Source organism: Capra hircus (assembly GCF_001704415.2).
Source record: "Capra hircus breed San Clemente chromosome X unlocalized genomic scaffold, ASM170441v1, whole genome shotgun sequence".
NCBI lineage: Eukaryota > Metazoa > Chordata > Mammalia > Artiodactyla > Bovidae > Capra > Capra hircus.
Window position 1 is genome coordinate 24665240 of NW_017189516.1, and position 72089 is coordinate 24737328.

A 72089-nucleotide genomic window follows, 5' to 3' on the forward strand; every position below is an offset into this window, starting at 1 on the left:
CAGAGGGTCCCATAAAGAATAAACCCAAGGGAAAACACTCCAAGACACATATTAATAAAATTAACAAAGATCAAACACAAAGAGCAAACATTAAAAGCCCAGAGATAAATCCATGCATCCATGGACACCTTATCTTCAACAAAGGAGGCAAGAATATAAATGAAGAAACAACAATCTCTTTAACAAGTGGTGCTGGGAAAACTGGTCAACCACTTGTCAGTGTTCTAGAGGTTTATCAATTTTATTAGTATTTTGAATAACCATCTTTTTGTTTCATTGTTTTGTGTTCTATTATCAGTTTCACTGCTCTCTTATCTTCATTATTTCTCTCTGGCTTTGTTTGGATTTAGTTTGCTCTTCTAATGTTTTGAAACAGGAGCTTAGATTACTGACTAACTTTTCCTATTCTAATGTAATCATTTAGTCCAATAACTTTGAGACATCCCTATTGACCCATTGAAATGTTTGTTTAATTTCCAAGTGTTTGGAGATTTTCCTGTTGTCTTTGTGTTACTGAATTATACTTTGATTTCTGTATAGTCATATAATAGTCTGTGTGTGATTTCCAGTATTTTAAATTAGTTCAGATTTGCTTTATGACCTAAGATATGGCCTATCTTTTTTAAATTCTTCATGAGTTTTTGAATACATATATATATAGAGAGAATATATATGTCAATTGTGTTAATTGATAATTCTTCTATATCTTTGATCCTTTTCTGCCTAGTAGTTTTATTATTTACTGCAAGTAGGATACTGCAACCCAAGTTACAGTTATAGATTTGTCTATTTTTTTTTTTTAACCAGCTTTCTCAGTTTTTGCTTCATGTATTTTGAGGCTCTTTATTTTGTACCTACACATTTAGGGTTACTATGTCTACCTGATGAGTTGGTCCTTTTATTATGATGCAGCATCCCTCTTTGAAACTAGTAATTTTCCGTACTGTAATGTAGACTTTATCTAATACTAATATAACTGTTTTTGATTTTATTAAAAATAATGTTTTCATGGATATACTTTTCCATCCTCTTACTATCAACCTATTTATACCATTTTAGTCAAAGTAAATTTCTTATACATAGCATACAGATGAATTGTGTTTTTAAATCCACTCTGTCCATCTGTATCTATAAGGGCTTCCCTGGTGGCTCAGTGGTGAAGAATCCGCCTCCAATGCAGGAGACACCAGAGATGCAGCTTCAATCCCTGGGTCAAGCAGATCTCCTGGAGAAGGAAATGGCAACCCACTCCAGTATTCTTGCCTGGACAATCTCATGGACAGAGGAACCTAGTGAGCTACAGTCCTAGTTGATGTATTTAGGGTCTTTTTCACTTAAGGTAATTATTTATGTTAGGTTTTAAGCCTGCAATTTTTTTAATTTTATTAGAGTACAGTTGATATGCAATGTGGTGTTGCTTTCTGCTGTACAGCAGAATCAATAATACACACACACACACACACACACACACACACACACACACACACATATTCATTCTTTTTTATATCCTTTTCCCATACAGGTCATTACAGGGTATCGAGTAGAGTTCCCTGTGCTATACAGTAGGTCTTTATTAGTTATTGATTTTATATACAGTAGTATATATATGTCATCCCCAATCTCCCAATATATCCCCATCTTATACCCTGGTAACCTTACGTTTGTCTTTTGTAACTCTATCTCTGTTTTGTAAATAAGCTAATTTGTACCCGTTTTGTTAGGTTCCATATATAAATGATATTGTATGATATTTGTCTTTCCCTATCTGACTTACTTCACTCAGTATGACAATCTCTATATCTGTCCATGTTGCTGAAAATGGCTTTATTTTGTTCTTAAGTCTGCCATTTTAATTTTTTTCTTCTGATTCTTTTTCCTTTGTTTCACTTTTATTGCCTTCCCTTGAGTACATTTAATACTTCATTTTGATTTATGTTTAATCAGGTTTTTATTATATTATTTTGTACAGCTTTCTTAGTGACTTTTCTTATTATTACAATACACATACATAATTTATTGTCTATTTTTAACAGCATCTCAACAATTCAAGTGAAGTGTGGAAACACTTTCATTTCAGTTCTTTTATCTTCACAACTTTTGAAATATAATGATCTTAAAGATTTCTTCTACATATATTTAGCACCACAATAGGTAGTGTCCTAAGTTTTGTTTGAAAATCAAATTTGATTATTAAAGAAACTCAACCCACTATTTTTATCAATGTTGTTTTTCATCTTTCCTCTCTGAAGGTGCCAATCTTCTTCTGTTATCATTTACTTTCTAAATATGTGTGCTAGTGGCAAATGTTATTATTTTCCTTCCTCTGAGAATACTTTATCACTTCTTTATTCCTTAAAGATACTTTTGTCAGATATAGAAATAATGATTGACAGCACTTTTCTTTCAGCCCTTGAATGTATATCATTGCAATCTGACCTCCATTGTTTCAAGATAAATTCACTGTCACTCAAATTTATGTTCTTTTATAGATTTTTCTGGCAGTTTCAAACATTTTTTCTTTAGATTTCAGAATTTGATGAAGATTGTCTTGGATTGAATTTATTTGAATTTATCTTCTTTTGGATTTACTTAGCTTCTTAAATCTTCAGGTTTTATATCTTGCTGAATATTTGAAGTTAGCATCCATTATTCCTAGAATATTTTTTCCATTCTACTGTCTTTCTCCTTTCCTTCTGTGATTCAGAGTTTATGAATGTTAACTCTTTTCTTGTTGTCTTGCCCAACTTTAAGTCTCTGTTCTCATTTTTCAGTCAATATCCTCCCTGTCACTTTGATGGAGTAAATTCTATTGATGTGCTCCTCCACTGTATTTTGTTGTTGTTCAGTCATTCAGTCGTGTCTGACTCTTAGTGGTCCCATGGACAGCAGCACGCCAGGCTTCCCTGTCCTTCACTATCTCCTGGAGTTTGCTCAAATTCATGTCCACTGATGCCATTCAACCATCTTATCGTCTGTTGTTCTCTTCTCCCCCTGCCTTCAATCTTTCCCAGCGTCAGGATCTTTTCCAATGAGTCAATTCTTTGTATCAGCTGGCCAAAGTATTGGAGCTTCAGCTTCAGTATCAGTCCTTCCAATGAATACACAGGGTTGATTTCTTTTAGGATTGACTGGCTTGATCACCTTGCAGTCCAAAGGACTCTCAAGTGTTCTTTCCAGTGCCACTGTACTACTGGACCCCTCTAGTGAGCTTTCTGTTTCAGCTGCCTTATTTTTCTGTTTTATTATTTTCATTTGTTCTTTCTTATACATCTTTGCTGAGTTTTTCTATTCTTAGTTTGTTTCCAGGAAATTCATAACTGATTTTGAGACATTTTTGTCATGACTTATATTCTTTCCAGGTAATTTCTATATCTGGTTAATCTCGTTGTTGGCACTTGTTGATTGTCTTTTCCCATGCAAGTTGTAATTTTTTCTGATTCTTGGTATGATAAAGTATTTCCTATTATATCTTGGATACTTTCAATATTATGAGATCCTTTTTGGTTGAAAAAAGAGCAACATCTCATTATTCTTTTTTCTTCTTCCTTATCTCCATATCCTCTTCCTTCTCTTCTTCATGCAGGCAGTCCCCTTGTTAGGCATAGTATGAGGGTGAGGTGAACGTTTATATTCATCTCTCCTCTGGGTACCACTGATTCCAGTCCTTAAAAGTAGAGCACTGCTCCCTCAATACTGCTTCATTGCTAAAAATGGAGTGGAAATTTAGATCTGTACTTAGCTCTTCTTATACTTTCTTAATAAAAATGGATCACCAACTCCTGTCACTTTTTTAACCTCCACTTGGTTGTGTGAACAGCTCTCTATTGGACCCTGTTGACATCAGATATAACTAAATAACAGGGATAACTTAACTACCTTCTTGTTACACAGTGAGAGTGGGAGTTCATGTCCACTCTGGCTCACCTGAAACTGAGGATGGTGAGGATAAAGAAAAGTGGAAAGCAAACTAACCTCATCTCCCACCACCTCATTATGTCTGGTTCTATCTCTTTGAAGCAGGTAGGGGTTATTCTCAGTTCTCCACTTAGCATGGTAACATAGGCAAGGAAGAAGTGAAATACAAATCTTACCATTTCATACAACCTCCTTCATTGAAGCCATATGAGAGTGAGGCTCAAGTTTCCACCTGATCCCACTGTATTTGGTATTTGGGATGGGAGAGCAATTTCTGACTAGTCCTGCATCACACTACCTGGTTCAGTCTTATAGCTGCCAAATGGATATGGAAGTTCATCTCCTTATTGATCCTTGCTAACACCAGGGGTGAAGGGAAAGTGGAAAGCTGACTAGACCTGACTCAGACCACAGGCTCAGTCTCACTGAAGACCAATGGAGGCTGGAGAATCAGTTCACCCCTGAACCATGCTAATGCTACCCTGGAGAAAGAATCAAAGCACCACCTGGTTCCATCAGGGGAGGATCTAAAATCAGATCTCTGCTCATATCTGCTGACTTTAAACTTGAAAGGGATTTGAAGCCCCATCTGCTTCTGTTTGAGTGGGAATGGAAGGTCAGCTCTCTGCTTGGCCTGCAGATACCACCCAGCTGAGGAATCAGAGTGCCGACTGCATCTGTAAGGTTAGGGATAGAATATCAACTTCTTGTCTGTTTCTGAGTGGAGAATCATAGTAATACCATTTGGTTCCATGAGGAAGGGATGGAAATCAACCCCTCACTCAAAGCTCCTGAATTCACTAAGAGGGTGTGATAATGAGGGAGTGAGGAGATTTTGCCACTAGTATTTGGATGGAATAGGGTAGGTATTGTGAAAAGCATTTTCTATTCTGTTAAGCCATCCTTTTCTCAGGGAACTAGGATCTCCATCCCCTCCCCCGCCTTTTATTTATTTATTTATTTTTTTGCTGTTGTTTGTTTTCATCTGTGTCTGTTGGTGGTTTGGGATCAGAGACTTCTGAAGGGCCCTGTTTTGCATGTATGATAGACAACTGGAAACCCCATGGAAATTGTCACCATGTTATTCCTTGAGTTCTAAAGTCTCTGGACTGTCCAGAGACTGGACTGCTTCTACTTTTCACAACGTCTGTTTATTGCATTATTTCCAGATATTTTAAAAGATATGTTATAAAAGGGAAGATCTGTGAAGGATGTGGCCAAAATGAAGACAATCAGAAGGGTGCAATCTATCTATAACCAACCAACCCGGGAATTTCCAATGCACAATGACATTTGAGAACCATTAGACTAGCCTAGAAAATGGTGTTTTTAGAAAGATGGAACTCCTGAACAAAAGAAAAAGTATAAGCTAGTTAATATGCTGGGGAAAGGGCAACTTGATAAGAATTCAGTGTGTAAAGTGAGAAGTATGGGAAAATACATTTCACTGGAAATAATATGAAAACACACAGATAGAAAGGCTTTGTTAGTCAAAAGTTTTAGGCAAAAGCCTGGCATGTTGGCTAAGAAATGTTAGGGTTAAGAGTACAAGCTCAAGCTCTAGTGCAAACTTCCTTTGTTTCAGGAAATCCCAACTCATTTAATTTTCACCTATAAGAACTTTGAACAAGTTGCTTAACTCATCTGAGCTTTTGTTTTCTGAACTATAAAATAAGAATAACAAAGGCACCTACTTCAAAGTGTTGTGAGGATTACATGAGGTAATATATACAAAATAGTTATTCAAGTAATTTGTACATACTGTGTGCCCAATACATGATACTTATTGTTAATATTTCAGTAATATTAGACTGATACTATCATTCAGGATAATTTCATAAAGATGGTTCTTTTAGGTAGAATGTCTATTGCATGAGAAACGTTGCCTGCTCTATTAGTAAACAAAGGATTTTTAGTCATCAAATGATTACAGCCACCACTGATGGTAGGTAGTCCTGATGGAACTCAGGATGGAGACAAATGGGCTGCCCACTGCCAAGCTCTTACCTTCTGCAACAACCCCAACAGTGCACTCTGAGGGGACTCAGGATGGGGAAGAAGAGGATACTGGTCCTAGATAGCTAAAGTGCCTATCAAAAGAATAATTTTAATGAGCCCAGACTCTCGCATTTCCCATACATGGAAAAACACTAACCTTATTAACTTGCAATATATGGTTGTCTTTAATAACAGCAACCTTTTGATGTTCCTACTATCTGGTCTTTGTTGCAATACTCCTGTATATCCTGGCACCTCCCTTAACTCTTTAGAACAGCCTCTCAGAGCTATCTGAGAAACTATCTTCCAGTCTTGAAGTCCTCAGAAACTCTGCCAAATAGAACATAACAACTTTTGCATTTTTTTCAATCAACACTGTAGTTTAAGTATCACTTCTGTGAATTTCTTTTCCAGAAGAAGACTGTAAAAATTGTGAAAAAAGTGCAGCGTTTGCTAAGTGGATCTTTGTAAGTAATGATTAAGAAGCAGGTTCTAGGAGAATTTTCTCAATTCTTTCCAGACTGAACAGTCTAGATTATATGTGTGGTTTCTATTTGTTCAGAGTTTAGTTTTTACTAGAAAGGAGGTATGAGATGGGAGTGGTGGACAATGTTGGATCAGCAAAGTATCATGTATTTCATCTGTGGAAACATATTGGTTTTCTTTATGGAAAGCAACTAAGAAAAGAAAATTAGGAGATAAGATACACATAAGCAGGGAGAGAATTGACTTTATTATATGTATTAAGTCATTTAATCCTTAAAACAGCCATATGAGGTATAACAAGGAATAATAAATATGATTCCATATTAGATCATTTAACCTTTGTTTTCTGTTGCTTTTACTACAATTATAAAAGGATCTGCCTATAGCTTAAAATAAACATAATTGCCCATCTCCAAGAACTCTGTCCCCCATGCCTGAATGTAAAACTAGAATACCTTTGTTCAATTCATAGGAAACATCTTGACCCTGTTCTCCTGTGAATGGCTATAAGAAAGAACAGATGAACATATCTCCTGGAGTGTGGCCAAAAATGAGATATTTGCAACAATGTATGGTGGCTCTGTGGTAAAGAATCTGCCTGCCAAGCAGGAGATGTGGGTGCAATCTCTGTGTTGGGAAGATCCCCTGGAGAAGGAAATGGCAATCCATTCCAGTACTCTTGCCTGGGAAATCCCATGGACAGAGGCACCTGGCAAGCTGCAGTCCATGGGGTCACAAAAGAGTTGGAAGACTTAGCGACTACAAAAAAAAAAAAAAATTACCTTTTGACTTTCCTTCCACACAACTCTCATCTTTGTCCTATAAAATAAATTAGCATCCAGACCTCGGGAAGATGATTCTCTGACATTTGTCTGCCATCTTCTTGCATTCCTGATTTTCTTAATAATGTCATTATTCCCTGCCCCAACACCACATCTCCTGATGTTATTGGCCTGTTGTGTGGTGAGTAGACAAGCTTGGACGTGGTAACAGAGGCAGATGCTTTTATTGACCTCAAACTGTAGATAAGGCACAGAGGATTTACAAAACTAGCCAACAACCACAAAGCTACTAAGTAATCTGATTAAGCTAGAATTTGAACTTGGGATTCCGACTCTTAAATCCATGCTCCTTTTTGTACATTATCTTGTTTCCCCACAGGGAAAATGCTTTTTCTCTATCAGTTCTTCTACCTAATATTGGGCTGGTCAAAAAGTTCATTTGGATTTTTCCATGTTACAAAATTTTAACCAACTTAAGACTTTCTTTTTCTCTACCCTTTCTTCCTCAAAGTTAGCTAAGAGAAATGATTTTAAAACATAAGATATAGGAAAACACTGAAGAGCATAATAACCTACAAGACTTAAGAAAATGCTAGCAGGGAATACAAAGTTGACATCAAGGTCAATGAATATGGGGTTGGACAAAGGTGAGGGGAACACATTTTCAGTACCTATTATCAGTGACCTGGGAATAAGATTCATCTGCAGTCTAATTTATTCCTGCACTCAACAGATATTTATTGTATACTTGCTATGTCTTAAACTCTCTTCTAGACACTGGTCATCTAGTGGAGAACGCAATAGAAAATTCCATCAAAGTGGGACGTTTATTCCAGTGGATAAACAATACAAGCAAAAATAAATAAGTGAATAAAATCAACAGTCATGATGCATACAGCTAACAAGAAATTATAAAGTTGCATGAGAGAACAGAGTGGTGGAATGGGTTCTGGTTTAGCTAGAATTGTTAATCTGAGCCATAACATCTAAAGAGAAATTTTGACTTGTCAACCAAGGCCAGTGGATTCCTAGAGCTTTGCAGGAGAGATTCTGAAAGCTGAAGTTAATTAAGGGAGCCCAGTCAGGGCACTGAAACTGAGGAGTGGGGAGAGTTGTTGAATCTAGGCATAGGAGTTATTACAAAAGACGTTTTGAAACAAGGATAGAATTGCTACCTCCACTCCACCTGCAGGAAAGTAACAGAAATGGAAGAGTGATCTCAGAAAGGGGTGCAGCTTTTTTCTTCCAGAGGAATTTAGTCTGGGGAAAATGTGGTGAACATGACTATGAAAGTATAGATCAGAAAGAGAGATGTTAGACAGATGTATGGATATTTCCAGAGGTTCCTCTAAATAAGTTAAAGGCAGACAGGGCCCAAACTTAGTTCGGCTCTATAACAAATAGGGCTGCTGCTGCTGCTAAGTCACTTCAGTCGTGTCCAACTCTGTGCGACCTTATAGACAGCAGCCCACCACGCTTCCCCGTCCCTGGGATTCTCCAGGCAAGAATACTGGAGTGGGTTGCCATTTCCTTCTCCAACACATGAAAGCGAAAAGTGAAAGTCAAGTCCTTCAGTCGTGTCCGACCCTCAGAGACCCCATGGACTGCAGCCTTCCAGGCTCCTCCCTCCATGGGATTTCCAGGAGTGGGGTGTCATTGCTTTCTCTGAACAAATAGGGCAAGTGACTGCAAAATGATTGTAGGCCATATTCTCTTTTACTACAGTTTTGAGCATGTTTCTCTCTTGCATGTCAGTGCTTTGAAGGGAAACAAAGAAATATCAGGTACCTAAAAGCCTGGGAGAAGTGGACAGGTACACATCTTTTTCATCATTGGTGATATTGTAAGGATGGGAGGGTATTGCCACTGATAAGGTTGCTGAAGTATTTGAATCTTTAGCATCAGGAAAAATGAAATCTAAACCCTACTTTCTTAAATCTCACTGTCATAGAGGCAAAGGGCTATTATTTATCCAGTCCAGAAACTAAGTCATCTTGTCAGGTAAACCAAAAAACAAAAGATGGCTGAGTTCACTTGAGCTACCATCAAATTTAAAGTGCTAGTGAAATAATCATACATAGTCAAACAAAGGACAGTATAGAAACTAGTTTTCTGAGACCTATAATCACACTAGAATATTCTTCAAAAGATTAGGGAGTAGGAGTCATTGAGGGATGTAGAGAGAAATGGATAGGCATGAATGAAAGAGCCAGCTGTACAAGTTGATGAAGAAAAACAACTTGAGTTTTATACCTCTTTTGATACAACATGCCAGCATGTCACCAGTGTTCTTTAATGGCAGAAAAAAATGCCTTTCAGGATGTTTGGGGGGCATAAGTGTGGCATAACATCCCCCAGTATACTGCTACCTGTGATGTACACAGGGCTTCGGGTGAGGTGTTATTGTCCTTAACTGCCGAATGTTTATGCCATTTTAAGGAAATTCATTGTATCATTGTAACAAAAATGATTACCTCATTCCATGTCTCCTAGTGTTACTATAATTAAAAATTAATTACTCTCTTTTTCTCAGATCTGGTATGTGACCCTGTTTTTCTCCAATTACAGGTACATACATACACATACACATTTTGAATGAATATGTTAGAGTCAATTCCTGAAACAGTTCATCCATTAAAAAAAAAAAAATAAATCAGAAGTCTGTATTCTACAGAGCTCTATTCATAGATCTATAATGCCTATAATATAGTGTAAGTCTCTCTGGTTAGATATGCATTAGTTTTAAAAAAAATATTATGACTGATCCAGGTGGAATGACTTTACTGAAAGCCTGTATGAGCTCCTTTATTAATTAGATTTGCATAAACTGGTCCTGCTGCTGAGTCAACAAATGACTCTTAAAATGGCAATTCCTCTTTCATTTAGAGACCTCAGCTTTTTGCAGAGTCCCATCTTCAAGATTAGAGATGGAATTGTTTAAATAATCATGTCATCTCTCAGAAGATTAGATTGAATTCAATAATGAATTTATCTCTGTCCCTCCTGGCAACCAGAATGCTAAAAGCTTTTACGCTATATTTTGATCTTTAAATTATAACTGAATTCATCAAATATAAACATGGAAATATAAATAGTCACACCACAGAGAAGACAAACACTAACTATCTGTATACCTTTCAGCAAGCCTCATAATTTCCCTAGTCAAACCAAGAAAGGACATACATACTTAACTTCTAATTCCTAAACAGAAAGGCTAAGTGGCATCAGAAAGTGAATTCACTGGAATAGTAATTTATTCATTCATTTACTTATTTAACTAGTATTCCTAGAGCACCTTGTACATACTGGATACTTTGGTATCCAAACTATAAATTAGCTTGGAAACAAAATTATAAATTAGATGATACTGGACTTTAAGAAAGTTACAGTATAGGAGAAGGTGGAGGATAAGTAGAGAAACAAGTTCAATAAAGAGTCATGAGTGCGATTACAAAAATTTGTACATAGCAGTAATAAAAATTATGGCTACTATTTACTGTGTATTTACAACATAACAAACAGTACTACGTGCTATGCAAAGGGTAATGATGACAATAACTAAAACTTAAGTGCTATAAAGTATTCACTTCTGGAATATTTATTGTGCAGATTTCCATTTATAATTGGACAAACCAAATCACAGAAGAGTTAAATAATTTGTGCTAGGATACCAGGCAAGACATGATTTTTACCCAAATAGTTGGATTCCAGGATTTGTGCACTTTAGGGGCTTCCCTGGTGGCTCAGACAGTAAAGAATCTGCCTGCAGTGCAGGAGACACAGGTTTGATCCCTGGGTTGGGAAGATCTGCTGGAGAAGGAAATGGCAACATACTCCAGTATTCTTTCCTGGAGAATCCCATGGACAGAAGAGTCTGGTAGGCTACAGTCCATAGGCTCACAAAGAGTTGGACTATATACTGTGTATTTGAGACATAACAAATATTATGCTATGTGCTATGCTAAGGGCAATAATGACAGTAGTTAAAACTTAGAGTGCTATTAAGTGTGCAATTCTGGAATATTTACTGTGAAGATTTCCAATTATAGCTGCACAAACTGAATCACAGAAAAGTTAAATAATTTGTGCTAGGATACCAAACAAGACAAGATTTTTATCCAAATAGTTGGGTTCCAGATCTGCGTACTTAACCACTACAATATTTAGCCAAAGACAGAGTCCTGGCAGCTAAATACTTAAATCTTTCTGAAAGACATAACCAGTCAAATAAGGTAAATGTAAATGACATAGTGGTAAACATAATTCTAAAGATGACTTCTTAAGGTGTCCATTCCCATAGATGGGTTCAAGATGGTGGAATAGAACAATGTGTGCCTATCTCCTACAAGAGCACCAAAATCAAAACTAGCTGTTGAACAATCATCAACAGGGGGGCACTGGAACCCACACAAAATATAACTCTCATCCAAAGATGAAGAAGAAGTTGCAATGAGATGGTAGGAAGGGAACAATCATGATAAAAATTAAATCCCACAGCTGCCAAGTGGGCAATCCATAAACTGGAGAACAGTAATACCAAAGAAATTCTCCCACTGTTGTGAAGGTTCTGAGCCTCACCTCAGGCTTCCCAGCCTGGGGATCTGGCAAAGGGAGTGAGAATTCCCAGGGAATCTGAATTTGAATTCCTGCAGGATTTGATTACAAGATTTCCGCAAGACTGGGGAAAACAGAAACTCCACACTTGGAGGGCACAAACAAAATCTTGTATGAACCAAGACCCAAGGGAAAGGAGCAGTGACTCCAGAGAAGAATGAATGAGATCTGCCGGCTAGTGTTGGAGGGTCTCCTCTGGAGGCATGGGTCAGAAGTGGCTCACTATGGGGTGGGAGTACTGGCAGCAACAGTCCTGGAAGGTGTTCCTTGGCATAAGCCTTCTTGGAGGTTGCCATTAATGCTGCCATAGACCCCAGAGCTGAGTACCTCAGGCCAAACAACTAGTACAGAGAGAGTGAAACCCCCCATATCAGCAGATAATTGGATTAAAGTTTAATTGAGCACAGCCCTGCCCATCAAAGCAAGACCCAAATTTTCCTACCACCAGTCCCTCCCATCTGGAATCTTACACAAGCCTGTTAGCCTCTTCCAACAGAGAGCAAACAGAAGAAGCAAGAAGAACCACAATCTCACAGTGGCTAGAACAAAACCATATCGTAAGAAGTTAATCAGGATGAAAAAGCAAAGTCTTGTGTCCCAGATGATGCAACAAGATAACTGCCCCCCCCCAAACAACTAAATGAAGTAGAGATAGGCAATCTTCCAGAAAAAGAATTCAGAATAATGCTAGTGAAGTTGATCCAGGACCTCAGAAAAAGAATGGAGAAGATGTTAATGAATGTTACCCAAAGACCAAAACTAAAGAACAAACAAAAAGAGACGAGCAGTACACTACAAGGAAATACTAGCAGAATAACTGAGGCAGAAGAACAGATAAGTGACTTGAAAAAATGGTGGAAATCATTGCCACAGAAGAGAATATAGAAAAATGAATGAAAAAAAAAAATAAAACAACACTGAAGACAGCCTAAGAGACCTCTGGTGTTGTGGTCCTTTAATGGACCAGAACCTGTTGGTCTGGAGTCAACGATAAGAAAGTAAAGGAGAAAAAGAGGCTGATATTCCTTGGTTTACGCAGAAAACCAATAAAGTCCCTGACCCAGGGCTTGCTCTGTTCACGGAGGCCTCAGGCGCCCTCTCGATGGGGTGAAGGCACAGAGAGCCTTCTCAAGAGGGTCTTAGAAGCCCGGGCAGGAAAGTGAACTCAGAGGGCCTCTGTGCTCCAAAGAAATAGCCTGAGACAGAGAGAGAAAGACATGGGGACCAGAGCTCTGATGGGGCAAAGGTGTTTTAATCAACATGGTGTGGGCATATATACTGTAGTTATTCTCAGCAAAGATAAAGATTAAAATTCCAGACTAAGAGAGAGAGTTGTAATTAATCACTTTTACCATATGGTTCACAAGAAGGAAGAGGGTGCTTATCACCGTATAGAAATACTAACGAAGGAAATGACTAGATCCCTCAGCCCCAGGAGAGGCTTGCCTCTCCTCTTAATTCCTGAATATTTAGGAATTAATAAGGAACAGAGGATTCCTGACAGATCCAAAATAGCACACAGGAAGCCTCCTGTTAAATGCTTCCTGACAATTTCCCCTATTTTATTATATTTGTAAAATGAAATTTGATTTCTATCCAGTTGTAGGCACTATGATTAAAATGAATCAAGAGAAACACAAAATTGAGGTAATCTGGAAGCAAGTCCAACCATGGGACCTTCTTCCCATGGTCGCTGGAGATTTACTGGTAACTACAAATTATGTCAAGATAGAAGAATCAAAAGGGAATCATGTCTTAAAGAGATAGAGGAATTAAGACAAGTATATAGTTTACAATTAATGTAAATTACAGAATGTAAAGTCTTATTGTAAATTTCCTATGGCTATAACAAAAGGAAGTGGGACATAGGCCTGTATAAAATATGACTGATTATAGAAATAGTTACTATGACCACAACTGGTGCCTGTAAACTGTCCGGTCCAAGTTCCAAGTTTTTCGGTGCTTGCAGCCCAAATGTCTCATTGTTTAGGCCCACTCTGTTTATTGAGGATGATTCGAGGAGGATGAGGGGGTGCCGTCAAGCCAGCCAAGAATTCTTTTATCATGGTAATGTTTCATTAGTAATCTTTTACATAATGTTTTTTGTTTTTTCTCTCTTTCCCTAAAGTTTCAGTAGTGTAAACATGGTTCACAGTAAATAACCCAAGCAGTGTCCGAGGGTCTTCTTTTGGAGGCAGGACGAAAACTCAAATTTGTTGGTTGACATTTATGTGTAGTTACCCTGGGCCCCTGCACAAGGGAAGGACTTCATATCTTAAAGAAATGTTAATTAGTTTTCCCTCCTCCCCATGGTGTGAGGGCTCTTTAATGTACTAGGGAGAACGCATATGTATAAAGTCATTAGTTGAAATGATTGGTCCTCTCTCTGTCCATTCGACCACCTATAATAGAGGGGGGTTGGGTATTTGTCCAAGCGCGAGTGGGGAGAGGTACAGGCCAAAAGACTGAGCATTGCCAGGAGAATGTATTCAGGTCTCCTAGGCAATCCCTTTTGAGAGACCAAATTTTCAGCTTGATTAGTAAGGGTTTTTATTTGTCCCCAAGTGGGGAGATCATAGGGGTGAGGCTGATAAGGGTGGTGCTTCCTGGAGATATTTAGAGCAGCCATGGCCCATATTGGAATTTCTTCCCCCTGGGGTCCTTGTTGTCTCATCTCCATTTTGAAGGCTGGGGGCCCCCTTGGGTCGAATCTTCTGAAGAGGAAGCCATGTGAGTTCTTTGGATCCATCTGGGGAAATACAAGCATAACCCTTTCCCTGTAAGATTAGTTTCCCAGATTTCCATTATTTCATTAACCTGTCTTGGTACCAAATGGGCAGAGGAAGAGAAGTGTCCTTCAATTTATCGAAATGCCTTTCTGCTCTCATAAGATATCTCCCTGTGCTAAGTTTAAAACATTTAAAACAAATAAAGCTATATTAACAACAGTAATAGGTTTAGAAAAGATCTTATGTTGGAATCTAGTAAAGTTTGCTTTAGATAATGAAGACAGTAGTGTTCCTGTGTATTCACGGTTTTTTTAATTTTTTTTATTTGCAACTTTAGTGTGTGATGTGTTCGTTTGACTATGTCTTGTGCCTGTGGATTATAAGGAATACCTGTAATATGTTTAATAGGAAAAAATTGTAAAAACTGTTTAAAGTGTCTAGAAATATAGGCAGGGCCATTGACTGTTTTTATAGGACGAGGAGTTCCCATTACAGCAAAACAAGCTAATAAGTGAGTTATAACATGTTGTGTAGCCTCATCATGAAGAGGTGTAGCCCAAATAAAAGAAGAATTAGTATCGATACAGACTTGTAAGAAAGAAGATGGAGAGAGTTCAGGGAAATGAGTTACATCCATTTGCCATAGTTCATTAGGTTGCAAACCGGGAGGATTAATACCTTGTGTGATGGGTTGAAGATGTAGGGGTCTACAAGAAGAGCAATTATTAATAATTTCTTTAGCCTGGTGGTATGGGATTTTCCATAGCTGGTGTAGGGAGCCAGCATTGTTATGCAACAGAGCATGCTGTTCCTCTGGAGTAGCAAAGGAAACCAGTTTATCAGTTTGCTCATTACCATAAGTCATCAGGCCTGGAAGAAAGAATGTGCTCAAATATAAATGTAATATAAATGTAAATAAGTGTAATATAAATGGGAGAATTGTGGTTTCTAACAACAGACTGTAGTTTGAAAAAGAGTTGTTGAATAATAGGTTGATTGGAGTTTATGGTGGAGGTTTCTATATTTTTTTAATACAAAAACAGAATATATAGAGTCAGAGACTATATTAATGGGGTAAGGATGTAGGCAAATAATTCATTTTGTTGAGCAGAATGAAATTTAGTATAAAAGACTTTATATTCCTTAAGAGACCTGAATGAAGCTTTGGCAGTTTTAGTCCCATCTATATAAAAATCCTCAGCCTGTGGTATAGGCTGTGAGCTGATAATGCAAGAAATAATAAATCAGTATTTTTTAAGAAATAAATTTCTCCAAAATATTCCATAAAAGCTATTTGGAAAATGGTAGACATTTGTAAAGCATTCTCAAATTGAGATTTATTGATAGGTATTAAAAATTTTATGAGGATCAGAGCCAATTAGAGTTTTAGTCCTATTTCTTCCATTGATAATGATTAGAACAATTAAATCAAGGTACGGTGTAAGTGACTTTATTCCCCTAAAACGGGTATAGATCCATTCTACTGGGTGTTCTTGTTGGGCAAGAAGTCCTGTGGCAGAATAAGGAGAGGAAAGTATAAACAATTCTAGAGGTAAATCTATTTTGATGCAAGTAAGAAATTGTTTTTGTAATTTATTTTTCACCAAATAGAATTCCTCTCTTACCTTTTGAGAAAGTGAACAAGGGGTATTTAAATCAGGATCTCCTTTTAAAGTATTAAATAGGTTATTCAGTTGATAATTAGCAATGCCTAAAGAAGGTCTGATGGAGAAGGCAATTGCACCCCACTCCAGTACTCTTGCCTGGAAAACCCCATGGATGGAGGAGCCCGGTAGGCTGCAGTCCATGGGATCGCTAAGAGTTGGGAATGATTTGAGCGACTTCACTTTCACGAATTGGAGAAGGAAATGGCAACCCACTCCAGTGTTCTTGCCTGGAGAATCCCAGGGACGGAGGAGCCTCGTGGGCTGCCGACTATGGGGTCACACAGAGTTGGACAAGACTGAAGGGATTTAGCAACAGCAGCAGCAAAGAAGGTCTGAAAGAGATGGGAATACCAGACCACCTGACCTGCCTCTTGAGAAACCTTTATGCAGATCAGGAACCAACAGTTAGAACTGGACATGAACAACAGACTGGTTCCAAATAGGAAAAGGAGTACGTCAAGGCTGTATATTGTCACCCTGCTTATTTAACTTCTATGCAGAGTACATCATGAGAAACGCTGGGCTGGAAGAAGCACAAGCTGGAATCAGATTGCCGGGAGAAATATCAATAACCTCAGATATGCAGATGACACCACCCTTATGGCAGAAAGTGAAGAGGAACTCAAAAGCCTTTGGAGGAAAGTGAAAGAGGAGAGTGAAAGAGTTGGCTTAAAGCTCAACATTCAGAAAACTAAGATCATGGCATCTGGTCCCATTACTCCATGGGAAATAGATGGGGAAACAGTGGAAACAGTGTCAGACTTTATTTTGGGGGGCTCCAAAATCACTGTAGATGGTGATTTCAGCCATGAAATTAAAAGATGCTTACTACTTGAAAGAAAAGTTATGATCAACCTAGATAGCATATTCAAAAGCAGAGACATTACTTTGCCAACAAAGGTCCGTCTAGTTAAGGTTATGGTTTTTCCAGTAGTCATGTATGGATGTAAGAGCTGGACTGTGAAGAAAGCTGAGTGCTGAAGAACTGGTGCTTTTGGAGAAGACTCTTGAGAGTCCCTTGGACTGCAAGGAGATTCAACCAGTCCATTCTGAAGGAGATCAGCCCTGGGATTTCTTTGGAGGGAATGATGCTAAAGCTGAAGCTCCAGTACTTTGGCCACCTCATGGGAAGAGTTGACTCATTGGAAAAGACTCTGATGCTGGGAGGGACTGTGGGTAGGAGGAGAAGGGGACGACAGAGGATGAGATGGCTGGATGGCATCACTGACTCAATGGACGTGAGTCTGAGTGAACTCCGGGCATTGGTGATGGACAGGGTGGCCTGGAAAGAAGGTCTGGAGAAGACAATGGCACCCCACTCCAGTACTCTTGCCTGGAAAATCCTATAGGCAGAGGAGCCTGGTAGGCTGGAGTCCATGGGGTCGTGAAGAGTCAGACAAGACTGAGTGACTTGACTTTCACTTTTCACTTTCATGCATTGGAGAAGGAAATGGCAACCCACTCCAGTGTTCTTGCCTGGAGAATCCCAGGGATGGGGGAGACTGGTGGGCTGCCGTCTATGGGGTCGCACAGAGTCGGACACAACTGAAGTGACTTAGCAGCAGCAGCAAAGAGGGTCTAATCCAATTAATATCACTTAAGAGCTTTTGAATGAAAAGAAAAAAAAAAAGAGCTTTTGAATGGAGAAGGCGATGGCACCCCACTCCAGTACTCTTGCCTGGAAAATCCCATGGACAGAGGACCCTGGTAGGCTGCAGTCCATGGGGTCACGAAGAGTCGGACACGACTGAGCGACTTGACTTTCACTCTTCACTTTCATGAATTGAGGAAGGAAATGGCAACCCACTCCAGTGCTCTTGCCTGGAGAATCCCAGAGACGAGGGAGCCTGGTGGGCTGCCGTCTATGGGATCACACAGAGTCAGACACGACTGAAGCGACTTAGTAGCAGCAGCAGCAGCAAGAGCTTTTGAAAATCATTTAAGGTTGATACTTTATCAGTGTGGATCTGAGTTAGTTGGGGAGTAATAAGTAGTCTATTAACAACAAACCCCAAGTAATGGTCAGATGTAGACGTTTGAATTTTTTTCAGGGGCAATGATTAATCCAGAGCTTTTTAAGGATAGTTGAGCTATATCAAACATGTGTTGAGTTTCTAAGATAGATGGAGCCAAAAACAATATATCATCCATATAGTGAATAACAAGAAAGTTAGGAAACTACTTTCTCACAGGCTCAAGGGCTTTGGCTACATAGTACTGACACATGGTGGGAGAATTCATCATCCCTTGTGGCAGTACAGTGCATTGGTACCATTTATGAGGTCCAATATGATTAGGATAAACGAGAGAGAAAGCAAATCTCTCTCGGTCTAAAGGGTGTAAAGGTATATTTAAAAAAGCAATATTGTAAATCAATAATAATAATGTGCCAGTTTTGAAGAATAGTAGTAGGAGATGGGAATTCCTGGTTATAATGCACCCATGGGATTCATAGATGCATTAAGTTTTCTAAGGTCTGTTAGGAGACGCCATTTGTTAGATTTCTTTTTTATGACAAAAACAGAAGAGTTCCAAGGAGGACAAGATTCCTCAATATGCTTTAATTCTAGTTGTGTATCTATAAGTTCCTTAGCTGCCTGTAATTTCTCTTTTGTGAGGGGCCACAGTTGTGTCCAAATATGCTCATTATTCTTCCAAGTTATTTTAATGATTGTATTGTTTGTTAAATGAGCAGTGGTCTCTAGGAAAAATGTGGAATGTATATCTGAGTTTGCCATTGCATAAGTCCCTTCCTATTATATGAAGGGGTGCATCTATCACATAAGGTTTTAATGTTGCAAGTTGGCCTTCTGGTCCCTCACATGGATAAATTTGAGTACTTTGATAAACCTCTTGTACTTTGGTTTGAGAAACCCCTGCAATTTGGCAATAAATTTTTTTGTACAGGCCAGGATTTGGGCCATAAATGTTTGGAAATAATACTAATATCAGATTCAGTGTCAAGGAGACCAGAAAATCTTTTACCGTTAATTTTGATATTTATAGTCGATCAGGTGCATGCAGATACTGTCAGTTCAGTTCAGTCACTCAGTCGTGTCCGACTATTTGCGACCCCATGAATCGAAGCATGCCAGGCCTCCCTGTCCATCACCAACTCCCAGAGTTCACTCAGACTCACGTCCATCGAGTCCGTGATGCCATCCAGCCATCTCATCCTCTGTCGTCCCCTTCTCCTCCTGCCCCCAATCCCTCCCAGCATCAGAGTCTTTTCCAATGAGTCAACTCTTCACATGAGGTGGCCAAAGTACTGGAGTTTCAGCTCTAGCATCATTCCTTCCAAAGAAATCCCAGCGTTGATCTCCTTCAGAATGGACTGTTGGATCTCCTTGCAGTCCAAGGGACTCTCAAGAGGCTTCTCCAACACCACAGTTCAAAAGCATCAATTCTTCGGCCCTCAGCCTTCTTCACAGTTCAACTCTCACATCCATACATGACCACAGGAAAAACCATAGCCTTGACTAGACGGACCTTAGTTGGCAAAGTAATGTCTCTGCTTTTGAATATGCTATCTAGGTTGATCATAACTTTTCATCCAAGAAGTAAGCGTCTTTTAATTTCATGGCTGCAATCATCATCTGCAGTGATTTTGGAGCCCCCCAAAATAAAGTCTGACACTGTTTCCACTGTTTCCCCATCTATTTCCCAGGAAGTGATGGGACCGGATGCCATGATCTTCGTTTTCTGAATGTTGAGGTTTAAGCCAACATTTTCACTCTCCCCTTTCACATTCATCAAGAGACTCTTTAGTTGTTTCTCACTTTCTGCCATAAAGGTGGTTTCATCTGCATATCTGAGGTTATTGATATTTCTCCCGACAATCTTGATTCCAGCTTGTGCTTCTTCCAGTCCAGCGTTTCTCATGATGTACTCTGCATAGAAGTTAAATAAGTAGGGTGACAATATACAGCCTTGACGTACTCGTTTTCCTATTTGGAACCAGTCTGTTGCTCCATGTCCAGTTCTAACTGCTGCTTCCTGACCTGCATACAGATTTCTCAAGAGGCAGGTCAGGTGGTCTGGTATTCCCATGTCTTTCAGAGTTTTCCACAGTTTCTTGTGATCCACACAGTCAAAGGCTTTGGCATAGTCAATAAGGCAGAAATAGATGTTTTTCTGGAACTCTCTTGCTTTTGTGATGATCCAGCCGATGTTGGCAATTTGATCTCTGGTTCCTCTGCCTTTTCTAAAACCAGCTTGAACATCAGGAAGTTCACGGTTCATGTATTGCTGAAGCCTGGCTTGGAGAATTTTGAGCATTACTTTACTAGCATGTGAGATGAGCGCAATTGTGCTGTAGTTTTAGCATTCTTTGGCATTGCCTTTCTTTGGGATTGGAATGAAAGCTGACCTTTTCCAGTCCTGTGGCCACTGCTGAGTTTTCCAAATTTGCCGGCATATTGAGTGTGGTGCTTTCACAGCATTGTCTTTCAGGATTTGAAATAGCTCAACTGGAATTTCATCACCTACACTAGCTTTGTTCATAGTGATGGTTTCTAAGGCCCACTTGACTTCACATTTCAGGATGTCTGGCTCTAGATGTGTGATCACACCATTGTGATTAGCCGGGTCATGAAGATCTTTTTTGTGCAGTTCTTCTGTGTATTCTTGCCTCCTCTTCTTAATATCTTCTGCTTCTGTTAGGTCCATACTCTTTCTGTCCTTCATCGAGTCCATCTTTGCATGAAATGTTCCCTTGGTATCTCTAATTTTCTTGAAGAGATCTTCAGTCTTTCCCATTCTGTTCTTTTCCTCTATTTCTTTGTATTGATCGCTGAGGAAGGCTTTCTTATCTCTTCTTGCTATTCTTTGGAACTCTGCATTCAGATGCTTATATCTTTCCTTTTCTCCTTTGCTTTTTGCTTCTCTTCTTTTCACAGCTATTTGTAAGGCCTCCCCAGACAGCCATTTTGCTTTTATGCATTTCTTTTCCATGGGGATGGTCTTGACCCCTGTCTCCTGTACAATGTCACGAACCTCATTCCATAGTTCATCAGGCACTCTATCTATCAGATCTAGGCCTTTAAATCTATTTCTCACTTCCACTGTATCATCATAAGCGATTTGATTGAGGTCATACCTGAATGATCTTGCGGTTTTCCCTACTTTCTTCACTTTGAGTCTGAATTTGGCAATAAGGAGTTCATGCTCTGAGCCACAGTCAGCTCCTGGTCTTGTTTTTGTTGACTGTATAGAGCTTCTCGATCTTTGGCTGCAAATAATATAATCAATCTGATCTGGATTTCTTAAAACTGGAAAGGCAGAGAAACCTTCAACTTCAGAGACCTGTGATTGCACAGCCAGCAATCCAGAGAGCCTCTGTCATGAAGGAGAGTGAGTCGGTAAATTATTGTTATTCAGAAAGGTGTTATTGGTTTTAATATCAAAAGTTGTTTTAGGGGAGTAGTTGCCAGAATCATTAGGTGTTTGCAAGGGAGAGACGTTGGGATTTATGTCCGCTGGCAGGAGAGGAGCGCTTGGAGCAACCAGGGCAGGGCTTGTAGCAGAATTCTGAAATATTTTATGTTGTTCTAATTTGGCCTTTTGTAAGGTATAATCATCTAATTCATATTCATGTAACAAGTGTTCTGCCTGTTGCTGAGTATTAGGAGGGCTAGAATTACCTTGTAATTGTAAAATCATGGCTTCAATATGAGCCCACAGGGGCCAAAAATCTATCGGGATATTTTTTTCCTGTCTGGCAGTATGTTCAACATTCTCTATGGCCAGTGCCAAATTTCTAAATCAACACTACCTTCTTCAGGGAAGCAAGGGTTGCATTCAACCACTGTCTGAAGGCAGGCCTCTATTTGCTGAGGCGAAACTGAAAATCCCTGAACTTTAAATAAGTGCTGAAATAAAGTAGAAAATGATAGAGCTTTCCAGCCATTTGACCCATGTCTTAGTACTTACCAGCCTCAATAGGCCCTCGAGGTCACTCAGTCTGATCTGCCAAGGGTACCAGGCTCCTGTTCAGGTGCCACTTGTTGCGGTCCTTTAATGGACCAGAACCTGGTGGTCCAGAGTTGATGATAAGAAAGTAAAGGAGAGAAAGTGGTTGATATTCCTTGGTTTATGCAGAAAACCAATAAAGTCCCTGACACAAGGCTTGCTCTGTTCATGTAGGTCTCAGGCACCCTCTCGATGGGGTGAAGGCACAGAGAACCTTCTCAAGAGGGTCCTAGAAGCCCGGGCAGGGAAGTAAACTCAGATGGCCTTTGTGCTCCAAAGAAATAGCCTGAGAGAGAGAGAGAGAGAAAGAAAGAGAAAGATATGGGGACCAGAGCTCTGATGGAGCAAAGGTGTTTACATGGTGTGGGCATATATACTGTAGTTATTCTCAGCAAAGATAAAGATTAAAATTCCAGACTAAGAGAGAGAGAGAGTTGTAAATAATCACTTTTACCATATGGTTCACAAGAAGGAAGAGGGTACTTATCACCATATAGAAAAACTAATGAAGGAAATGCCTGGATCCCTCAGCCCTGGGAGAGGCTTGCCTCTCCTAATAAGGAACAGAGGATTCCTGATAGATCCAAAACAGCACACAGGAAGCCTCCTGTTAAATGCTTCCTGACATTATGGGACAACATTAAACACACCAATATTTGCATTATAGCAGTCTCAGAAGGAGAAGAGAGACACAAATGATCTAAGGAAATACTTGAAAAGATAATAGCTGAAAATTTCCCTAACATAGGAAAGGAAATAGTCAACCAAGTCCAGGAAGCACAGATAGTCCCAAGCCAGATAAACCCAAGGAAGGACCCACTGAGACACACAGCAATCAAAATGACAAAAATTGAAGAAAAGATAAAATATTAAAAGTAATAAGTGAAAAAAGACAAATAACACACAAGGTAACTCCCATAAGGTTATCAGCTGCTATCTCAACAGAAGCTATTAGCAAGAAGGGAAAGTCATGATATATTTAAAATGATGAAAGGGAAGCACCTATAACCAAGAATACTCTACTTAGCAAGGATCTCATTCAGAGTTGATAGAGAAATTTAAAGCTTTCCAGACAAGTGAAAATTAAGAGAATTCAGCATCATGAAACCAGCTTTAGAACAAATGATAAAGGAACTTCTCTAGGCAGGAAATGCAAGAGAAGGAAACAACCTACACAAACCCCCAAAATATAAGAAAATGAGAATGGGATTATACATATTGATAATTATCTTAAATGTAAATGGGTTATCAACCAAAAGACATACATTGGCTGGGAGGATGAAAACATGTTCATATATACCCTTTCACTTACCACATTAGTCCACTTAACCCCGCCAAATTGTATGTCATTATTTTATTTATTTTATTGTTATTTTTCTTTTTTCTTATTATATGTCATTATTTTAAATTGTTAGGTTAATCATGTTTCCATTATGGCTTGCAATTGTAATTCAGTTCAGTTCAGTTCAATTCAGTCGCTCAGTAGTGTCCAACTCTTTGCAACCCCATGAATCGCAGCATGCCAGGCCTCCCTGTCCATCACCAACTCCCGGAGTTCACCCAAACTCATGTCCATCGAGTCAGTGATGCCATCCAGCCATCTCATCCTCTGCCGTCCCCTTCTCCTGCCCACAATCCCTCCCAGCATCAGAATCTTTTCCAATGAGTCAACTCTTTGCACGAGGTGGCCAAAGTATTGGAGTTTCAGCTTTAGCATCATTCCTTCCAAAGAACACCCAGGACTGATCTCCTTTAGAATGGACTGGTTGGATCTCCTTGCAGTCCAAGGGACTCTCAAGAGGCTTCTCCAACACCACAGTACAAAAGCATCAATTCTTCAGCTCTCAGCTTCTTCACAGTCTAACTCTCTCATCCATACATGCTCACTGGAAAAACCATAGCCTTGACTAGATGGACCTTTGTTGGCAAAGTAATGTCTCTGCTTTTCAATATGCTATCTAGGTTGGTCATAACTTTCCTTCCAAGGAGTAAGCGTCTTTTAATTTCATGGCTGCAATCACCATCTGCAGTGATTTTGGAGCCCAGAAAAATAAATACTGACACTGTTTCCACTGTTTCCCCATCTATTTCCCATGAAGTGATGGGACCGGATGCCATGATCTTTGTTTTCTGAATGTTGAGCTTTAAGCCAACTTTTTCACTCTCCTTTTTCACTTTCCTCCAAAGGCTTTTTAGTTTCTCTTCACTTTCTACCATAAGGGTGGTGCCATCTGCATATCTGAGGTTATTGATATTTCTCCCGACAATCTTGATTCCAGCTTGTTTCTTCCAGCCCAGCGTTTCTCATGATGTACTCTACATATAAGTTAAATGAGCAAGGTGACAATACACAGCCTTGACGTACTCCTTTTCTTATTTGGAACAAGTCTGTTGTTCCATGTCCAGTTCTAACTGTGCTTCCTGACCTGCATACAGGTTTCTCAAGAGGCAGGTCAGGTGGTCTGGTACTCCCATCTCTTTCAGAATTTTCCACAGTTTAGCCATTGTAATTAGCTTTTTTTTTTTCTCTTGATATTGATTGTGAAACAATCTTTTACTATTGAAACATCTTTTACTATTGAAACATCTTTTACTATTGAAACATCTTTTACTATTGTGATAATGAAACTATTATTCACTTAATACCACTGTATCATGATTGATCAGCAGTAAATATTAGAATCTTATATCCCTAAAACTACCTTTTAACAGAAAAACCTGTAATCACTTTTTAAAATCCAGATGGATATCAGAATTAACTATGAATTTTTTGAAAAATACAAATGCCCAGGTATTGCTGTTTTTTCTCCAAAGCTCCAGATGTTTTTCTAATGAACATTCATGTTTAAAAACAAGTGGATTATATGATGATCTTTTTCTTGTATCTAGTTTATTGCACTTTTTTATTTCTGTTTTTTTTGGTTTATTTTTATTAACAAATATTTGTTTTTAGTTGAGAGATAATTGCTTTACAATATTTTGTTGGTTTCAACCATATATGTGCATGAATCAGTCATAAATATACATATGTCCCCTGACTCTTGAACATCCCTGCCATTTCCCACTCCATGCCACCCTTCTAGTTTGTCACAAAGCACTGGATTTGAACTCCCTGCATTATACAGTGAATTTCCACTGGCTATCTAATTTTACATATGGTAATGTATATGTCTCAATGGGACTCACTCAGTTTGTCCCATCTTCTCCACCCCACCATGTCCACAAGTCTGTCCTCTATGGCTGCATTTCCACTCTTGCTCTGCAGATGGATTCTTAGGTATCATCATTCTAGATTGCATATAAATGAATTAATATATGAAATTTGTTTTTCTCTTTATGACTTACTTTACTCTGTATGATAGGCTCTAGATTCATCCATCTTATTAGAACTGAATCAAATGCATTCCTTTTAATGGCTGAGTAGTATTCCACTGTGTATATGTACCACAGCTTATTTGCCCATTCATCTGTTGATGGACATCTAGGTTGCTTCCAGGTAGTAGCTATTACAAATAGTGTTGAGATGAACTTTGGGGTACTGGGTCATATGGTAGTTTATTTCTAGATTTTTAAAGAAATCTCCATACTGTCCTCCATAGTGGCTGTATCAATCCACCTTCCTACCTACAGTGAAAGTGGGTTCCTTTTTCTCCACACCATCTCCAGTGTTCATTGTTTGTAAATTTTTTGATGATGGCCATTCTGACTGGTATGAGGTGATACCTCACACTGATTTGCATTTCTCTAATACTGAGCAATGCTGAGCAATATATGTGTGTTTTAGCCATCTGTATTTCATCTTTGGGGAAATGTCTGTTCAGGTATTCTGCCCACTTTTTCACTGGGTTGTTTGTTTTTCTGGTATTGAGCTGAATAACCTGCCTGTATATTTTGGAAACTAATCCTTTGTCAGTTGTTTCCTTTAGATCCCGGTTGCTATTATAGTTTTTATTTTCATTACTCTAGAAGTTGGATTGTAGAGGATGTTTCTGTGATTTATGTCAGAGTGTTCTGCCTATGTTTTCCTTTAAGAGTTTCATAGTTCCTGGTCTCAAATATAGGTCTTTAAGCCATTTTGAGTTTATTTTTGTGTATAGTGTTAGAAAGTGTTCTAACTTCATTCTTTCAGACAAAGCTGTTCAGTTTCCCCAGCACCATTTATTGAAGAGACTTTCTTTTCTCCATTGTTTATTCTTGCTTCCTTTGTCAAAGACAAGGCGCACATAGCTGTGTGGGCTTGTCTTGGGGCTTTCTATCTTGGTCCATTGGTCTATATTATTGTACTATACTCTATTGATGACTGTAGCATGTAGCATGGTCTGAAGTCAGGCAGCTTGATTCCTTCAGGCCTGTTTTTCTTTCTGAAATTTGCTTTGGCTATTTGGGATCTTCTGGGTTTGCATAGAATCTGTGAAATTATAATTCTGTGAAAAATACCATTGATAGTTTGATGAGGATTGAATTGAATCTATAGATTGCTTTCTGCAGAGTAGTCATTTTCACAATATTGATTCTTCCAATCTAGGAACATGGTATATCTCTCCATTTGTTTGTGCTGTCTTTGATTTCTTTCAGTGTCTTATATTTTCCTGCATAAAGGCCTTTTGTCTTTTAAGGTAGGTTTTTCTGTCCATTTGGAGAATGCAATGGCAAGCCATTCCAGTACTCTTGCCTCGAAAATCTCATGGACGGAGGAGCCTGGTAGGCTGCAGTCCATGGGGTCGCTACTAGTCGGACACAACTGAGCGACTTCACTTTCACTTTTCACTTTCATCCATTGGAGAAGGTAATGCCAACCCACCCCAGTGTTCTTGCCTGGAGAATCCCAGGGATGGCAGAACCTGGTGGGCTACCATCTATGGGGTCGCACAGAGTCAGACACGATGAAGCGACTTAGCAGCAGCAGCAGCAGCAGCAGCAGCAGCAGCAGCAGCAGCATCTGTGTGAATGGGTTATTTAAGTCTCCCACTATTATTGTGTTCCTTTAATAGTTGTTAGCATTTGCCTTATGTATTGAGGTGTTCCTATGTTAAGATGCATATGTATTTATAATTGCTATGTCTTCTTCTTTTATTAATCTTTTGATTGTTATGTAATGTTCTTCTTTGTCTCCTGTAGTGATATTTATTTTAAAGTCTATTTTATGTGATATGAATATTGCTACTCCTCCTTTCTTTTGACTACCTTTTGCATGGAACATCTTTTTCCAGCCCTTCATCTTTGGTCTGTATGTGTCCCTAGGATTGAGGTTGTTCTCTTATAGACAGCATATGTAAGAGTCTTGTTTTTATATCCATTCAACCAACATGTGTCTTTTGGTTGGAGCATTTAGCCCATTTACATTTAAGGTAATTATTACTTTTTTAATTAATTAATTTTAATTGAAGGTTAATTACTTTACAATATTGTAGTGGTTTTTGCCATACATTGACATGAATCAGCCATGGGTGTACATGTGTTCCTCATTGTGAACCCCCTCCCAACTCCCTCCTCATCCTATCCCTCAGGGGTGTCCCAGTGCACTGGCTTTGAGTGCCCTGTGTCATGCATTGATTTGGACTGGTGATTTATTTCACACATGGTAATGCACATGTTTCAATGATATTCTCTCAAATCATCCCACACTCATCTTCTCCCATCAAGTCCAAAAGTCTCTTCTTTATATCTGTGTCTCTTTTGCTGTCTTGCATATAGAGTCATCATTACTATATTTTAAAATTCCATATATATGCATTACACTGTATTGTTGTTTTACTTTCTGACTTACTTAACTCTGTGTAATAGGCTCCAGTTTCATTCACCTCATTAGAACTGATTCAAATGCATTCTTTTTAATAGCTGAGTAATATTCCATTGTGTATATGTACCACAGCTTTCTTATCCATTCTTCTGCCAATGAACATCTAGGTTGCTTCCATGTCCTAGCTACTGTAAACAGTGCTGAGATAAACATTGAGACCCATCGATTGCTGGGTCGTATGGCAATTCTATTTCCACATTTTTAAGGAATCTTCACACTGTTCTCCATAGTGTCTGTATTAGTTTGTATTCTCACCAACAGCGTAAGAGAGTTCCCTTTTCTCTGCACCCTCTCCACCATTTATTGTTTGTAGATTTTTTGATGGCATCCATTTTGACCGGTGTGAGATGGTACCTCATTATAGTTTTGATTTGCATTTCTCTGATAATGAGTGATGTTGATCATCTTTTCACGTTTGTTAGTCATCTGTTTGTCTTCTTTGGAGAAATGTCTGTTTAGTTCTTTGGCCCATTTTCTCATTGGGTTATTTATTTTTCTGGAATTGAGCTGCATGAGCTGCTTGTATATTTTTGAGATTAATTCTTTGTCAGTTGTTTCATTTGCTATTATTTTCTCCCATTCTGAAGACTATCTTTTCACTTGCTCATAGCTCCCTTCGTTGTGCAAAAGCTTTTAAGTTTAATTAGGTCCCATTTGTTTATTTTTGCTTTTACTTCCATTACTCTGGGAGGTAGGTGGGCCATAGAGGATCCTGCTGTGATTTATGTCAGAGAGTGTTTTGCCTATGTTTTCCTCTAGCAGTTTTATAGTTTCTGGTCTTACATTTAGATCTTTAATCCATTTTGAGTTTATTTTTGTGTATAGTGTTAGAAAGTGTTCTAGTTTCAGTCTTTTACAGGTGGATGACCAGATTTCCCAGTACCACTTGTTAAAGAGATTGTATTTATTCCATTGTATATTTTTGCCCCCTTTGTCAAAGATAACATGTTCATAAGTGTGTGGATTCATCTCTGGGTTTTCTATTTTGTTCCATTGAGCTATGTTTCTGTCTTTGTGCCAGTATCATATTGTCTTTGACTGTAGCTTAGTCTGAAGTCAGGCAGGTTGATTCCTCCAATTCCATTCTTCTTTTTCAAGGTTACTTTGGCTATTTGAGGTTTTTTGTATTTCCATACAAATTGTGAAATTATTTGTTCTAGTTCTCTGAAAAAGACCATTGTTAGCTTGATGGGAATTGAGTTGAATCTATAGATTGCTTTTAGTAGTATACTCATTTTAACTATATTGATATTTTCAAGCCATGAACATGGTATATTTCTCCATCTATTTGTGTCATTTTTTAAATTTTTTTATCAGTGTTTTATAGTTTTCTATAACAAGGTAATTATTAATAAGTAGGATACTATTGCTGTTTGCTTTGTTGTATTGTGTTTGCCTTCATAGGCTTTTTCTTTCTCTTTTGTTTCCTGTCTAGAGAATCTCCTTTAGTATTTGTTGTAAAGGTGGTTTGGTGGTGTTGAGTTCTCTTAGCTTTTGCTTCTCTGTAAACCTTTTGATTTCTTTTTTGAATCTGAATGAGATCCTTGCTGGATAGATAATCTTGGTTGTAGGTTTTTTCATTCTCATCACCTTAAGTATATCCTGTCATTCCCTCCTGGCCTGCAGAGTTTCTGTTGAAAGGTCAGCTGTTAGCTTCATCCCTTGTATGTTATTTGTTGTTTTATTTTTTTTTCTTTGTGTTTAATTTTTGTTAGTTTGATTACTGTGTCTTGGTGTGTTTCTTCTTGGGCTTCTTCTGTATGTGACTCTCTGGGCTTCCTAGACTTTTTTAGGAAAGTTTTCTTCCCCAGTTTAGGAAAGTCTTTGACTATTATCTCCTCAAATGTTTTTTCATGCCCTTTCCTTTTATCTTCTTCTTGGACACCTATGATTTGAATGTTGGGGTGCTTAATATTGTCCCAGAGGTCTTTGAGGCTATCCTTGTTTCTTTTAATTCATTTTCTCTTTATTCTGTTCTGCTTAGGTTATTTCCACCATTCTATCTTCCAGGTCTCTTATCCATTCTTCTGCCTCAGTTACTCTACTGTTGGTTCCCTCTAGTGTATTTTCAATCTTGGTTATTTCATTGTTGATTGTTTAATTCTTCTAGGTCCTTGTTAAATATTTCCTACATCTTCTTGATCAATCCCTCCAGTCTATCTGTCTCTACATTTTGTTTTCAAGGTTTTGGATCATCTTTACTATCATTATTCTTAATTCTTTTTCAGGTAGACTCTTTATTTCTTCCTCACTTATTTGGTCTAGTGGGTTTTTACTTTGGCCCTTCACCTACTGCATATTTCTCTGATTTATTTTTTTGTTTAGTACGCAGTGCTTGGGGTCTCCTTTCTTCAGGCTGAAAGGTCATGGTTCCTCTTAATTGTGGAGTCTTCCCCCATTGGTGGGGTTGGACTAGTGCCTTGTGAAGGTTTCCTGGATGGGGGGACTTGTGCCTGTGTTCTGGTGGATGGAACTGGATCTCGTCACTATGAACAGCAATGTTGTGTCCAGTAGTGTGTTTCGGATGGCTGTGGGTTCAGTGTGGCTTTGGGTAGCCTGTCTGCTAATGTACAGCATGTGCTTCTGCTTTGTTGAAGGATTAGTGTGGGGCATGTGAGCATTGAGGTTTGCTGGCATTTGGATTGGCTTGGTCTTGGTGTTGAGATGGAAGCCTTTGAGAGGTCTCTTGTCTCCCAAGATCTCACAAGCTCCAAACTCACTAGCTCCAAGATCCCACAAGCCCACACAGCACAGAAGACAAGTCCCCAAGACTCGGTGAAGGAACACTCAGCAACCCAGAACACACAGTGGCACTTGTACCACAGTCTTCTAATATGTTTAGGTAGGTCTTTGTACCTATTGTGGGCAGTGTGGGGTCAGTTCAGCCTCAGGTCTAACCTTATTCAAACTTGTACTTGCTTCCAAAGTTCACAGTTTCCCCTTAAGTCCACAGTCTGTTCCCCACCTGGACACAAAAGGGTTCAACGACCAAGGTTCTTTAGGGTTCACTTGCTCTCTTGTGCTGGGGAGAGTGTAGGACATGGCAGACACAATTGGGATGTATTGAGGATTGCCTGGAGCAATAAAGCTCTGTTAGAGGCTGTTACAGTCTGAGGCAGATCATGAGTTCTCCAAGAGGAAAAGGCCCCAATTTGTAGGTACTTAGGAAGAGCCACGTTGTTTAAGCTCCTAGAAAGGTGTGCCAAGTAACCTGTTCCTGCTCACAGCCTGGTGGTAGCTGCCAACTCTAGGGTTGGATCATATAAACAGTGTTTTGTCTGCTGCCTCAGGCACCTTTCCTGACTTTGGCAGTGGCACTCACATCTAATTCCACATGAGAGGTTTGAAGTAGCCCTCTCAGCATATCCTCACAGCCACCAGTCCTTGACTATTCCCTGGGATCTTTGCCAGAGCCTGGGCACCCTGTCCCTGCCCTCTGATGGAGACCAAGTCTTGCTAGCTGCTTCTCTTGGCTCGTTGCCCTATGCTCTGGTTTGGGCTGAGGCTTGTGAGCTCCTTATTGGGTAAAAAGTACTATTCAGCAGTGGTGATTTCTGTGGTGAATTTTCTCTGTGCTTTGCCCTCTGAGCCCCCAAGGTAACACCTCTTTGCCCTAACCTGTGATGGGGGTTCCTAGTTTGTGTAAACTTTTCCCTTTGCGTGACTCCCTCCCACTCTCCTTCAGGGCACAAGCCCTTATCCTGAAATCCTTTGTTTCTCTTGTCTTTATCTGTTGCCCTACCTTATTCTAAGGAAACTGGGTTTCCTTTTAGGAGATCTGGGGTCTTCTGGCGTGGTAGAAGTTCTTCTGTAGGAGTTGTTCCATATTCTGATGAAATTTTTATGTATCTGTGGAAAGGCAGGTGATCTCCCTGTCTTACTCCTCCACTGTCTTCTTCCATCTCGCTTTATTAGTTTATTTCATATGTTTCTTGGCATGTTTTCCCTGGTTTTATCCTGTATGGGACTCTCTGGGCTCCATGAACTTGGATGGCTATTTCCTTTCCCAAGTTAAGGAAAATTTTTACTATAATCTACTCAAAATTTTCTCATACCCTTTCTCATACCCTTCTTATTGCCTTCTTCTTTTGTGACCTTTATGATTCTAATATTTTTACACTTAATGTTGTTCCTGGATCCTTGTGATAATCCTCATTTCTTTTTATTCTTCTTTCTTTATTCTGCTCTGCTTCCATTATTTCCACCAGCTCAATTCCAGCTTACTTATCTGTCCTTCTGCCTCAGATAGTTTGCTATTGGTTCATTCTAGTGTATTTTTAATCTCAGTTATTGTGTTGTTCATTGATGATTTTCTATTCTTTAATTCTTCTAGGTCTTTGTCAATCATTTCTTGTATCTTCTCAATTCGTGCCTCCAGTCTATTTATCTGTGCCTCCATTTATTTCCAAGATTTTGGATCATCTTTACTGTTGTTACTCTGAATACAATTCAGGTAGATTTTAATTTCTTCATTTGTTTGATCTTGTGGGTTTTTACTGTATTTCTTCATCTTCTGCATGCTTCTCTGTTCTCTGTCTTTTCATCTTATTTAATTTACTGTGTTTGAGGTCTCCTTTCTGCAGAATGAAGGGTCATTGTTGTTGTTTAGTTGCTCAGTCATGTCTGACTCTTTGAGACCCTGTGGAATTCAGCATGCCAGACTTCCCTGTCCTCCAGTCTCCCTCAGTTTGCTCAGACTCATGTCCATTGAGTTGATGATGACATCCAACCATCTCATCCTCTGTTGTGCTCTTCTCCTCCCACCCTTAATCTTTCACAACATTAGAGTCTTTTCCAATGAGTTGGCTCTTTGCATCAGCTGGTCAAAGTATTGGAGCTTCAATTTCAGCATCAGTCCTTCCAATGAATATTCAAGACTGATTTCATTTAGGTTTGACTGGTTTTATCTTCTTGCAGCCCAAGGGACTGTCACGAGTCTTCTCCAGCACCACAGTCTGGAAGCATTAATTCTTTGGCACTCAGCCTTCTCTATGGTCCAACTCTCACATCCGTACATGACCTCTTTAGAAACCATAGTTTTGACTAGACAGACCTTTGTCAGAAAAGTGATGTCTCTGCTTTTTAACACACTGTCTAGGATTGTCATAGCCTTCACCCCACATACACACAACAAGGAGTAAACATCTTTTAATTTCATGGCTGCTTTCACTGTCTACATTGATTTCGGAGCCCAAGAAAATAAAGTCTGTCACTGTTTCCATTTCCTCTTAATTGCGAAATCTGTTCCCCATGGATGGAGTTGGATTGGTGCCTTGTGTAGGTTTCCTGGTTGGGACGTCTTATGCCTGTGTTCTTGTGGATAGAACTAGATTTTGTCTCTCTAAAGGACAGTGCCATTTCCAGTAGTGTGCTTTGGGGTGTCTATGCACTTGGTATGACTTTGTGCAGCTTTTCTGCTGATGGGCAAGGGTGTTTTTCTGTTTTGCTAATGGTTTGGCATGAGGCATCTGGCACTGGAGCTTTCTGGCCTTTTGATAGGGCTTGATTTTAGTGTTGAAATGGAGGCCTTTGTGAGAGCTTTCTTCAATTGATGTTCTATGGATTCAGGAGTTCTCCAGTGCTCCAAAGTCCTTGATTCAGATCTCCACCTTGGGGGTACAGGCCTGACCCCGTACTGCAGCACTAGGACTTCACAGGCCTCATAGCACAGAAGACAAAGCCCCAAGACTAATAGTGAAAGCAACACTCAATCACCAAAAGGACCAAAGAAATTCACACACTTAAGAGAGAAACAAAGAAAGAGAATACAGGGGTGTGTGGGGCGGGGTGGGGGGGGGGAAGGGATAGAAACCGGAGTCAAAAAGAAGAGAATAATCAAGTGAGTTAAAAAAAACTGTAAGTGAAAATGAATACTAAAAGCTAGACTAACAAAAATACAAAATCAAAAACATGAGAGAAAATGAAATATAATTAAATAGTACTGTAAAATATGGAAAATTAAATCTATTTAAAATAAGATGTGTTAAAAATTTAAAAAGCAGGCTTTTAAAAATAAGAATTAAATGAATTATAAGGAAAGAACATCATGAGAAGAACATGAAAAAAAAACGAATAAAATCAAGAGTCAAAAAAAGAAGAAAGCACTCAAGTCAATAATCCCTAAGTGAAAATGCATACTAAATACTAGACTAGCAAAACTACACATCAGAAACATAGAAAAAAATGCAAATATCTAAATAGTAGTGTAAACTTAGGAAAAAATTAACATGAATTTATTTTAAACTAAGATGCTTTAAAATGGAAAGTATGCTATAAAAATAAAAATTATAGGAATATAAGAAAGATTATGAGAACAATATGAAAAATAAAAAAGGAAGAAAAGGGCAAAAAATGTATACAGAATGATAGTTCCACCTCTGCCACCCTAGGAGCTACTCCAACACTGGACTCTTCTCTGACCAGCTCAGACTCTAATCTGGTCCTACTCCAATGTCCTTCTTGCCTCCAGTATCGATAGTTGCCAGAGCTAGGACTTTTTCTTTTGTGTGAATGCTCATTGTCCTTTTATATATTCCACAGACACAGAGTCTACCTAGTTAATAGGAAAAGGCTGTACGTCAAGGCTGTATATTGTCACCCTGCTCATTTAACTTATATGCAGAGTACATCATGAGAAACGCTGGGCTGGAAGAAGCACAAGCTGGAATGACACCAGTCAGAATGGCTGCGATCCAAAAGTCTACAAGCAATAAATGCTAGAGAGGGTGTGGAGAAAAGGGAACCCTCTTACACTGTTGGTGGGAATGCAAACTAGTACAGCCACTATGGAGAGCAGTGTGGAGATTCCTTAGAAAACTGGAAATAGAACTGCCTTATGACCCAGCAATCCCACTGCTGGGCATACACACCGAGGAAACCAGAATTGAAAGAGACACGTGTACCCCAATGTTCATCGCAGCACTGTCTATACTAGCCAGGACATGGAAACAACCTAGATGTCCATCAGCAGACGAATGGATAAGAAAACTGTGGTGCATATACACAATGAAGTATTACTCAGCCATTGAAAAGAATACATTTGAATCAGTTCTAATGAGGTGGATGAAACTGGAGCCAATTATACAGAGTGAAGTAAGCCAGAAAGAAAGACACCAATACAGTATACTAACACATAAATATGGAATTTAGAAAGATGGTCATGATAACCCTGTATGCAAGATAGCAAAAGAGACACAGATGTATAGAACAGACTTTTGGACTCTGTGGGAGAGGGAGAGGGTGGGATGATTTGGGAGAATGACATTTAAATATGTATGCTATCATGTACGAAAGGAATCGCCAGTCTAGGTTCAATACAGGATACAAGATGCTCGGGGCTGGTGCACTGGGATGACCCAGAGAGATGATATGAGGAGACAGGTGGGAGGGGGGTTCAGGATTGGGAACTCATGTACACCTGTGGTGGATTCATGTCAATGTATGGCAAAACCAAAACAGTATTATAAAATAAAATAAAAATAAATAAATAAACAATGAAAAAAATCTGCCTGCCTTTGAGGTTAAGTGTGTCCCATTTATTTATTTTTGTTTTTATTGCCATTACTCTAGGAAATGAAATCTTGCTGTGATTTATGTCAGAGTGTTCTATCTATGTTTTCCTGTAAGATTTCTATTGTTGCTGGTCTTACACTTAGGTTTTTAATCCATTTTGAGTTTATCTTTACCTGTGGTGTTAGGAAGTGTTCTAATTTAATTATTTTACACATAGCTATCCAGTTTCCTCAGAACCATTTATTGAAAAGACTATCCTTTTTGCATTGTATATTCTCGCTTCCTTTGTCAAAGACAAGGTGATGTGAGGATAAACAAGGTGAAAAGACAACTCTCAGAATGGGGGAAAGTAATAGCAAATGAAACAATTGACAAAGGATTAATCTCCAAAATATACAAGCAGACCATTCAGCTCAATACCAGAAAAACAAATAACCCAAAACCAAACATAATGTGGGCAGAAGACCTAAACAGATACTTCTCCAAAGAAGACAAACAGATGGCTAATAAACATTTTAAAAAGATGATCAACGTTGCTTATTAAAGAAATGCAAATCAAAACTATAATGAGGTATCATCTCATATTGCTCAGATAGCCATCATCAAACATTGCAAACAATAAATGCTGGGGAAGGTGTGAAGAGAGGGAAATCTCCTTGCACTGTTGATGGGAATGCAAATTGGTGCAGCCACTATGGAGAACAGTATGGAGATTCCTTAAAAAACTGGAAATAAAACTACCATATGACCCAACAATCCCACTATTGGGCATATACCTTGAGGCACCATAATTGAAAAAGACATATGTATCCCAACGTTCACTGCAACACTATTTATAATAGCTAAGACATGGAATCAACCTAGATGTCCATCAACAAATGAGTGGATAAACTGTGGTACGTATATAGAATGGAATATTATTCAGCCAAAAAAGAAATGCCATTTGAGTCAGTTCTAATGTGTAGGATGACCCTAGAGACTATTATAAAAGTGAAATCAGAAAGAGAAACATATATCTCATATATTCAGTTCAGTTCAGTAGCTCAGTCGTGTCTGACTCTTTGCGACCCCATGAATCACAGCACGCCAGGCCTCCAATGCCCGGAGTTCACTCAGACTCACGTCCATCGAGTCAGAGATGCCATCCAGCCATCTCATCCTCTGTCGTCCCCTTCTCCCCCTGCCCTTAATCCCTCCCAGCATCAGAGTCTTTTCCAATGAGTCAACTCTTCGCATGAGGTGGCCAAAGCACTGGTGTTTCAGCTCTAGCATCATTCCTTCCAAAGAAATCCAAGGGCTGATCTCCTTCAGAATGGACTGGTTGAATCTCCTCGCAGTCCAAGGGACTCTCAAGAGTCTTCTCCAACACCACAGTTCAAAACCATCAATTCTTTGGCGCTCAGCCTTCTTCAGAGTCCAACTCTCACATCCATACATGATCACAGGAAAAACCATAGCCTTGACTAGATGGACCTTAGTCGGCAAAGTAATGTCTCTGCTTTTGAATATGCTATCTAGGTTGGTCATAACTTTTCTTCCAAGGAGGAAGCGTCTTTTAATTTCATGGATGCAATCACCATCTTCAGTGATTTTGGAGCCCCCCAAAATAAAGTCTGACACTGTTTTCACTGTTTCCCCATTTATTTCTCATGAAGTGATGGGACTGGATGCCATGATCTTCGTTTTCTGAATGTTGAGCTTTAAGCCAACTTTTTTCACTCTCCTCTTTCACTTTCATCAAGAGGCTTTTTAGTTCCTCTTCACTTTCTGCCACAAGGTGGTGTCATCTGCATATCTGAGGTTATTGATATTTCTCCCGGCAATCTTGATTCCAGCTTGTGTTTCTTCCAGCCCAGCATTTCTCATTATATACTCTGCATAGAAGTTAAATAAGCAGGGTGACAATATACAGCCTTGACGTACTCCTTTTCCTATCTGGAACCAGTCTGTTGTTTCAGGTCCAGTTCTAACTGCTGCTTCCTGACCTGCATACAGGTTTCTCAAGAGGCAGGTCAGGTGGTCTGGTATTCCCATCTCTTTCAGAATTTTCCACAGTTTCTTGTGATCCACACAGTCAAAGGCTTTGGCATAGTCAATAAAGCAGAAATTGATGTTTTTCTGGAACTCTCTCGCTTTTTCGATGATCCAGCAGATGTTGGCAACTTGATCTCTGGTTCCTCTGCCTTTTCTAAAATCAGCTTGAACATCAGGAAGTTCATGGTTCATGTATTGCTGAAGCCTGGCTTGGAGAATTTTGAGCATTACTTTACTAGCATGTGAGATGAGTACAATTGTGCTGTAGTTTTAGCATTCTTTGGCATTGCCTTTCTTTGGAATTGGAATGAAAACTGACCTTTTCCAGTCCTGTGGCCACTGCTGAGTTTTCCAAATTTGCTGGCATATTGAGTGTGGTGTTTTCACAGCATTGTCTTTCAGGATTTGAAATAGCTCAACTGGAATTCCATCACCTCCACTAGCTTTGTTTGTAGCGATGCTTTCCAAGGCCCACTTGACTTCACATTCCAGGATGTCTGGCTCTAGATGAGTGATCACACCATCGTGATTATCTGGGTCGTGAAGATCTTTTTTGTACAGTTCTTCTGTGTATTCTTGCCACCTCTTCTTAATATCTTCTGCTTCTGTTAGGTCCAGACCATTCCTGTCCTTCAGCGAGCCCATCTTTGCATGAAATATTCCCTTGGTATCTCTAATTTTCTTGAAGAGATCTCTAGTCTTTCCCATTCTGCTCTTTCCCTCTATTTCTTTACAATGATCGCTGAAGAAGGCTTTCTTATCTCTTCTTGCTATTCTCTGGAACTCTGCATTCAGATGCTTATATCTTTCCTTTTCTCTTTTGCTTTTTGCTTCTCTTCTTTTCACAGCTATTTGTAAGGCCTCCCCAGACAGCCATTTTGCTTTTTTTGCATTTCTTTTCCATGGGAATGGTCTTGACCCCTGTCTCCTGTACAATGTCACGAACCTCATTTCATAGTTCATCAGGCACTCTATCTATCAGATCTAGGCCCTTAAATCTATTTCTCACTTCCACTAAGGGATTTGATTTAGGTCATACCTGAATGGTCTAGCGGTTTCCCCTACTTTCTTCAATTTGAGTCTGAATTTGGTAATAAGGAGTTCATGCTCTGAGCCACAATCAGCTCCTGGTCTTGTTTTTGTTGACTGTATAGAGCTTCTCCATCTTTGGCTGCAAAGAATATAATCAATCTGATTTTGGTGTTGACCATCTGGTGATGTCCATGTGTAGAGTCTTCTCTTGTGTTGTTGGAAGAGGGTGTTTGCTATGACCCGTGCATTTTCTTGGTAAAACTCTAGTATTCTTTGCCCTGCTTCATTCTGCATTCCAAGGGCAATTTGCCTGTTACTCCAGGTGTTTCTTGACTTCCTGCTTTTGCATTCCAGTCCCCTATAATGAAAAGGACATCTTTTTTTGGGTGTTAGTTCTAAAAGGTCTTGTAGGTCTTCATAAAACCATTCAACTTCAGCTTCTTCAACGTTACTCGTTTGGGCATAGACTTGGATACCTGTGATATTGAATGGTTTGCCTTGGAGATGAACAGAGACCACTCTGTCGTTTTTGAGATTGCACCCAAGTACTGCATTTCAGACTCTTTTGTTGACCATGATGGCTACTCCATTTCTTCTGAGGGATTCCAGCCTGCAGTAGTAGATATAATGGTCATCTGAGTTAAATTCACTCATTCCAGTCCATTTTAGTTCACCGATTCCTAGAATGTCGACGTTCACTCTTGCCATCTCTTGTTTGACCACTTCTAATTTGCCTTGATTCATGGACCTGACATTCCAGGTTCCTATGCAATATTGCTCTTTATTGCATTGGACCTTGCTTCTATCACCAGTCACATCCACAGCTGGGTATTGTTTTTGCTTTGGCTCCATCCCTTCATTCTCTCTGGGGTTATTTCTCCACTGATCTCCAGTAGCATATTGGGCACCTACTGACCTGGGGAATTCCTCTTTCTGTATCCTATCATTTTGCCTTTTCATACTATTCATGGGTTTCTCAAGGCAAGAATACTGAAGTGGTTTGCCATTCCCTTCTGCAGTGGACCACATTCTGTCTCATATATTAGCACATATATATGTAATCTGTAAATATGGTACTGATGAGCCTATTGGTAGGGCAGCAGTGGAGACACCGACATAGAGAATAGATTTGTGGACACAATTAGTGAAGAAGAGGGTGGGGTAAATTGGGAGAATAGCATTGAAACCCATAAAGTACAACATGCAAAATGGACAGCCAGTGGGAACTTGCTGCATGATGCAAGAATGTCAAATCCAGTGCTCTGTGACAACCTAGAGGGGAGGGATGGGGTGGGAGGTGGGAGGGAGATTCAAGAGGGAGAGGATGTTTGTATACCTATGGTTGATTGATTCATGTTGATGTATGGCAGAAATCAGCACAATGTTGTAAAGCAATTATCATGCAGTTATTATTTAAAAATAATTTAAAAAGAGGAATTAAAGATCCTGTTGATGAGGGTGAAGAAGGAAATTGGAAACGTTGACTTAAAACTCAGCATTTAAAAAACTAAGATCACGGCATCCAGTCCCATCACTTCATGGAAAATAGAAAGTTAAGAAATAGAAGCAGTGACAAATTTTATTTTCTTGGGCTCAAAAATCACTGCAGACAGTGACTACAGCTATGATATTAAAAGACACTTGCTCTTTGGAAGTAAAGCTATAACAATCTTAGCACATTAAAAAGCAAAGAGAAGACATCACTGTGCTGACAAAGGGCAATATAGTCAAAGCTATGGTTTTGCCTGTAGTCATGTAAAGATGTAAGAGTTTGACCACAAAGCAGACTGAGTGCCAAAGAATTGATGCTTTCAAATTGTGGTGCTGGAGATTATTGAGAGTCGCTTGAACTGTAACAAGATCAAACCAGTCTATCCTAAAGGAAATCAATCCTGAATACTCATTGGAAGGACTGATGCTGAAACTGAAGCCCTGATACTTTGGCCACCATATACAAACTGACAACTCATTGGAAAAAATCCTAATGCTGGGAAAGATTGAAGTCAAAAGGAAAACAGGGAAACAGAAGATGAAATATTTAGATACATCGCTGATTCAATGAACATGAATTAGAGCACACTCCAGGAGATAGTGAAAGACAAGAAAGCCTGGCTTGTTGCAGTCCATGGGATCACAAAGAGTCAGACATGACTTAGCAACTGAACAATAGCAGTAATTAAAAAAATATTGTAAATTAATTAGCCTCCAATTAAAATAAATAAATTTATATTTTTAAAAATGCATATTAAAAAAAATCAGTCTGCCAATGCAGAAGACACAAGAGACTCAGGTTTGAGCCTTGGGTCAGGAAAATCCCCTGGAAGAGGAAATAGCAAACCATGCAAATATTCTTGCCTGGAAAAAACCATGGACTGTGGAGCCTGATGACCTACAGTCCATAGGACTGGAAAGAATCAGACACAAATGAGCACACACACACTCACACACACACATGGAGTTCAAGTATACTGACCCATAACTCTATTTGCTTGCTTTTAACTGATACTCATTCAAGTTGAGACTCATTCGAAAAGATCAACAATTTTATACTCTCCCCAATGTTTTTTTTTTTTTAATGTCCTGTTTCACATCTTCATGCATATCTTTTTGCTGTTAATTGTACTATATGTCCCAGGGAATTCTATTCAGTGCTCTATGGTAACCTATATGGGAAGGAAATTCAAAATCAAAATATTAAAAATAAATATATATGTATTTTTATATATTCTATATATTATCCCTTGTTTTCTTAATTTGCTTCCCATATATATACATATCTGATTCAAATGACTGAATATATATATTCAGTGATTTGAATTTGAAGTGTGTATATACATATATATAGCTCAGCTGATAAGGAATCTGCTTCCAATGCAGGAGATCCTTGTTTAACTTCTGGGTTGGGAAGATCCCTGCAGAAGGGATAGGCCATCCACTTCAGTATTCTTGGGCTTCCCTGGTGGCTCAGATGGTAAAGAATCTGCCTGCAATGCAGGAGACCTGGGTTGGATCCCTGGGTTGGGAAGATCCCCTGAAGGAGGGCATGGCAACCCACTGCAGTATTGTTGCCTGGAGAATCTCCAAGGACAAAGGAGCCTGGCAGGCTACAGTTCATGTAGACTCAAAGAGTCAGACATGATCGAGTGACTAAGCACAGCACAGCATATATATATATATGATTCACTTAATTGTAGTTATAATTGCTTCCACAATTTTTGCTGTTTTTGAATATATGTAATGACTTGATAAAATGATCATATATATGTATGATATATATATGATTCACTTAATTGTAGTTATAATTGCTTCCACAATTTTTGCTGTTTTTAAATATATGTAATGACTTGATAAAATGATCTTCAAGCCTTTTATATATTTGCCTTTCCTGTTCCTATTGTCATCTCTCTTTTCTTGAGATTCTTGGTTCTTTTCTATTTAGAATAGGCCATTAAATATTTCTTTGAGAGTATGCTTACTACTGCTGGATTCTTTTAGGTTTTGCTTGCTTAAGAAATTCTTTATCTCTCCTATTCTGAATGATAATCTTGCTGGTGAGAGGATCCTTTGTTACAGATTTTTTTTGTTCATGTGTTTGAATAGATCATGCTACTTCTTTCTATGCTACAAAGTTTCTTCAGAGAAATCAGCTAGTGGCCTTATGGAGGTTGCCTTGTAACTCTTTGTTTCTCTCTGTCTTTCCTTTTTTCTTTCCACGTTTTTAAATTGGAATATAGTTGTGTTACACTGCTCTGTCAGTTTCTACTATACAATAAAGTGAATCAGATATGTGTGTGTATATATATATATACATATATAAATATGTATATATATATATATATACATATATATTTGATATATGGTTGTTTTTCAGTTGACCAGTTTTGTCAGACTCTTAGCAACCTCATGGACTGCAGTATGCCAGGCTTCCCTGTCCCTCACCATCTCCAGAAGTTTGCCCAAGTTTGTGTTCATTGCATCAGTCATACCATCCAGCCATCTCATCCTCTGACATCCTCTGACCTCTTCTTCTCCTTCTGCCCTCAATCTTTCCCAGCATCAGGGACTTTTCTAATGAGTCAGCTGTTCGCATCAGGTGACCAAAATACTAGAGCTTCAGCTTCAGCATCAGTTCTTCCAATGAGTATTCAAGATTTATTTCCTTTGGGATTGACTGGTTTGATCTCCATGTTGTCCAAAGGACTCCCAGGAGTCTTCATCAACACCACAGTTTGAAAGCATCAATTCTTTGGCACTCTGCCTTCTTTACAGTCCAGCTCTCACAAGCATATGCGACCACTGGGAAAACCATAGACTTGACTCTATGGACCTTTGTCAGCAGAATAATATCTTTGCTTTTCAATGCACTGTCTAGGTTTGTCATAGCTTTCCTGGCAAGAAGCAGTTGTCTTCTGATTTCATGGCTACAGTCACCATTTGCAGTGATTTTAGAGCCCAAGAAGAGAAAATATGTCACTACTTCCACATTTTTCCCTTCTATTTGCCATGAAGTAAGAAGGCCAGATGCCATGACCTTAGTTTCTTTAATATTTATTTTTAAGCCAGCTCATTCACTCTCCTTCTTCACCAGCATTAAGAGGCTTAGTTCCTCTTTGTTTTCTGCCATTAAATTGGTATCATCTGCATATGCAAGGCTGTTGATTTTATATATATATATATAATACATATATATATATACATATATATATATACACACACGTATATCCCAGCTTTTTTGGATTTCCTTCCCATAAAGATGATCACAGAGCACTGAATAGAATTACCTGTGATATATAGTAGTTTCTCATTAGTTATATCTTTTATATATCAGTTCAGTTGAGTCACTCAGTCATGTCTGAATCTTTGTGACCCCATGAACTAAAGCACACCAGGGTTCGCTGTTCATCGCCAACCCCCGAAGCTTGCTCAAACTCATGTCCACAGAGTTGGTGATGCCATCCAACCATCTCATCCTCTGTCTTCCCCTCCTGCTTTCAATCTTTCCCAGCATCAAGGTCTTTTCCAGTGAGTCAGTTCTTCACATCAAGTAGCCAAAGAATCCTGGACAATCATGAGCAAGTCTGGGTCAGTCTCTTATGGGATCACTGCTCCTTTCATCTGGGTCTTGGTGCATGCAAAATTTTGTTTGTGCCCACTAAGACTGGAGTCTCTGTTTCCCTCAGTCCTCTGGAAATTCTATAATTAAATCCTGCTGCTCCTCAAGGCCAAATTTGGGATTCCCAGTCCCTTTGTTGTATCCCCAGGCTGGCATGTTTGATGTGGGGTTCAGAACCTTTACAAGACTGTGAGACCTTCTTTGATATTATTGTTCTCCAGTCTTCAGGTCACCCACCTGGCAGGTATGGGATTTGAATTTATCATGATTGAGCCCCTCCTACCATCTTGTTGTGGGTTCTTCTTTGTCTTTGAATGTGGGATTGCTTTTTTTTTTTTTTTTCCTTTGGTGGGTTTCAGCATCTTCCTGTTGATGGTTATGCAACAGCTGGTAACAATTTTGGTGCTCTTGCAGGGGGAGATGAGTGCATATCCTTCTACTCAGCCATCTTGAACTGGAAGCTTCATTTGTAGGCTTTTTGATGACAGCCATTCAGACTGGGCAAAAGAAGAAACCCCAATAAGACAGTAGGGGGGTGAAATTGCATTTGGAATGAAACCCCATAACCACCAGGGATGCTCAGAGGGCTTAAAAAACAAACAAACAAAACCTAAAAAAACCTTGTGCTCACCAGGATCCAGAGACCTCACAGAGTCTGAGCCAGACCTGTGTTTGAGTGTCTCCTGCGGAGGTGTGGGTCAGAAGTGGACTGCTACAGGGACAGGGGCTCTGGATACAGAAGACCTGGGTATAGTATAAGTCCTCTTGGAGGAGGTCACCATTAACCCCACCATAGAGCCACCAGAACTTACACAGGACTGGGGATACAGACTCTTGGAGGACACAAAACCTTGTGTGCACCAGGACTCAGGAGAAAGGAACAATGACCCCACAAAAGACTGACTCAGAGTTGCCCATGATTGCCCAGGAGTCTCTGACAGAGGCATGGGTCAGTGGTGGCCTGATACAGGGTTGGGGGCACTGAGTGTATCAGTGTGCACATGGAACCTTCTGAAGGAGGTCGCCATTATTTTCATTACTTCCACCATAGTTTGGCCTCAGGTCAAACAACAGGGAGGGGACACAGCCCTGCCCATCAACAGAAAATTGGATTAAAGATTTACTGAGCATGGCCCCACCCATCAGAACAAGACCTAGGTTTCCCCTCAGTCAGTCTCTCCCATCAGGTAGCTTCCATAAGCCTCTTATCCTTCTCCATCAGAGGGAAGACAAAATGGAAACCACAATCCCAGAAAACTAACCAATCTGACCACATGGACCACAGCCTTGTCTAACTCAATGAAACTATGAGCCATGCTGTGTAAGGCCACCCAAGATGGACAGATTATGCTGGAGAGTTCTGACAAAATGTGGAGCACTGGAGAAGGGAATGACAAACCACTTCAGTATTCTTATCTTGAGAATCCCATGAACAGTATGAAAAGGCAAAAAGATAAGACACTGAAAGATGAACTCACCAGGTCGATAGGTGCCCAATATGCTACTGGAGATCAGTGGAGAAATAACTACAGAAATAATGAAGAGATGGAGCCAAAGCAAAAACAACACCCAATTGTGGATAGGACTGGTGATGGAAGTAAAATCCAATGCTGTAAAGAGCAATTTTGCATAGGAACCTGGAATGCTAGGTCCATGAATCAAGACAAATTGGTAGTGGTCAAACAGGAGACAGCAAGAGTGAACATCAACATTTTAGGAATCAGCGAACTAAAATGGACTAGAGCAGGTGAATTTAACTCAGATGACCATTAATTCTACTACTGTGGGCAAGAATCCCTTAGAAGAAATGGAGTAACCATAATACTTAATGAAAGAGTCCAAAATGCAGTACTTGGATGTGGTCTCAAAAATAACGGTATGATCTCTGCTCAGTTCCAAGGCAATCCATTCAATATCACAGTAATCCAAGCCTATGACCTTTACCAGAAATGCTGAAGAAGCTGGATTTGAATGATTCTATGAAGATCTATAAGACCTTCTTGAACTAACACCCCAAAAGCTGTCCTTTTCATTATAGGGGACTGGAATGCAAAAGTAGGAAGTCAAGAAACACCTGGAGTAACAGGCAACTTTGGTCCTGGAGTACAGAATGAAGCAGGGCAAAGGCTAATAGACTTTTTGCAAGAGAACGCACTGGTCACAGCAAACACCCATTTCCAATAACACAATTGAAAACTCTATATATGGACATCGCAAGATGGTCAATACCAAAATCACATTGATTATATTCTTTGCAGCCAAAGATGGAGAAGCTCTATACAGTCAGCAAAAATAAGACCAGTAGCTGGCTGTGGTTCAGATCATGAACTCATTATTGCCAAATTCAGACTGAAATTGAAGAAAGTAGGAAAAAGCACCAGACCATTCAGGTATGACCTTAATCAAATTCCTTACGATTATACAGTGGAAGTGACAAATAGATTCAAGGGATTTGATCTAATAGACAGAGCACCTAAAGAACTATGGTTAGAGGTTCATGACACTGTATAGGAGGCAGTGATCAAGATCATCCCCAAGAAAAAGAAATTCAAAAAGGCAAACTGGTTGTTTGAGGAGGGCTTTCAAATGGCTCAGAAAAGAAGAGAGGTGAAAGGCAAAGGAAAAAGAAAGATATACTCATTTGAATGCAGACTTCCAAAGAATAGCAAGGAGAGATAAGGAAGCTTTCCTCAGTGATCCATGCAAAGAAATAGAGGAAAACAATAGAATGGAAAAGACTAGAGATCTCTTCAAGAAAAGGAGAGATACCAAGGGGACATTTCATGTAAAGATGGGCACAATAAAGGACTGAAATGGCATGGACCTAACAGAAGTAGAAGATATTAAGAAGAAGTGGCAAGAGTACACAGAAGAACTATACAAAAAAGATCTTCATGACCCAGATAACCACAATGGTGTGATCACTCACCTAGAGCCAGACATCCTGAAATGTGAAGTCAAGTGGGCCTTTTGAAGCACCACTATGAACAAAGCTAGTGGAGGTGATGGAATTGCAGTTGAGCTATTTCAAATCCTCAAAGATGATGTGAAAGTGCTGCACTCAATATGACATCAACTTAGGAAAACTCAGTAGTGGCCATAGGGCTGGAAAAGGTCAGTCTTAATGACTGACCTTTAGAAAAGCAATGTCAAAGAATGCTTAAACTACCTCCCAATTGCACTCATCTCACACACTAGCAAAGTAATGCTCAAAATACTCCAAGCCAGGCTTCAATAATATGTGAACCGTGAAGTTCCAGATGTTCAACTTGGATTTAGTAAAGGCAGAAGAACCAGATATCAAATTGCCAATATCCGTTGGATCATCAAAAATGCAAGAGAGTTCCAGAAAAACATCTACTGCTTTATTGACTATTCCAAACCTTTGACTGTGTGGATCACAACAAACTGTGGAAAATTCTTCAAGAGATGGGAATACTAGGCCACCTGACCTGCCTCCTGAGAAATCTGTAGGCATGCCAGGAAGCAACAGTTAGAACTGGTCATGGAACAACGGATTGATTCCAAATTTGGAAAGTACAGCAAGGCTGTATTTTGTCATCCTGCTTATTTAACTTATATGCAGAATACATCATGTGAAATGCCAGGCTGGATGAAGCACAAGATGGAATCAAGATTGCCAGGAGAAATATCAATAACCTCAGATATGCAGATGACAGCACATTTATGGCAGAAAGTGAAGAAGAACTAAAGATCTTTTTGATGAAAGTGAAAGTGGAAAGTGAAAATGTTGACTTAAAACTCAACATTCAGAAAACTAAGATCATGGCATTTGATCCCGTTGCTTCATGGCAAATAGATGGGGAAACAATAGAAACAGTGACACACTTATTTTGGGGGGCTCCAAAATCACTGAAGATGGTGACTGCAGCCATGAAATTAAAAGTCTCTTGCTCCTTGGACAAAAAGTTATGACAAACCTAGCCAGCATATTAGAAAGCAGAGACATTACATTGCCAACAATGGTACATCTAGTCAATGCTTCGGTTTTTCCAGTAGTCATGTATGGCTGCGAGAGTTGTACTATAAAGCTGAGCACCACAGAATTAATGCTTTTAAACTGTCGTTTTGGAGAAGACTTTTGAGAGTCTCTTGGACACCAAGGAGATCCAACCTGACCATCTTAAAGGAGATCAATCCTGAGTATCCATTGAAAGGACTGATGCTGAAGCTGAAGCTCCAATACTTTGGCCCCCTGATGAGAAGAAGTGAATCTTTTGAAAAGACTCTGATTCTGGGAAAGATTGAAGGTAGGAGGAGAAGGGGACGCCAGAGGATGAGATGGTTGGATGGCATCACTGATTCAATGGGTGTGAGTTTGAGTAGGCTGCAGGAGTTGATGATGGACAGGGAAGCCTGGCATGCTGCAGTCCATGGGGTCAGAAAGAGTCAGACATGACTGAGTGACTGAATTGAACGGAATTGATTCTGACAGTTGTGAGGTGATACCTGATTATAGATTTGATTTGCATTTCTCTAATAATTAGTAATGTTGAGCATTTTATCATGTTTGTTGGCCATCTGTACATCTTCTTTGGAGAAATATCTATTTAGGTCTTCTGCCCATTTTTGGTTGGGTTGTTTGCTTTTTTTCTTATTGAACTCCATTAGCTGTCTTTAAATTTTGGAGATTAATCCTTTCTTCATTGCTTCATCTGAAAATATTTTTTCCCATTGTGAGGGTTGTCTTCATTTTGCTATGGTTTTCTTTGCTTCGCAAAAGCTTTTAAGTTTAATTGGGTCAGATTTTGGGGGTGGTTGCTTTTATTTTACTTTAAGCAGTGGCTTGAAAAAAGATCTTGCTATGGTTTTTGTCAGAGAGCGTTCCATTTATATTTTCCTCTAAGAATTTGATAATATCTGGCTTTACATTTAGGTCTTTAATCCAGCTTGAGTTAAGATTTTTGTGGTGTTAGGGAGTGTTATAATTTTATTCTTTTACATGTAGTTGTCCAGTTTTCCCAGCACCACATATTGAAAAGTCTGTCTTTTCTCCATTGTATATTCTTGCCAACTTTGTCACAGATTAGTTGGCCATAGGTGTGTGGGTTATCTCTGGGCCTTCTATGTAGTTTGATCTATATTATGTTTCTGTACCATTACCATACTTTCCTGATTACTGTGACTTTGTAGTATATTTTGAAGCCAGAGACTCTGGGTCCTCCAGCTCTATTTGTCTTTCTCAAGATTTGGCTATTTGGGGTCTTTTTGTTTCCATACAGATTATAAAATTTTTTGTTCTGGTTCTGTGAAAAAAGCCATTGGTAATTTGATAGACATTACATTGAATCTGTAGATTGCTTTGGGAAGTAGAGTGATTTTCACGGTCCAAGAACATGGTGTATCTCTCCATCTGTTTTTGTCATCTTTGATTTCTTTCCTCAGTATCTTTTAGTTTTCTGTGTATAGGTCTGCTTCTTTAAGTAGGCTTATTCCCAGGGATTTTATTCTTTTTGTTGCAAGGCAAATGGAATTATTTCCTTAATTTCTCTTTCTGAACTTTCATTGTTAATACATAAGGATGTAAAGGATTTCTGCATATTAATTTTGTATCCTGCAACTTTGATTAACTGCAGTAGTTTTCCGGTGGCATCTTTAGGCTTTTCTATGTATCTGAAAACAGTGATAGTTTTACTTCTCTTTTTGTTTCCAGTTCGAATTGCTTTTAGTTCTCTGATTGCCATGGCTGGAACATACAAAATTATATTGAATAATAGTGTTGAGAGTGGACACATTTGTACTGCTTTTCATCTTTGAGAAAATGCTTTCTACTCTTCACCATTGAGAATGATATTCATTGCAGGTTTGTCGTATATGGCCTTTATTGTGTGGAGGTATGCTCTGTCTATGACCGCTTTCTGGAAAGTTTTTTTTTTTTTATCATAAATGGATATTGAATTTTATCAGAAATTTTGTGCATGTATTGAAATGATCATATGGCTTTTGTTCTTCAAATTGTTAGTATCATACATCACTTTGATTGATTTGTATATATTAAAAAAAATCCTGCATTTCAGTGATAAATCTCACCTAATCATCGTGTATGATCCTCATAATGTGTTATTGAATTTTGTTTGCCAGTATTATGTCAAGGATTTTTGAGTCAATATTCATCAGATATTGTCTGTAATTTTTCTGTGTGATATCTTTGGTTTTGGTATAAGGGTGAAGGCAGTCTTGTAGAGTGACCTTGTGGGGTGTTCTTCCCTCTGGAATTTTTTGAAAGAGTTTGGTAAGGATAGCTGTTAGCTTTTGTCTAAATGTTGAATAACATTTGCCTTGTTTGTTGGAAGATTTTTTATCACAGTTTCAATTTCATTACTTGTGATTGGTCTGTCAATATTTTCTATTTATTCCTGTTTCAGTCTTGGAAGGTTGCTCCTTTTCTAAGAATTTGTCCATTACTCCCAGGCTGTTCATTTTATTAGCATATAGTTGCTTGTAATAGTCTCCTTTACTTCTTCATATTTCTGTGGAGTCAGTTGTAATTCTCTTTTATTTCTAATTTTATTGAGTTGAATTATCTCCCTTTTTCCTTGATGAGTCTGGCTAAATGTTTATCAATTTTTAAAATCTTCTCAAATAACCCACTTTTAGTTTCTTTGATCTTTTCTATCATTTCCTTTGTATTTTTTAAAATTTCTTCTCTGATCATTATGATTTCTTTCGGTCTACAAAATTTGGGGGGTTTTGTTGTTCTTTCCACAGTTGCTTTAGGTTTAATGTTAGGGTGTTTATTTGAGATTTTTCTTATTTCCTGAGGTAGATTTTTATTGCTATAAATTTCCCTCTTAGAACTACTTTTGCTGCATTTCATAGGTTTTGGATCATCAAATTTTCATTGTCAGTTTTTTCTAGGTACTTTTTAAAAATTTCTTCTTTGATTTATTCAGTGATCTCTTCACTTTTTGGTAATGTATTGATTAGCCTCCATGTGTTTGTGTTTTTTTACATTTGTGTTTCCTTTAATTGATTTCTAATATCATAGTGTTGTGCTCATAAAAGATGCTTGATATGTTTTAAATTTTCTTAAATTCACCAAAGCTTGATTTCTGACCCGACATGTGTTCTAGCCTCTAGAATGTTCTATATGCACTTGAAAACAAAGTGTATTCAGATGCTTTCAGATGGAATATAAATTAATTTTAAAAACAAAAAAGAAAAGCAGCAAAAAATTCTGCTTTGAGTAACATCAGAGGAGTGAATAAACATATTTTTCTTTGAAAAAAGATCAATTGTCTGTTTGGTCTATTGCGTCATTTAAGACTTGTGCTTCCTTATTAATTTTCTGTCTTAATGATCTATCCATTGGTATAAATGAAGTGTTAAAGTCCCCCACTGTTATAGTGTTACTGTTGTTTCCCCCGTTATGGCTTTTAGCATTTGTCTGATGTATGAAGGTGCTCCTTTGTTGGATGCATAAGTATTTATAATTGGTATATCTTATTCTTGGATTGATCCTTTGATCATTATGTAGTGTCCTTCATAGTCTCTTGTAACATTGCTTAAAATTTATTTTGTCTGATATGTGTTTTGTTGCTGCAGCATTCTTTTGATTTTCATATGCATGGACTATCTTTTTCCAGCCTTTCATTTTCAATCTGTATGTGTCTCCAGGTCTGAAGTAGGTCTCTTGTAGACAGCAGAAATAGGGGTCTTGTTTTTGTATCCATTCAGCCAGTCTGTGTCTTTTTGTTGGAGCGTTTATATCTTTTAAATTTAATTATCAATATGTATGTTTCTATTACCATTTTGTTAATTTGGGGGGAAATTGTTTTTTAGATTTTTTTCTCTTATTTTTTTTTGCCTACAAATGTTACCTTAGCATTTTTGTAAAACTGATTTGGTGGTCCTGAATCTCTTAGATTTTGCTTGTCTTAAAGCTATTGATTTCTCTATCAAATCTAAATGAGATCCTTGCTGGCTAGAGTAATCTTGGTTGTAGGTTTTCCCTTTTTATCACTTGAAATATATGATGGCACTCTTCTTGCCTGTAGAGACTTTTCTTTGAAAAATCAGCTGATAACCTTATGGAGATTCAGTTGTATATTATTCATTGTTTTTCCTTTGCTGATTTTAATATTTTTCTTTTTATTAAATTTTTGTTAGTTTGATTGATATATGTCTCAGCATGTTTCTCCTAGGATTTATTCTGTGTTGGGCTCTCTGTACTTCCTTGACTTTGGTGACTATTTTCTTTTAGGAAGACTATTTTCCTCCTAAGGGAGTTTTAGACTATAATCTCTTCAAATATTTTCTCAGACACTTTCTTTTGCTCGTCTTGTTCTGGGACTCCTATAATTCAAATGTTGGTGCATTTAGTGTTGTCCCAGAGATCTCTGAGACTGTCTTAATTTCTTTTGATTCTTTTTTCATTATTTCCACCATTCTGTCTTCCAGATCACTTATCCATTCTTCTATCTCATGTATTCTGTTATTGATTCCTTCTAGTGTACTTTTCATTTCAGTTATTGTGTTCTTCACTTACTGTTCTTTAGTTCTTCTAGATTATTGTTAAACATTCTTTTATTTTCTGGATCTGTGCCTTCATTCCATTTCCGAGATCTTGGGTCATCTTTACTATCATTACTCTGAATTATTTTTCAGGTAGACTGCCTATTTCATGTTCATTTATTTGACCTTGTGGGTTTTTACCTTGCTCCTTTGTCTCCAACATATTTCTTTATCATCTCATTTTGTCTAACTTATTCTCTTTAGGTCTCCTTTCTGCAGGCTGCAGGATTATAGTTCTTCTTGCTTCTAGTGTTTTCCCTCTGGTGGTTGAGTTTGGTTCAGGGGTTTGTATCAACTTCCTCATGGTAGAGACTGGTGTCTGCCCTCTAGTGTGTGGAATTGTGTCTTGTCCCTCTGATGCTCAGGGCCATATCAGGTGGTGTGTTTTGGGGTGTCAGTGAGCTTAGTATGTTTTAAGCAGCATGTCTGCTAATGGGTGGGACTGTGTTCTTGTCTCTCTGGTTATTTGACAGTGAGGTGTCCAACACTGGAGCTTACAGGCAGTTGTGTGGAGCCAGGTCTTAGTGTCAAGATGAATTCCAATGGGAGAACACAAACCAATTAATATTTCCTGAGCCCAGGAAGTCTCTGATGGTCCAGTATCCTGGACTCAGTGCTCCCATCCTGGAGGCCCCAGATTGATCCCTGGTCAGGCAACCAAGTGCCCACAAGCTGTGCAGCATGGCCAGAGAATAAAAGTGAAAAAAGGAAAAGGAAACAAATATAGAAAACTCAAGACAAATAGCAAAAATAAAAAGAAACAGCAACAACAATGCACACACATCACCCAAACTTACAAATCAAGCACAAGACAAATGATAAAACAAAACCAAATAAACACAAACAAAGAAACAGACACAAAACAAAGAAAGCAAAAAATAAGCAAAGAAAGAAGCAAATAAAAGAATTTTAAAATGAAAACAGTCAATAAAGACTAAACTAACAAAAGCAAAAATTGCAAATCAAAACCAGAAAGCAAACTAAGAAAAGCAAAGAAAATAGAAAACAAAGTCATTAAAATGATTTAAAAACAAAGCAAAGATCAAAAGCAGGAAGATAACTAAAAAGTAAATAAAAATAGAAAAATACAAAATATACATTAAGAAAACCTTTTAAAAATAATAAATAATAAATACAATAACATTGGGTATGCCTCTGGACCTGCTGTGGACACTGGGCAGTAGATCAGACTTTGGCCTGGCCCATCTCCTGTGTGTATTACTTCCCCAACTTCCACTGCTACTAAAGATAGACCTGTCTCAGATTTGGCAACACTTGTTATATATTCAGATATTCCACAGACACAGAATTTAGAAAATTGATCACAGAAAATTTTTTTTCAGATTCTATTTCACATCTTCCTGTTACCTTGCTATCTCTTTTTTGAGTTTCTCTATTTCTGTTTTATGCTAGTTCCTCATATCTTTGGGCTTCCCTGGTGGCTCAGATGGCAAAGAATCTACCTTCAATGTGGGAGACCTGGGTTCAATCCCTGGGTTGGAAAGATCCCCTAGAGAAGGGAACAGCTACCTACTCAAGTATTTTTCCTGGAGAATCCCATAGACAGAGAAGCCTGGCGGGCTACAATCCATGGGGTAGTGGAGTCGTGATCACAGAAATTTAAACCACAGTTCATGCAGCTATATAGAGAGATTTCTATTCCTCTTCCTCAGTCATACCACCCAGGGCCATGGAGCCCTCATTCTAGTCCCCTCTGTTGTATATTCAGAGCAAGCAGTGGTCTTCTCTTCAGGTCCACTCTCCTAACCCCACACTTTAGCACTCAGCCCCTGTCAGTATTAGCAAAGTCCCATCTCAGGCAGGAGTGCCTGAGACTGATTCCTGAGGAGGCTTTGGCATGGGCAATACTCAGACCCCAGAGCCTATGTGGGCAGAGGAGTCCTTGGTTTGAAGGATGGACAAGCTTGCTCAGATGAGTGCCCCTCTCAGTGCCAACAGAAGCAGAAGTGGGTAGGTGGGGAAGGGGGTTGTAATGGCAGCCCCACCCATTGCACACTATTCAACAATGACCATTTGCTTCTGTAGTGTCCCAGGCTCCTTTTGCAAATATTACTGGTTATGGAACTCCTTACTCCTATCCCTTCCAGTTGTCTTTTTGGAGCCAACAGCTGCTTCCACCCTGGTTCTGTGCTCCAAATCCCACTTTCCAGCAGCCAATCCCCATCTGCAGCAAGAGACACATGACTCTGGCTGGGGTGTGCCAGTTTTGCCATGGACCACATGCACAGTTCTTTTTCTTATTTTGTCCTGCCTTCCACAGACCATCCACTGTGTTCCCTTTCAATCCCCTGAAGATCCCTTTCTGTTCCAGTTGATTTCCCCACCATGGGAGGGGTTTTTCTGAGTGCAAAAGCCTCTCCTCACCTTTAGCTCTTTCCAGGTTCGCTAGTCCCTTTTTTGATTCTTCTTTTCTTTCTTTCACCCTACCTGGTTGTGAGGGGATTTTCCTTGTCCTTTTAGATGTCTAAAGTCTTCCACTAATGTTTAGCAGGTGCTCTGTGAGAACTATTCCACTTGTAGATGTATTCTTGATGTGCTTGTAAGGAGAGACAAATTCCACATCCTCCTATTACACCATGTTGATTCCTCCCTCTCTTACTGAGTTTAGTATCATTTCTTTAAATTTTTCCATTTTAATTATATGTCTAGGTTGAGTCTGTTTGGGTTAATTTTGGAGGGACTCTCTCAGTCTCTTGTGTCTCATAACCATAATTTGTTCAAACACATTTTCAGCTCACTTCTTTCTCTCTTCTCCTTCTGGAACCCCTATTATGCACATTTAATATTATCCCAAGGATCTCATTTCTTACACTTGTTTTTTTTGCTTGTCATTCTGTCTGCTCTTTGGATTCTGTGATTTCCACTCTTCTTTCAGATCACTTATTTTCTCTTTTGTGTAATTTAGTCAGCTATTCATTGTTTTTAGATTGATTTTTACCTCTGAAATTACGTTACGTATAGTTTGGCTCCTATTTCTTGTTTCTTGCTTCTTGCTACAATGATCTGCATTTATATCAATAATCTTTCTTTCCTGAGTGGGTGCCCTACTTCAGGGAAATTATTTCTTAAGCAAGTGAGATCTGTGCACTCACAGAAGACCTATGTGCCACCTGTGTAGGCTTCTGTGGCTCTGCTCAAAGGCAGCCTGAATTTATATCTCTTACTCTGTTTTGTTCATCCCAGATCTAGTTGCAAGGCTGTGGTGTTTCTTTAGTTTCCTTTAATATAAAATAGCATCACCTGACTTTTATTGTCTTTCATAATATTAACATTTTTCAAGAGCCCACATAGTCGTTTTGCAAAATAATTTTCAATTTGGATTAGTATAATTGTTTCATTGTGATTATATACATCTTGTCAGCTATACCTCAAGGGTACATCTTAATTAATCTTTGTCCATTAATTTTTGCCTTCATCTTTGGTATCCTAGCCCTATCCTTGATCCACTCTATTTTTCCAACAGCAGACTGATCATTTAAAAATGCCAACTGGATTTTATCACCCCATACTTAAAACCTATCACTAGCTTCTGCTCCTCTTTAGAAAAATATACAAACTTCTTAACATTTTACTCACTACTCCCCTCCCCTAGGACCTTATTGCCATTTAAAATTATACCAGTTTATACATGCTTTGGAATCTTTTCATTAACTGTATGTTCTTTTTGAAATGTTCTTCCTCATTTTTTACCTGACTATCTCCTCCTCATCATTCATATCTCACTTTAAATATATCCTTAGTGTCCAGGTGGAGAAGGAAATGGCAACACACTCCAGTACTCTTGCCTGGAGAATTCCAAGGACAGAGGAGCCTGGTAGGCTACAGTCCATGGGATCACAAAGAGTTGGACATGACTGTGCAACTAACTTTGTGTCCAGGAAGAATCCTGAGCCTGCCAGAGAAACAAGGTACTGATTTGTCTTATCTTGATACACTGATTATAACTTGGAAGTGTGTATTTGTGTAATCACTTATTTTATGTGTATTCTATGAGAGCAGTATGAATCTTTTATTCACCACTATATTCCCATGGTTAGCCAATGCCTAGTATGTAGTAGTGATCTCAGTAAATAGTTGTTAAATGAAGGGAAGAGTTTGATGGGAAATGTTGTGGACCTTCAAACTGCTTTTAAGCACACAATTACAGTTATACACATCACTTGATTTGTCCATGAGGTAGAAACATTTGAAGAATCCTGTTCACAAGTCTAGACTTTTCTATTGCACATGCTCATATTTTCTAAAAAACTTAGGTCAGTATCACAGTTACCGTTTGAAACCCAAAGGCCTATCTAAGTTATGTCAAAACTTTTTTTTTTTAAACACGTCCATGTGACTTTCAGACCTCCAAGGGCAATGTCTCCCAAACTTAAATAATATCTGGATCCTCTTAAAAAATATATTATAACACCACAGTTGACTTAAGTTATTTTTATTATAACAAGATTTAAGGGTGTACAAACATGAAACTATACATAAATTCTTTATGTTTTTAGTTCCAAAACTATAAAACAAATATATTTCTAAGTTAAATAAAGCCTGCACAGTTAGTAAAATTCAAAATAACAATGTTATTTTTGTTTACAATAATTTACCATTTGCAAAATGAATATATTACTATTATGGAGCATGTTACTTTGAATGTTAATCCCTGTACCACTGTACCACTGAAGCTGTTTTCCCACCATATTTTTCTATTCCAGTATTGCAGCAGTATTACTTGTATTTCCAGCTATGATGACATTTAGTCTTCCCTTGGTGAGAATATGTTATTCTATTAACATACTGGAGTATATAATTAAAATAACACGTATAAAACAGATTTCAAAATTGATGGCAGTATTGGTTTGTGAGGTGGTCAACCAGATGATCCAGAATGTGAGTTTATAAAGCTATATGATTAGAATAAAAATAAATAACAATGAAATTATTATAGACAACTTGCTGCAACCTGTTATTATGTTCATGGATCCCAAGATGGTCCTGAGTACTTCAGAGAAACAGAACATATAAGGCTTAGAGATTTTACCATCCAGATGTAACATTTTAATAGCTAAATTCATATTTTCAAAGAGAGATTGCTTTTACTATCAAACAGATCAGCCTTGATGATGGGTTGAGCATTTGGACCTGAGAGGGTAACAGGCAGGAAGGCCAGGGGTCTCTAAATGGAGGAAATAGCCTGCAAGTGTCAGACATTTTTGTCTCTCTTAAACGGTGGGAGGAAACAAACTAGCGATATTTATTCCCCTTCTCTATACAAATTTAAAAGGAGGTTTCTCTTAAAATACTGTGTTGCCATAATCACACCTGGTTTCACCTGAAGTTAACTAGTCTCAAACCTGGAGTTAACCAATGCATTTTTCTTATGGAAATGTTTGTCTTAAGCTATGTTAATGTACTATACATTTACCCCAAACTCTGTCTTCAAGTCGGTTCAGTCTAATGGCTCAGAACGTACTTGACAAACCAGTATGTTATACTCAGACATTGTTCCCTTAATCTATGTCAACGAAACTACTTGTATGGTAATCTGCCCTTCTACAAGATTCAAGTCAATCATTTTCGAGCTCCGGATGACTCACCTGGTGCCAAGATTATCCCAAAATACATCTTATGGATGAGGGGCCTGTTGCCATTCCGAGTTTTAAGATATGTCATCCTGCTTATTTAACTTATATGCAGAGTACATCATGAGAAAGGCTGGACTGGAAGAAACACGAGCTGGAATCAAGATTACCGGGAGAAATATCAATAATCTCAGATATGCAGATGACACCACCCTTATGGCAGAAAGTGAAGAGGAACTCAAAAGCCTCTTGATGAAAGTGAAAGAGGAGAGTGAAAAAGTTGGCTTAAAGCTCAACATTCAGAACATGAAGATCATGGCATCCGGTCCCATCACTTCATGGGAAATAGATGGGGAAACAGTGGAAACAGTGTCAGACTTTATTTTTGGGGGCTCCAAAATCACTGCAGATGATGATTGCAGCCATGAAATTAAAAGACGCTTACTCCTTGGAAGAAAAGTTACGACCAACCTAGATAGTATATTCAAAAGCAGAGACATCGCCAACTAAGGTCCGTCTAGTCAAGGCTATGGTTTTTCCTGTGGTCATGTATGGATGTGAGAGTTGGACTGTGAAGAAGGCTGAGTGCCAAAGAATTGATGCTTTTGAACTGTGGTGCTAGAGAAGACTCTTGAGAGTCCCTTGGACTGCAAGGAGATCCAACCAGTCCATTCTGAAGGAGATCAGCCATGGGATTTCTTTGGAAGGAATGATGCTAAAGCTGAAACTCCAGTTCTTTGGCCACCTCAAAGAAGAGGTGACTCATTGAAAAAGACTCTGATGCTGGGAGGGATTGGGGGCAGGAAGAGAAGGGGACAACAGAGGATGAGATGGCTGGATGGCATCACCGACTCGATGGACGTGAGTCTGAGTGAACTCCGGGAGTTGATGATGGACAGGGAGGCCTGGCATGCTGAGATTCATGGGGTCGCAGAGTCGGACACGACTGAGCGACTGAACTGAACTGAACTCTCTCATTAACAAGCTGTTAGTGACTATATAACATCCAGCTGAAGACTAGCAGGGGGGGGCGGGTACTCTTTCTGCCCCCTTCTGATGCCTATGTCAGAAGCTTTCTCTATCTCCTTTATACTTTAATAAAACTGTATTACACAAAAGCTCTGGGCGATCAAGCCTTGTCTCTGGCCCAGGATTGAATTCTTCTTCTCCAGGGCCAAGAATCCCAGCTTCTTTTTGTGTTTCAACAACAACCTTTCATCTTGGGGGGTTCTCCAGGATCCTTCAGGACAAGGTAAGGATGCTTGGAGCTCTAGGTCTTTGTTCTCCTAGCAAGCACATTTTCTGCTATACTTTGCTAACTCTACAGTGTACTTGTGTGAATGAATGACACCCCCTGTATGAAGGAAGTGAGGAGCCCTGCTCTGTGGTTCCACGGTGATCTCATATGGCTTATGGCAGAAACCTGTTGGGGGTTTATACTGACCTGCCAATGCCAAAAGGCACCCAACGTCTCCTTCTGGGACCAGCCAGAAATGGGCAAGGCAAGCATCTAGCCTTGCTAGGAATCGAAAGTTTGGAAGTTAGATGGAGCTCTAGCTCCAAGAGCATCTATGGGGTTAAAGGTTACTCCGATTGGAATTACAATGTTCCCCCCCCCCCACTTTGGTAACGTTGGCTCTTAGTGGACCAGAGGAGGCTCTTATACTGGTGTGGTGACACTTGGAAGGAACATCTCAGTTTTATGCTTGTACTGGTCTTATTGTGGTCAGGAATATACTCAGGGTTGTGCACAGGCACTCAGGTGATGAATGTTTCCCGCAGTGGTCTTAGCCTGGGAGGCACTCCAGAAGGTTACTCTGATTGCACCCTGGTTGGCATCAGAGGCAAGCAAGATTTTAATGGTGAGGAGCTGGACATCAGTCAGGGATGCCATCAGGTCTACCCGTGGTGCATCCCCACCCCGTCTCAGTGGTAGAACCCGGAGGGATGAGTATGATGCCTGCTTTGGTAAGGGACAGACTAAGTCCGACCAGGAAAGAAAAGCTTTGGTGTAAAGTCTGTCTACACACCCATCTAGAGTAGGGAGGGATGCCTCCAGTAGAAAGATGGTGCTGGTCACTTTTTTCTCTCTTACAGATGGGAGCTAACAATTCCAGCCTCACTCCTTTGAACTGTGTCCTGAAAAACTGGGATAGATTTGATCCCCAAGGCTTAAAGAAGACACACCTGGTCGTCCTATGTGATACTGTATGGCTGTAGTACCCACTGGAGGATGACAAATGGTGGCCAGTTGGAGGGTCCCTTAAGTATATTAGAGCTTTTAAAGGTGTTACTCTTCTTTATGACCTTACTTGAAAGGGTGTGATATATTTATCTTGGGACAAATGCTGACTCCTGACTCAAAAAGTCGAGTCTTGGGTGAAAGTGGTTGTTTATGAAGATGAATGGCTTGGTAATGAATCAGTAGGGAAGAGGGAGGACGAGATGGCTGCCCTCCCCACTGGGAATCAGGCGGTCCCAATTACAGAACCAGATTGGGATTACAACACAGCTAAAGAAAGATGGGATCAGAGTCATTTTGTCAGATGTATTCTGGAATGACTCAAGCAGGCATGTGCTAAGCCTTTAAACTATGGCAAATCAGCAAACATAGAACAGGAAGAGCAGGAAGTTTCTGGTAAATTCCTAGATAGACTGAAAGAAGCCCTTTGCAGATTCACTGAGATTGATCCCAAAAGTGAAGAGGGAAAAGTGATCTTAAAGGTTAGATTTCTCACTCAGTCAGCTCCAGATATCCACCGTAAGCTATTAAAATGGGCATATGGACCAAATCAGTCTTTAGATAATCTGTTACAACTGCATTAGACAGTCTATTATGGTACGGAATATGAGGAAAAGCAAGAAGGGCAGAAAAAGACAAAGGAACAGGTGGAAGCTTTCACAATGGCTGTAAGAACCGTTTTTATTTATTTATTTATTTGTTTGTTTATTTTTATTTATTTATTTTAGAACCGTTTTTAAACAGTCTGAAAAAACTGCCCAGAGGGACCCAGGTGAAAAAGGATGGGCTTACTATTACTGTGGAAAGGAGGGGCACCTCAAGCGGGATTGCTCTCAGGCATCTAAGCCACCATCTGCAAGTGACCACACTGCAAGAGAGACTGCCCCCAGAGGCATAGGTTTCACGGGTCAGACACTCAAGACAATCAGGACTGAAGATACCTAGGGGTCCCCACACAAGCTCCCATCCTAATTATACATGAGGAACCCCAGGTATTAACAACTGTGGGAGGCCAATCCATCGATTTCCTTTTAGATACAGGGGCAACTTATTCTGTGCTTACTGAAGCCCCTGGCTCACTTTCTTCCCGATCCACTTCCGTAATGGGACTGTCTGGTACGAGCCAAAGGTATTATTTCAGTTATTCTTTAAGTTGTAACTGAGATTCTGTGCTATTTTCACACAAGTTTCTGATCGTGCCAGAGTCTCTCTCACCCCTTTTCAGGAGGGATATACTGGGCAAGGTCCATGCCTCTGTTTTAATGAATATGGAGCCCTCCTTTTCTCTCCTTTTAATTGAAAAAAATGTAAATTCTAGAGTATGGGCTGATGGACAATCTGTGGGTCAAGCACAAAATGCTATTCCTGTAGTTGCCAAGCTCAAAGATCCACACTTATTTCCACACAAGAAGCAGTATCCACTAAAACCTGAGGTTAAAGAAGGGTTAAAACCTATTGAAAATTTAAAGGAGCAAGGATTATTACTTCCCTGTAACAGTCCATGGAACACTCCTATTTTCGGTATAAAGAAATCAAATGGTAAATGGAGACTAGTTCAAGATTTATGAATAATAAATGAGGCTGTAGTTCCTTTACACCCCATAGTGCCTAATACTTATACTCTATTGTCTGAAATTCCTGAAAGAGCCAAATATTTCTCAGTAATTGATTTGAAAGATGCCTTCTATTCAGTGCCCTCAGTGGAGAAAGTCAATTTCTATTTGTCTTTGAGGACCTGAGGAAGCCAGCTTCTCAGTTAACCTGGACAGCTTTGCCCCAAGGATTTCATGACAGTCCTCACTTATTTGGACAAAGTTTGTCACAGGATATACAAAACTTTAATAACTCTGAAGCGGTGGTGTTAAAATATGTAGATGATATTTTGCTCTGTGCTGAGACAGAGGAAGCTTGTTAACGAGCCTCAGAAGATTTCTTAAACTTTCTGGCAGGCTGTGGTTACAAGGCATCAAGAGAAAAGGCTCAGCTTTGTCAACAATTGGTTAGATATCTGGGCCTAATCATATCAGAAGGAACTAGGGTCATAGACCCTGAGAGAATTAAAGTGAAAGTGAAGTCACTCAGTCGTGTCTGACTCTTTGTGACCCCGTGGACTGTAGCCTACCAAGCTCCTCTGTCCATGGGATTCTCCAGGCAAGAATACTGGAGTGGGTTGCCATTTCCTTCTCCAGGGGATCTTCCCGACCCAGGGATTGAATCCGGGTTTCCCGCATTGGAGACAGACTCTTTAACCTACTAAATCATCCCCTACTTATGACTTTAAGACAATTGAGAAGATTTTTGGGAATCACAGGCTACTGTTGCATTTGGATTCCGAGTTATGGAGAACTTGCCCAGCCTTTAGTATAAACTTATAGCTGAAACTCAGCAGGCCCAAACCGACAAACTGATTTGGTCTCCAGATACTCAAAAGGCTTTTAAGGCTCTTCAGACCGCTCTTCTGCAACCTCCCATTTTGAGCTTGCCCACAGGGTCAGAATTTAATTTGTTTATCACTGAAAGAAAAGGTATGGCCTTGGGAGTTTTGACACAATCCTGAGGGCTTCACCAGCAACCTATTGCTTATCTAAGCAGAGAATTAGATGTAATTTGACGTGGGTGGCCCCACTGCCTAAGAGTAATTGGGGCAGCAGCTTTATCAGCACCCAATGCTTTAAAAATAATTAATGGATGAAACCTCACTGTACTGACTTCTCACGATGTGAATGGAATCTTAAATTCTAAGTTTAATATTTGGATGACAGAGAGTAGGCTTCTTAAATATCAGCCATTGTTGTTAGAAGGACCAGTAACTAAGCTTAAAGTTTGTGGAAATTTAAATCCTGCCACTTTCCTTCCTGAGAAGAAAAATGAAACACATGATCACGATTGTTCCCAATTTCTAACTTTAAACTATGCAGCTTGGGAAAATCTAATGAATACTCCATTAGACAATCTTGATATGGAAATATTTACAGATGGCATTTCTTTTGTTCGAGATGGAAAGCATAATGCAGGTTACGTCCTGGTGAATGCTGTACAGGCTTTAAAAGCAAAATCTCTCCCCCCAGGTAACCAGTGCTCATTTAGTGGAGCTTGTGGCTCTGACCTGAGATCTAGAGTTAAGCAAAGGCAGCGAGTAAATATCTTAACTGCCCAGAATATTGGAAATATAAGCAAAAATAAACAAATGGGACCTAATTAAACTTAGAAGTTTCTGCACAATAAAGGAAACTATAAGGAAGGTGAAAAGACAGCCTTCAGAATGGAAGAAAATAATAGCAAGTGAAGCAACTGACAAACAACTAATCTTAAAAATATACAAGCAACTCCTGCAGCTCAATTCCAGAAAAATAAACGACCCAATCAAAAAATGAGACAAATAACTAAATAGACATTTCTCCAAAGAAGACACACAGATGGCTAACAAACACATGAAAAGATGCTCAACATCACTCATTATCAAAGAAATGCAAATCAAAACCACAATGAAGTATCATTTCATGCCAGTCAGAATGACTGCGATCCAAAAGTCTACAAGCAATAAATGCCGGAGAGGGTGTGGAGAAAAGGGAACCCTCTTACACTGTTGTTGGGAATGCAAACTGGTACAGCCACTATGGAGAACAGTGTGGAGATTCCTTAAAAAACTGGAAATAGAACTGTCTTATGACCCAGCAATCCCGCTGCTGGGCATACACACTGAGGAAACCAGAAATGAAAGAGACAAATGTACCCCAATGTTCATCGCAGCACTATTTATAACAGCCAGGACATGGAAGCAACCTAGATGTCCATCAGCAGATGAATGGATAAGAAAGGTGTGGTACATATACACAATGGAGTATTACTCAGCCATTAAAAAGAATGCATTTGAATCAGTTCTAATGAGGTGGATGAAACTGGAGCCTATTATACAGAGTGAAGTAAGCCAGAAAGAAAAACACCAATACCGTATACTAACTTATATATATGGGATTTAGAAAGATGGTAACGATAACCCTGTATGCGAGACAACAAAAGAGACACAAATGTATAGAACAGTCTTTTGGACTCTGTGGGAGAAGAGGGTGGGATGATTTGAGAGAATGGCATTGAAATATGTATAATATCATATATGAAACAAATCACCAATCCAGGTTCGATGCATGATACTGGATGCTTGGGGCTGGTGCACTGGGATGACCCAGAGGGATGGTATGTGGTGGGAGGAGGAAGGGGGGTTCAGGATGGGGAACACGTGTATACCTGTGGTGGATTCATGTTGATGTATGGCAAAACCAATACAATATTGTAAAGTAATTAACCTCCAATTAAAATAAATAAATTTGTATTTTAAAAAATTAAAAAAAATCTACACTGATTCTAAGTATGCTTATTTGACTTTACAGGCTCATGCTGCACTATGGAAAGACAGTTTAAAACAGCAACAGGAGAACCTATTAAGCATTTCAGAGAGGTTGAGAGACTTTTAACTGCTATATATTGTCCTAAAGAACTAGCTGTTATGCATTGCAAAGGGCACAGCAGGGATGGGAGTAAAGTTGCCAAAGGCAATCAGTTGGCTGACTGTCAAGCCAGAAAAGTGGCACGTTAAGAAACCCCTTCACTGCAGAGGCCTTTGATCTGGACAGGTCCTGTGGAACAGGAAAAACCACAGCATAGTGAGGAAGAAATAGAAAGATATGAGAAAAGAGGAGCAAAGATTATTGATAAAGGATGGTTACAGTCTGAGGATGGACGATTAATACTTCCTGAAAATGCTCAGTGGAAAATTCTTAAGGGTTTACACCAGAGTTTTCATTTGGGTGCAGAGAGTACTTACCAGATGGCTTCTCGTTTGTTTGAAGGTAAAAATGTAATGAAAACTTTAAAGAACATTATCAAAAGGTGTGAGGTTTGTCAGAAAAATAACCCAAAGACTGAAAAGCTAGCAAAATCTGGATTACAATGAAGTGGGAAGTATCCTGGAGAGAACTGGGAAATTGATTTTACTCATATGCCAAAATCTAATGGATATTCTTGCTGACAGGTTTGGGTGGATACTTTTACTGGATAGATTGAGGATTTTCCCTGTCGTGTTGCTAAGGAGGTTATAAAGATTTTAATCCATGAAATTCTCTCCAGGTTTGGGCTGCCACAGAGCCTTCGGAGTGACAATGGCTCCGCCTTTAAAGCTGCTGTAACTCAGTGGGTATCTAAAGCTCTAGGAATAGAATATCACTTACACCATTCCTGGAGACCCCAATCCTCAGAAAAGGTTGAAAAAGCTAATGACATTATCAAAAGACATCTGCACAAATTAACTCAAGAGACACAGAACAATAGGCTTAAAGTTCTACCCACAGCTTTAATGAGGGCTCAAACTTTCCCCCAAAAGGAGGGACTGTCCCCCTTTGAATGCATTTATGGATGGCCTTTCTTATGTACAGACATTGTTATAGACCCTGAAGCCTTGGAATTAACTAATTATGTAACTCAGCTCTCAGCATTTCAACAGGCATTAACAGAACTCCAGGAGACAACTCCTGACCCAGCCTCTGAGTCAAACAAGACTCTATTTGAGCCAGGAACCGAGGTCCTCATAAAAACATTGGGGTCTGGGGGCCCAGCACTCTTGCCCCTCTGGAAAGACCCTTACCAGGTTATTCTTTCTTCTCCCACAGCTGTCAAAATGCCAGGAATTGATTCGTTGGTACATTACACTAGAGTTAAGAGGTGGCATCCTGACCAGAACTGACTTTATTTTGTCATTACTTTCTATGCTCTGACTTTATACTTTTCAGATGGGCCTGATAATCTATGTGAGCCTACTTCTGCTGACTCCAAATATTCTGAGTCTGCAGTTTGATCCTCCAGACAATGCCTTCTTGTCCTGGGCTCACTCCTACACTGCATTCCACAATCAGTCTAACTGCTTAGTCTGTGGAACACTCCCCTCTTCATCAGTGAAAGACTTCCCGTGGTGGACATCTCCACTTCAATGAAAAGACTTTCTCCAAGTCTTCGAATACTTTCTAGAACAGTCATATGTGATGCCTTTTCATCTGATGACATCTAACAACCTTAATAAGATGGACGGGTGCAACACTTTGTACTTTAACTATGGACGTAACATGACTTTTAATTTTGATTATACGTTGTCTCTGTTTAATGACTATTTTGCTACACATAAGACAATTAGGTCTAAATCTAATGTGTGTGTGTGTGTGTGTGTGTGTGTGTGTGTGTGTGTGTGTTTAACCTGAGGTTTATCAAATATGGAATGAGGTTATATGGCTAACTCCTGAAAAAGGACATCTAATGTCTATTGCCCCTATATGCTGGGAACAAACAGAGCCATCCCCAGAAGTTAGCCAACAAGTTAATTACAATGATTGGAAACAATTGAAATTTTTGCCTCAGAAAATATACAATGTAATCATTCCCATGTTCAGGTCCTCCCTTTGTCTGGCCAGGCACTAATTGGGACTGGATATCTCAGTTATGCTGGCTTGCTCCAAATGGGAATTATTGGATATGTGGCTCTTACCTATGGGCATGACTTTCCCTTGGTTGGATTCGGAGATGCACCCTGGGTCTAGCCTTTACACATGGTTTTAAATTTTCAGAGCTTCCAGAAAAGCCTGCTAATTTACTCCACCTTAAAACTCGGTGGGCAAGGTCTGTATTTCACTGGTATGATTATTTGGCTCCAGTGTTTGTTCCCTCTTTGAGAACTACAGATGTTATGCTATGAGTGGATGCTCTGACTAATTTTACTCAACAGACATTACAAGATTCTCAAAAAGCTATTTCAGCTCTTAATGCTTAACAAGCACAGATTAGAAAGGTGGTTTTACAAAACAGATTTACTTTAGATATTCTGACAGCTGTACAAGGAGGAACTTGTGCCATATTCATACCCAATGTTGTACATATATACCTGATATGAGCACTAATGTTACTCATTTTACTAAACACATGAACAAGAGGATTGGGACTATGGCTACTCCTGAAGCCTTAGTTGCCTCACTTTGGGAGATGTTAACTAGTTCCCCATAGTGGAAAACTATCTTAATTACAATAATTCTGATTGTTTTGTTTTTGCTGTTTGCTCCCTGCATCTGTAACTGTGTAACTGGATTTGTTTCTAGTTGTGTGAAAGCTTTTAAGTTACAAATGGTTGCTCAAATGCCTGCTACTGCTGCAGCTTCTTCCAACTACTACTTGGGGCCCCTGGATCAGAAATCCTCAGTATGAGGGTTAAGGAGAATATGTTGACTCACCAATTTGGGGACAACACCTCTTGTCAGCTTGGAAGCAGTTACAGAATGGAGATGATGCCCCTTTTCCCTAGACAACATAATTCTCTTAAAAGAAAAGGGGGGGATGAGAGGGTAACAGGCAGGATGGCCAGGGGTCTCCAAACGGAGGAAATGGGCTGCAAGCGTCAGACATTTTTATCTCTCTTAAACGGTGGGAGGAAACAAACTAGCAATATTTTTCCCCCTTCTCTATACAAATTTAAAAGGAGGTTTCTCTTAAAATACTGTGTTGCCATAATCACACCTGGTTTCACCTGAAGTTAACTAGTCTCAAACCTGGAGTTAACCAATGCATTTTTCTTATGGAAATGTTTGTCTTAAGCTATGTTAATGTACTATACATTTACCCCAGACTCTGTCTTCAAGTTGGTTCAGTCTAATGGCTCAGAACCTACTTGACAAACAATTATGTTATATTCAGACATTGTTCCCCTAATCTATGTAAATGAAACTATTTGTATGGTAATCTGGCCTTCTACAAGATTCAAGTCAATCGTTTTCTGGCTCGGGTTGACTCATCTGGTGCCAAGATTATCCCAAAATACATCTTATGGATGAGGGGCCTGGTGCCATTCTGAGTTTTAAGACATTCCTTTCTTTCATTAACAAACGTCCAGTTATATATATATAGTTTGTTATATATATATATATATATATATATATATATATATAGTTTGTTAATATATAACATCCAGCTGAAGACTAGCAGGGGGTTACTATTTCTGCACCCTTCTGATGCCTATGTCAGAAGCTTTCTCTATCTCCTTTATATAATAAAACTTTATTGCACAAAAGCTCTGAGCGATCAAGCTTTGTCTCTGGCCCAGGATTGAATTATTCTCCTCCAGAGGCCAAGAACCCAGGCGTCTTTTCGTGTTTCAACAACAACCTTTCAGATATTACCTATAATAATTAGAAAAGTGTCCATTAACAATTTAGTGATCGTTGAAGTAGATCAAGAAGGTGGAGTAGGATGTGAAACTCACCTACTCCCCACAGCACTGTTTATAATAGCCAGGACATGGAAACAACCTAGATATCCATCAGCAGATGAATGGATAAGAAAGCTTTGGTACATATACACAATGGAGTATTACTCAGCCATTAAAAAGAATACATTTGAATCAGTTCTGTTGAGATGGATGAAACTGGAGCCGATTATACAGAGTGAAGTAAACCAGAAAGAAAAACACAAATACAGCATACTAACACATATATATGGAATTTAGAAAAATGACAATGACGACCCTGTATGCAAGACAGTAAAAAAGACACAGATGTGTATAGCGGACTTTTGGACTCAGAGGGAGAGGGAGAGGGTGGGATGATTTGGGAGAATGGCATTGAAACATGTATACTATCATGTAAGAATCGAATCACCTGTCTATGTCCGATGCAGGATACAGCATGCTTGGGGCTGGTGCATGGGGATGACCCAGAGGGATGTTGTGGGGAGGGAGGTGGGAGGGGGTTCATGTTTGGGATCGCATGTACACCCGTGGTGGATTCATGTCAATTTATGGCAAAACCAATACAGTATTGTAAAGTAAAAGAAAGTAAAAATAAAAATTGAAAAAAAAATACATCTACATGTGAAACGACTCTCACAGAACATCTAGTGAATACTGGCAGAAGACCTCAGACCTCTGAAAGGGCAAGAAAATCTCCATGTAGATGTGTAGGACAAAACAAAACTGAAAGAGAAAGAAATTTGCAATGTCACCTGTGCCCCTGAGAGGTAACAGTGAAAGAGGAAAGGTTTCTACACACAGGGAAGTCCCCTCACTGGTGGGGAGGTCAGTCCGGATGGGAGCATATATTTTGAAGCCTCAGAAGAGAGCACAGTAACAGGTTTATGGAAAGAAAATAGAGAGAGACTTCACAGAAGATTTAGTGCTGACTGGCACTCCCCAGCCTGAGATGCTAGTCCGTTGGGGCAGGGCAAGCTGGGTAGTGAGACTGGGGCTTCAGAAGGTAGGTGAGGGGAGATGACTAGGATTGGCTGTTCAAAGATAGCCTGAGGTGGCTGGGAGGTACTGCATCACAACAGAGGAAGTCTGGGAAGAATCTTGGGCCCACCAGAGATGCAAGGTACAGTTGTTGAGGGGCACATGAGTAGATGGGCAGGACCATCATAGGAGTTTCTTTTGTGGCAGGCACTGCCTGCATGAACTATGAGGAGAGTATAAGCCACTGCTTCCATCTCAGACTCCAGAGGTGACAAGGAATGCTGCCACCACTGAGGGTCCTGTGAGCAGGTACAGGTCACAGCCATCACCATTCCAGGAGTGTGCATAAACTGCCAAAATCAAGGGTTCTGTGACTTGGTGCTAATCTCTGCTCCCACTTGCTCAGGAGTATGTGCAGCCAGCTACCTCTACCTAGGGACTGTCAACCAGCAGCCAACGGCTACCAGTACCTTCCTGGAAGCATGTGTTCTGACCATGCACTTGCACACCCACTATTAAGAGGATAATGACTAACACATGCTGAGGAAAGGGAGGGCAAGCATCCAAACTAAAAAGAGCCCTCGTGTCAAAAAATATTAATATTAAACTCACACAAGCTATTCAGGGATACTCACACATATAAATAGCCCTTCAGACTACAGTCAATGTTTGTTTCTTCCAAACTCACAAAGTAGGAGAAATATAAGCAAAATAAAAAAAGTAGAGGAATCACTCTCAGTTAAAAGACCAAAAGAATTCCCCTGAAGATGCAAACAATGAAACAAACCTCTTCAATCTAGCAGATGTTGTAGTTGTTCAGCCACTAAGTTGTGTCCAGTTCTTTGCAACCTCATTGACTTCAGTGTGCCAGGCTTCCCTGTCCTTCACCAGCTCCTAGAGTTTGCTCAAATTCATGTCCATTGAATTGGTGATGCTATCAAATGATATCCTGTGTCACCCCCCTTCTCCGTTTGCCTTCAGTCTTTCCCAGTATCAGGGTCTTTTCCAATGATTTGACCCTTTACATCACATGACCAAAGTATTGGAGCTTCAGTGTCAGCATCAGTCCTCCCAAAGGATATTCAAGGTTGACTTCCTTTTGGATTGAATTGTTTGATATCCTTGCAGTCCAGGTGACTTTTCGGGGTCTTTTCCAGCACAATAGTTCAAAGGCATCAGTTGTTCAGTGTACAGCTCTTTCTCTATCTCAGCTCTCACATGCATACACAAGTACTGGCAAAAACTATAGTTCGACTATACGGATCTTTGTTGGCAAAGTAATGTCTCTGCTTTTTAATACACTGTCTAGGTTTGTCATAGCTTTCCTTCCAAGGAGCAAGCATCTTTTAATTTCATGGCTGCAGTCACAATCTGCAGTGATTTTGGAGCCCAAGAAGATAAAAATCTGTCACGGCTTCTACTTTTTCCCCTTCTATTTGCCATGAAGTGATGGGACTGGATGCCATAATCTTAGTTTTATAATGTTGAGTTTAGGCCAGCTTTTTCATCGTCCTCTTTCACCCTCATCAAGAGGCTCTAACAGATATCAATTTTTAAAAGGAGGTAATTAAAAATGAAAACACTGAATGAATTAAAAAAGGCTATTGACAGAAATACAATTTACTGTAAAAATGAACTGGAAACTATAAGGAGGAGACAAGAAAATTTTTAAAATTCATTTGCTGAGATGAAAGCTTAACTCAAGGTAATGAATAGTAGAATGAATAATACAGAAGAAAGAAGAAGTAACCTGGAAGATAGAATAATAGATATTACTCAGTCAAAACAGCAGACTGAAAGCCAAATGAAAAATGACAACAATAGGAGACATATGAGATAATATAAAGTTGACCTATTTATGTGTAATAGGGATTTCAGAAGGAGAATAAAGAGAAAAGGGGATTGAAAATGTACTTGAAGACATTACGACTGAAAATTTCTCAAACATAAAGAAGCAAACAATTATCCAGATACAGGAAGCATAGAAGGCCTCAGACAAAATGAAAGCAAATGGGTCTACACCAAAACATGTCATAATAAAAATGGAGAAAGTTAAAAATAAGGAGAGGATTCTAAAGGCAGCAAGAGAAAAACAAAGAGTAAATTATAAGGGAACTTCCATAAGCTTATCAGCTGATTTCTCTAGAGAAACACAGCATACCAGAAAGGAGTGTCAAAATATATTCAAAGCCTTAAAAGAGAAAAATCTACAACCTAGAATATTCTAACCAGAAAGATTACCATTTAGATTAGGATATATAAAGGATTTATCAGACAAGCAGAAACTTGTCTGAGAAAAGAAAAGAGCAATACTAGGTTATCTCTTAATAGAAAAGAATCAAGAAGATATAAGAAAGAAGAAATCATAATAGGAAAGTAAATCACTTAAATTAACCAGTATACAGATCAAAAAATAAATAAATAAAAAGATATTTGTGAAAACAATAATGAACACAAGGAACAGCAAAAGGATAAACATGAAGATATAAAAAGGGACATCAAAATCATAATATATGGGGAAGAAAGGTAAAGAAAAGTCAAAGATTTTTCTTTTTTTATTTTTAGAATGTGTTTGAACCTATATGACTATCAGTCTAAAGCAAGCAGATACAGAAAGGGGTTAACATACTTGAAAAACAGGGCAACCACAAATCAGAAACATACAATAGATTCACAAAACCTACAAAGAAGAGAACACAAGCATAAAATAAAAGGAAATCATTAAGCCAACCAAAAAAAAAAAAAAAAAGGAACAAAGAAGAAACAAAAAATCAACCAGGAAAACAAGGTTTGAAATGTCAATAAATATGTATGTA